The sequence below is a fragment of the Phragmites australis genome, chromosome 11 (assembly GCF_958298935.1).
Source record: "Phragmites australis chromosome 11, lpPhrAust1.1, whole genome shotgun sequence".
Taxonomy (NCBI): domain Eukaryota; kingdom Viridiplantae; phylum Streptophyta; class Magnoliopsida; order Poales; family Poaceae; genus Phragmites; species Phragmites australis.
In genome coordinates, this window is record NC_084931.1 from 5,249,105 (window position 1) to 5,321,193 (window position 72,089).

The following is a 72,089-nucleotide window of genomic DNA, read 5'->3' on the forward strand; positions in this document are numbered from 1 at the left end:
ATGCATGGAATCGAACCAAGAATGCATTTTCAATCATCCAGAAAGAGCTGGAAAGAAAGGACAAACAAATCCATGCATTTTATGTCTATTGACACGTGGCAATACTATCTGCAAGCAATAGTAAAATTTAAAACTGAATAAGCTAGGACGCCGGAGAACTTTCTGGAGATGACCTCCTGCTGTCCTACAGTTTGTCCGACCGAAGCAACCGAACGGGTGCCGTTGGCGAGCAGCTCGAGGTAACAGGCATCGGTGACCGGCGCAGTGATGACTTGACGGAGAGGCAGCTTTGCATACATGTCTAGTGCATGTGGAGGAGGTTGGTGGGCGGCAACGCGATCGGTAGGCAACAAGGACGTCTTATGGCCGGCGCCACGACGTAGTGCCCTAATGAGGTGTAGCGGAAGAATAAGGCACGACTCCATCACCTAGGGCTCTGTAGGGCTCGAGGCAACACAATTAGCCAGGGAGGGGGTTTGAGGGTAGCATTGCAATGGGAAGCTGGGCGACGGCGCCATGATAGGCCGGCGATGAGGCATATAGTGGACGTTGCCTGGATGTAGTTTTAGTGAAGAGGCGGCAGCAGCAGCGCCTCATTTGAGCACGACAGCGATGGCAGCCTATTTGGCATGGCAACAACGACCGAAAAAGAGGGTACGGTCACGCTAGTTATGTTAGTAAAGGAGGATCAAACTAATCCTAAATAGCAGGGTTAGTAAAATTCTCAAATAACATGATAATTACTAAAACATTGTGATAAATTGGCGACCTATGAGTAGCATAGGGCACTCTTAAGGTGCTCTATTAATAAAGCATAAATTTGAACCAAAATTTCACATCAACGTTCTCGTCGATCTGCAAATTTGAGAATTAGTTTATTAGAACAAATGGTTTTTGCAAAAATACTATACTATTTCCAGGTTTAAGATAAACAAATACTAATTAAGAGTAATTGCCACAGTCCTTTTTTATTTTAGAGAAAAAAGGTAGCTGGCCTGTCGTAATAACCATGTCAGGTCGACATGAAAGCTTTGTACATGGATGGAGCTGTCAGCTTTCTGTCGGGAGTATAAAGGTTTGACAACGAAAAGTATAAAACGTGCCGAAAGGACAATGCCACTGTCCGTACGTAGCATTCTGGGGCCGGATGAACGGGCATCGCTAGCGCTCCACTTGGATACGTGCAAGTAAATCTTGAAGGGCTTGTACGGACAGACATTCTTCAATTCAAATTTATATATGATCTATCAAATTATCAAATTTTCCGCCACCTCTTTCAACTATCGGATCCAATAGGAAGCAGATTGAATAAAGTAATTTAGCCGTTGAAAATAATCGCAAGAGGGTAAAACCAGATCAATCTGGCATTGCTACCCGAATCATCTCTGCGGTGCACGAAAGCAATGGCGAACGTGGCTCACAGCCCGACACGTTCAGCGTGCATGCAATCGTCTTTTTGACGCTACCGCAAACAAGCATGTCAAATTGAAACGATCCGGCAAGAGTTGTCAAGAATATTGATAAAGCTTAGAGGAAGAGGATATGATCTCTCTGTTCCCAAAATAATGCACGCATGCAATCGTCTTTTTGACGCTACCGCAAACAAGCATGTCAAATTGAAACGATCCGGCAACAGCTGTCAAGAATATTGATAAAGCTTAGAGGAAGAGGAAGTGTTTTATTTACCGGTAGCAGAAATTTATCAAGGTTACCGATAAACGGGATTTTTAGATTTACAGAATTTTATCGGTGATAGATAAATTTTCAGTTAAAATTTAGAAAAAACGACGTCATTTCTTAAAAAATAACACCAATTATCTTCAAACTATTTAAAAAAAACACATAATAACATAGAACTAAGAGAGTATTATAGATTCAAAAGAAAAATACAAAACCCCTAAAAGTCACTTAGATTTTGACTTCACAAAAATTGTTTTTGTTGAAAAAACCCCAAAGGTTCAATTTTGTTGGAAAAACACCCCCAAAATTCAATTTTTTAAAAAAAATCACAAAAAATTCTAAAAAAACTAGCTATAATTCTAAGAACTTCTGTGATTTTTTTTTAAAAAATAATATCCTTTGCATCATATTTCATGGAGAGTAAGTTTGAAAAAAGAAAACGAAAAACATGTAGCTCATTTATTAATTCGAGTTAAATGCATAGTTAATTATTTACTAATTCAAAAATCATGAAACTAATTTTTTAGTCTTCTTACATGATCCTCTATCTTCTAAAAATACATGAAATCTTGAAGTAGTTATTGTAAAGTACAAGATTGAGTAAATGTGTTACAGATATATTAATTCATAACTAATCCATAACACCCCCAAAATTAGTGAAACCACTTTTATTAGTTTACTTAAACAATGATTTGTGTAGAAAAAATAATGGTAGACATGACAAAGTTAAAATAACATGAGTTAATAAATTAGCTGCACATTTTTCTTTTTTTTTCAAACTTCATCTCCATGAAATATGATGCAAAGGATATTATTTTTGAAAACAAAATTCACAAAAGGTCTTAGAATTGTCTCTAGTTTTTTTAGATTTGTTTTTTATTTTTTTAAATTTTTGAGAGTTTTTTCAACAAAGTCAAATTTTTAAAGGGTTTTTCAAAAAAAAACTTATAGAGAAAGTTAAAATCCAAGTGATTTTTGGGAGGTTTTTGTATTTTTTTTTCAAGATTTAAACATACAATAGTAGTGATATACTGGTGTTCCGCCAGACAAAAATTTTAAAAAAATAAAATTCCAAACAATAAAAAAAATTTATCAGATCCGATCGATAAAATAGAAATATCAAAAATATCATATAAATTTTTTCCAATCGCTGTGTACCATCACAGCCATCCAAATCAATGGCACTATGCCCACGTGATGCACGGCCTCTCCTGTCCGTCGCAGTGGGCCCCAGCAATCAACCCTTTCCCTTTCTCTAGCTTGCATTCTCTCTGGCTCCCTCTCACTGGCGCCTCTATTAATACAGCTCGAGCACACAAAGCACAGCAGGCAAGATCCAGTGGCGACGATGGCAGTGGCTAAACTCCTCGCCGCCGTCCTCCTCGCCCTCGCGGCTAGCTGCGGCGCGTGGGAGGTGAAGCTCGCGATCGAGGACGACGTGCCGTTGATCCACATGCTGCGGCCGCTGCTGGGGTCCGGCGGCCACCTGGGCCGGCGCGGCCGCGTGCCGTGCGACAGCTGGCGGTTCGCCGTGGAGACCAACACCCTGCGCGGCTGGCGGACGATCCCGGCGCGCTGCGAGAAGTACGTCGGCAACTACATGCTGGGCGGGCACTACCGGAGCGACTCACGGGCCGTCGTGGACGAGGCCGTCGCCTACGCCGAGGGCCTGAACCTCACCGGCGAGGGCAAGGAGGTGTGGGTGTTCGACGTCGACGAGACCACCCTGTCCAACCTCCCCTACTACGCCGAGCACGGCTTCGGGTACGTATGCGTGCGTCATGTCATGCATTCATGCCTCGTGTTTGTACGTACGTGACGCGTGATCGCGTACGCGGGCGTGGAAACGCAGGGCGGAGCCGTACAACTCGACGCTGTTCGGACAGTACGTGAAGGAGGCGAACGCGCCGGCGCTGCCGGAGTCGCTGCGGCTGTACAAGAGGCTGCAGTCTCTTGGCATCAAGCCGGTGATCCTGACGGGGCGGCGCGAGGACAAGCGGGAGGCCACGGCGAAGAACCTCGAGCTCGCGGGCTACGTCGGCTACGAGAAGCTCCTGCTCAAGTACGCACGCCCTCTGCATGCATTGGTGTTGCAGCTTGCAAGTGGTGTTCGTTGCTAACCGCAGCGCGCATGGATGCAGGCCGGTGGACGCGCGGGTGCCGTCGATGGAGTTCAAGTCCGGCGAGCGGAAGAAGCTGGAGGACGCCGGGTACGTCATTGTCGGCAACATCGGCGATCAGTGGACGGACATCCTCGGCGCGCCGGAGGGCGGCCGCACATTCAAGCTGCCCGACCCCATGTACTACGTCGGCTAGCTCTCTGTACGCTCTGTTTCCCACCCATGCATCGAGCAGCAGCACAGTGCTGCTCTTGCAATAATGTCTGCAAGCCTCCAATGTGCGTGCACAAACAAAGACGGTCACGCGTCAGTTATTCAAATAAAATAACTAAATTTTATCCTAAAAAAGCCAATAAAATGGTCAAATTATCTCAAGTTGAAAGTTGGAACACACTATTCTTGGTTCTATTGTTACACATACTGATACAGGGCGCAGGAATGCTTGATGTTTATGCAGGATGGCCATATAAAACCTATTTACAGTAAAAAAATAGTTCACGTAAGTATTGCAAAAATTATACACATGGACTAACTAAGTGGAAAAAAATTAACAACAGATGAGTTAGGGGAATATTTTGCAGGGCTCTACCTCCCATCTACGCATTAGATCTGGAGTTTGTAGATTAAAATAAAGTAAATTTTATAAAACTGTAACTATTTACTCTTAACTATCACAAAATTAAAACTTTTGGAAGCGAGTTTTACAAAAATTGAAGTACTTGTGCCCCTATAACACAAAACTATATTTTTTACATAAAATTATAACTATTTTGCGCAAAATAGTTGTAACTTTCTGAAACTATTTTTGTGTAGTTTTGTGAAAAAAAAAATAGTTTTATGTTATTAAGGACACAAGTATTTGTAGTTTTGTGAAACTCGTTCTAAAGGTTGTAGTTTTGTGATAGTTAGATGTAAATAGTTATAGTTTTATAAAATTTACTAATTGAAATAAAATGGTTTGTCTTTATGTTTAGTTTAAAGTGGAAACAAAATATCTCATCTAAACACGCTTGGTGTACCCTCTGTTCAAGTCCGTGAAGCTACATATACTTAGCTCTAAAAGTTCTCAAGTTAAAATTCTGCCAAACAAATCATAATTTACAAGAGCATTTTTATCATCTTTAGAAGGTACTAAGAATTATAACTAGGAAGATACCAAATTTACCTAAGTACCAAATTTCGGTACCTTTGATGGTACCTCGTGCTACCTCCCATGAACAGTAAAACGCTCAATTTCCAAGATTACTTCCTCTGCATTCGATGAGCAATACGCACCCGCACCTGTGGGGTTGTGCAGCCTGCAATGTACTCAATTTTGCTCTGCTTCTGCATATGCCAAGATGCAGAGTCTACCGCAGAAGAAAGTGTCACGCATTGGTCAAAAGCTAAGGCCAAGGGTTGCATATGGTTTTATCTTGAGACCTCAGTTTTCCTCACCTACGGCGGATGTCACTCAATGGTGCTCTGAGATTCGCGCTTGTGTTTTAGTCAAGAGCAATACCTCGGGTATATTGTTACTCTAAGTAAGGAGAGGATGCACGCTTACACTGATGATTGTAATAACAACCAGAATGCGTACATCTTTATGATGTAGAGGTTGGAAACTTGTTTCTATTATTAAAAAATTAGGGCCACCGGCTTAAATTGAGATTTGCGGTAAGGGGTGAGCGCGGAAAATCACTGAGGATAGATGGAGCACTCTGATAATAGGAACACACACATGAACATGTGGCAATGATTTTTTTTTACACTGACAACGCATGAGGAGGCGTTATTGTGGGCCCAAAACCGATGCAAAATATAGGTCTAAATACAGGTGGTAGTGGGTCGGGTCAGATCGGGCCCACGGGTTTAGACCCGGTAGGAGCGGGTTCAAATGTAAAAACCATCCTGTCGGTTGGGTCGGGACCCTAACCCGAGTCGGGTTCGGATCTAGGTTTAGTTTTTTAACCGAGGGTGCCTCACGGGCTCCAAAATCCCGAGGCACAATGCCACACCTATGGCCCATTTGTGGCTCCCAGCGCTTTCAGCCCACACTTGCGGCCTTATCTCATGCATCACACGCATGGACGCATGGTCACTCACATACATGGATACACCCACCCGGCCATAGGCCACCCCTCACAAACCCTAAGCCTAGGTGGTGGCGGCTACGCGAGGTGGTGGGTGGCGGGCGGTGTGCGGTGCGGTGATGGGTGATGGCTACGTGTGGAGACGGCGGCTACAACATGCGGTAGCGGTGGCTACGTGCAGACTGCGTAGCTTGGCAACAGCGCCCCCCAACCGGTTGCCGAGGTGCGCTTGGCCTCGCCTCCATTGCCGATGAGATTTATTGGGTTTCGGGTTGCCCTGTCGGGTCTCAGGTCCTGTCGAGGGTAATCCCTAACAGTGATTCCGGAGTATGTTGGACAGTGGGTGCGTGATTTTTGTTCGGAATGCGTATGTTGGATCTGGCTGTGTATGTGCAACTCAAGACACCGGGGTTTATCCAGGTTTAGGCCCCCCGGGTAATAGCCCTACATCCTGTGTATTCTTCTTGTTGTAGTCTAAGCCAGTTACAGATGATGTTCTTGCCTAACCTTCTACTTGTCGGGCCCAAAAATCTCTCCTCTCTACAAGCCTGGTACTCCTCCCTTTATATATCACAGGGAGAGAGGACTTACATGTGAGTTAAGATATAGACTCAAGTCTAGCTAGAGTTTCTCACCTAGGTCCATCATTACTAAGAGTAGACGTATCCCATTTTCTCTACGGCGCCACAGAGCATGTCCCATCGCTCCACCGCCTGCGTCATCCTGGTCGCTCGGACTGTCCCGTCCCCATGCACCGCCTGCGCACCTGCAAAAGAACTCGTACCACGCCTGTCAGGCCGTCCCGTAGTGATTAATGCTACGGGATGGGACACGGTAGCTCTGCACCGGCCATGCCTTGGATGACCAGAAAGAGGACCTGGGGAAGGAAAATACTCGAGTGAAAAGATATTTATCGTGATTTAGACTGTTTGGACACATACCTGCCCCACGGCTAGAGGAGGCTGGTCGCGGGGTTTGCTCCTGCGACCTAGGGACTGGTCACGGAGCTTGGTCAGAGAGCCCAGTAGCATGGTCGATGGCTGGTCCCGCGGGGTGGCCATGGTTTCGGACAAATATGGTATGCAGCATCTGCTGATATCTTACCGGAGTCGGTCTACCCGAGCGGAGACCCCACTATTCTTTACACCGACAATAGCCCCTAAACTCCTTCACGGATGCGGTAGACTGAGCAGTTTGTCAGATGATCGTGGCTGGACTCAGTCGAGCCACTTGGGCCCTATGCGAACATGAATTCATCCGGGGAGTGGTCAGCGATACGATCCACTTTTGTGGTCTAGCACAGAAAACTGCATCCCAAGGGGAGGTTAATCGTCCATAGAAAAAGGATAGTGGGAGAGAGAAATTAGGGAAGCGTGCGCAAGGGAGAGAATCGTGGGAGAGAGAAAAACTTTAATGGACATTGAATTTCGAGGGAATTTGGGTTCCCCAGATGGATCCTCGGGAGTTGGGGCGGCAGAGCCAAGTTGATCCTATAAATGGGAGGGCGGAAGGCCCCAGAAATCTCTCCGCCACCCGAGATCTATGTTAGAGACCTCCGCCTCCAACCTCCACCAGAGTCTTCCAAACAACCACCATTGCCCCCCCCCATGGCGTCACGCACCGGAAAGGAGGCCGACTTCCCCAAGTCCAAGTGCGCCGCCGCGAAGGTGAAGCAGATGTATGAGAATCAACTGCTTTCGCGTTGTCTGTCCTCCGGATACCACCCTATGGGAGATGTTCCTTCCCCCCGCCAAGGGGAGATCGTAATCTTCGCTTCACTTTTCTTGGCGGGTCTCGTTCCCTCCTTGATCGGGATTGACCAGCTGTGAACATGCCCTTTCTTCCATCACAAATGGGAAGTCTTTCGTTAAAGGATTTCTTGTGTAATTTAACGAGCTCGTTAACTATCCATCTATTTCTTTCCCGTGATTTCGATTCCAGAGTAATCAACACATGTCCTCATCGACAGCGTTGAAACGGCCGCCACTCTCGGCTGCGGCACGACCACCCTGCGCTACGCCGCCGCTATCGCCACAGCCGCCTCCCTGACGGCCCTCCGGCCTGATACCTCGGCGCCTCTGCTAGCGTTGGCTTTCCCCCTCGGTGTATCAACGATGGCTCCAAGCCCCACGGGCTCGGTCGAGGAGTCTGTTTTGACTCCTGACTTGCTCTCGTGGGTCGGCCATTTCCCGGCTGCCATCCGCAAGCTTGTTGAAGAGAAGGAGACGAGTAGATGCGCCAAGCTGGAGAAGCAGCTTGCTGAGACGTAGAGGAGGTGTGGCGAGTTCTCCCAAGATAAAGCCGCGCTAGCCGCTGAGCGCTCCCAGCTCAAGGAGGATGAGCGCACTACCCTCAACATTCTCCAGGAAGCCTTCGGAGCGCTGGAGGATCCACTGGGCAGCCTTGGGCTAGGGGTGATCGAGCCGAAAGATGGCCGTACTGCCCAAGCCTGGGCCTATGCCCTCTGGGTACTTGCGGAGCACCTCTCTGAGTTCCTTGCCACCCTAGCATTGAGGGGGGTGAAGGACATATCGCAGGCGGTGAGAGCAACCACGGAGTACATCTTTCGGTGCTACTGTAGCCGTGACCCTAACTTCAACCTGGACTTGGTCCGGGAAGGGGCCGCGGTTGCTTGTCCAGAAGCCGATGAGAGACTTTAGCGGGAGTGCCAGGGGACGGTAGACTACGTGATGTCCATCTTTTTGGTGGAGGCCGCCGAGGAGTAAAAAACTCGATTGTAACCTTTGTTATGTAACATTTTTTGAATGGAGCCCCCACACCTTTGTTTCTTGACAAGATTATGTCGTTGTGGTCGTAGAGTTCCTGGAGTGTTAGAGCCTTTCACTCAAACCGATCCGCCACCCACGCCGATTGGCCCCCCAACCCTCATCGAATCCCCGACCATATCTGTCGACCACCCTTCCAACCGACAATCCTTGGAGGTGGTGGCCAGATGTGTGCAGGGGTTTATGGCCGAGTGGGCGAGTACTTTGAGCGACCTTCAAGGTGCGTTGCACCGACCACTCGCACCGCGTGATGGTCCTAGGTTACACTAGTAGGGTTCGTTCGGCTGACACCGGTGTGGCTTGCGCTCTATTTTTTGACTAGCCTGTCGGGAGGAATTACTCTGGGCGAAGAGAGATCTGGAACAGGTGACTAGGTCGTACCCGAATCGAGCAGGGCGTCCACATAATGGCCACCCGAGGTCGACGGCACCGAGGGAGGCATTGCCTCCAAAGGTGTTGCCTCTGGTGTTCCATTTCTAAGCGGAGCATCCCTTCCGCTTCAGCTGAGACCGCAGCGGGTGTCCATGTGAGTCTTCTTCTCAAAGACTCTGACCAAGACAGGTTCGCAAGAAAAGGCTAGACGGGCCAGCCCATCGGCCAGGGAAGAAATCCTTGCGAGGGACGTGTGTAACTTCCCAGCTGATGGAGCATTGCTCTATCTTTCTCACTTCGGAGAGGTATGTCGTCATCGTTCGGTCCGAGCACTGAAGACCCCTTGGCGACAGGGTTTCACCTAGTAGCGAGTCCCTCATCGCTAGTAGGTGTTTCTCCCCACGTGGGTGACGCTCGTGTTCCGGTTAAGAGGCCCTCATACTCTGCTTCGCATTTAACAACCGAAAAAAATAGAATTGAACCATGTACCTGACGATGCATGGTCCTGTGTTTGCTCCTTCCTAGTCGGGGGGAAGCATGCTCCGCTTAGAGACTAGTACCGCGTTTGACCCTTTAAAATCCTACAAGGTAGAACAAGGATTCCCCCTTCCCGTGGGGAGTGGTCGTTACTCGTGCCCAAAGTTCGAGGTGTAGACCCTTCTGTTCGTCCTGGGGTTGAGCCTGCTCGGAGAAACGACACACGCGATTAGTTCCCCGATATTCTTTTATCAGATCGAATCATACCTGCCTGATGGTTTTAGTTCACATCACAGGGCTAAGGGTGGCAGTCCTTGTGCGGTGAGCGATCCTCCGAGTGGGGCTACCACCGAAGAAGCCCGTTCCTCCAGAGCTTGCGGTCCATCAGCTCTCCTTGGCGCCGGGAGCATGGATGCCTCAGCAGCCTCCCGGAGCCTTCGGATCCTGATCCGATATCCTGAGTTTGGGACATATCGGCTCCGTCTGGGTCGTACCCAACGAAGAACACCTTACAACAACTTGAATCTCGAACTTGGAAATGCACCCCTCCTACCTAGCGCGCCAAATGTCGAGGGTAATCCCTGACAGTGATTCCAGGGTATGTTGGATAGTGGGTGCGTGATCTTTGTTAGGAATGCATATGTTAGATCTGGCTGTGTATGTGCAACTCAAGACACCGGGGTTTATCCAGGTTCAGGCCCCCCTCCGGGTAATAGCCCTACATCCTATGTATTCTTCTTGTTGTGGTCTAAGCCAATTACAGATGATGTTCTTGTCCAGCCTTCTACTTGTTGGGCCCAAAAATCTCTCCTCTCTACAAGCCTGGTACTCCTCCCTTTATGTATCAGAGGGAGAGAGGACTTACATGTGAGTTAAGGCATAGACTCAGGTCTAGCTAGAGTTTCTCACCTAGGCCTATCATTACTAAGAGCAAACGTATCCCATTTACTCTATGGTGCCACAGAGCATGTCCCATCGCTCCATCGCCTGCGTCATCTCGGTCGCCTGGACTATCCTGTCCCATCCCCATGCACCGCCTGTGCACCTGCAAAAGAACTCCTGCCACGCCTGTCAGGCCGTCCCGTAGTGATTAATGCTACGGGATGGGACACGGTAGCTCTGCGCCGGCCATGCCTTGGATGACCAGAAAGAGGCTCTGGGGAAGGGAAATATTCAAGTGAAAATGTATTTATTGTGATTTAGACTATTTGGACACATACCTGCCCCGCGGCTAGAGGAGGCTAGTCGCGGGGTTTGCTCCTGTGACCCGGGGACTGGTCGCGGAGCTTGGTCGGAGAGCCCGGTCGGCTGGTCCCGCGGGGTGGCTATGGTTCCGGACAAATGTGGCATGAAGCATTTGCTGATATCTTACCGGAGTGGGTCCGCCAGCGAGGAGAACCTACTATTCTTTACACCGACAGGTCCCCACCAGGGCCAGAGGCGGGGTTGGTTTTGCACTGGGATTGATTTCGGAGCCGGATTAGATTTTGAATCGGATGCATTCTGGCTCTACTGACCCTAACCCAACCCGTTACCACCCATAGGTTCGAATTTTTTTTTTCACCCTGGACCGGAATAGGCTGCTTGCATTGGATGGGCTGGAAACACAAATTATTTACACCACTGGAAGGTCTATACTTTTTTTTTGCGGGGAAACAGAGAGAGCTTTATTACTTTGGAATAGGGATACAATCATCAGCAATTGCTGATAAAATACAATCGGGTGACTGGAATAACAAAACATTTGTACTCCTGTTTACCCGAGCATACTTCGCTAATGAATCTGCAGCCCTGTTTTGCTTCCGACCTATCTTCACGAGTAATAGCTCTCGGTCTCCTTGAGTCCTCCTCTTCAGGTCCTTGATGAGAAAACGTGCCTCCACACGGTCCAAGTCTGTACTTTGCATCGCTTGTAGTAGCATCGAACAATCAGTTTGTAATACCAGCCTCTGATTAGTGTGTTGCAGGGCGAGTTTGATCCCTTCTAGCGCAGCCTGAACTTCAGCCTCAAAAGCATCATTGTAGAAGGGCAAAAAACGCCATGTTGACAACAACACTTCCCCACCTGAATTTCTGATTATTACTCCTATCCCAGCTCTGCCATCTGCAAAAGAACCATCTATCGAGACAACCAATTGATCGATGCCCGGCCGAGGCCATCGATTTCTCACTGCGTTTACCTGCCTCATCTTCACCTAGGGATTCGAAACTATTCCACTTGGTCGCTTCCCCTTCAGAGGATCCCGCCCATCCTTTTGCCATATCATGAATAGCGTTTCAACATAGCTACTTAGATACCTCCTGGTAACTTCGATCGGTGGGATACGTTTGTCATGGGCACTATCATTTCGCAATTGCCAAATTCTCCATGTTAACAACAACACCTTACATCTCTGTTCCATTGAAATCATGCGCAAAATATCGAACATCCACTCCGGCCCAATATACACAATATCATCTATTTTCGGCAACTCCCACACTTCAGCCATTGCGTTCCAAAGAGCATACGAGTTGGGGCATATAATCATCGCATGAAAAGCATCCTCATCATTCATCCCGCAACGAGGACAACACCCCAACCGATCGATATGATGTTTCTTCATGTTCAACATTGTCGGTAGGCTATCAGTCAGCATTCTCCAGGCAAAGATCTTCATCTTTTGAGGCACCGGGGTCTGCCAAATGAGATTCCAGACCGGTCTATCACCCGTTGGCTGAGAACTCGAAGCTCCAACAAATCTTCTCTGAACCTGATTGTTTTGGATCTTCTCAGCTACTGCAAGGTGATAGGCGCTTTTGACAGAAAAAAACACATGACTTCTCCGGTTGCCATGCTATACAATCAGCATCCTTTCTTGGTGAGGTCTTGATCTTCAAAATCAGGTCTACATCTTCAGGTAAGAAATATTCCCTCACCAGGTTTTCCTTTCATTCACCATTCTCATCAAGGAAACTAGCAACCCGGGTGTATCTACAGCGGCCCTGGACAGAAATTGGCCGATGAGATGACCCCCGAGGGAGCCAAGGGTCTCTCCAAACTCTCACTATGCGCCCATTGCCAATCCTCCATATGATTCCCTTCTTTAGCAACTCCAGACCATATTCAAATCTTTTCCACACAGAAGAAGGATTACCCCTAAAAACTGTATCCATCAGATTTCCCCTCCTATAATACTTTGCCTTTAACAATCTTGCACACAAACTCCCCGGCCTCTCTACTAGCCTCCAAGCCTGCCGGGCTAGCAAAGCTTGATCGAAAAGGCGCATGTCCCGGAAGCCAAGACCACCATGGTTCTTTGGGAGGATCATTTTATCCCATGCAACTCAGTGCATCTTATACTTACCATTCTCCACACCCCACCAATAGCTTCTCACCATCTTCATTAAGTCATCACAGACAGAGAAGGGCAGTTTGAAAACACTCATCACATAGGTAGGCAAAGCTTGCGCCACTGATTTGATTAGCACCTCCTTGCCACCTTTGGAAATATACTTCTCTCCCCAATCAATCAATCTCTTACACATTTTTGCTCGGAGCGATTGAAATTTCCCTCTGTTCATTCTTCCTTCTGGGACATGAAGTCCTAAGTACCTTACCTCAAAACTAGCTTGTGTAACATTTAGCACTGACTTAACCTCTTGTTGCACTTCCTCCGGACATGAATCCCCGAATAACATAGAACATTTAGCCGGGTTTATAAGCTGACCCGTACTAGATGCATACCTTGTCAAAATATCTTGCACTATCTCTGCTTGATCCGGTGCAGCTCTGAAAAAGAGCAAGGTGTCATCCGCAAACAAGAGGTGTGACACCGCAGGAGAAGTAGGACATATTGTGACCGGGACCAAACCCCTCTCAGCCACTGCATCTTGGATCAAAGACGACAGAGAGTCGGCCACAAACAAGAATAGAAATGGGGACAAAGGGTCACCTTGCCGCAGTCCCCTAGTAGGCTTGAAACTTTGCAGTGGATGTCCATTGAACTTCACCGAATAACACTGGAAGGTCTATAAAAAAAAAAAATCCAATGCTCCCGAACAGGCCCTTAATGTGTCAAAAGACTTTAAAGATGACGCTCATGATCACTATTATTACTCATAACATGCATAGATCGTAGCTCGATCCACCTACTGGATCAAACACAGAAACACAACCCGATTATGGGCAATCTTCAACTATCCACCTCAGCTAGCTACAGGTGTGCTCACACTAGGTCACTTACAGATTTTAACACCATATTATAGGTGAATTCATATTAGATTTGGAGAGTACATTAGAGATAGTCCATCGCAGAGTTTTCTATTGTGTTATCTGTAGATGACATTGACGCTTCTTATAGCTAGTAGTTTACCATTTTGTTGGAGATGGTCTTAGAGACAACAGGGAAGAATTAAACTAAATGATGTGTGAAAATTCCTAGAGTGTGAAAAGGCTTGAAAGATGATGCTCATGATGTGCAAAAGGAGTCAAGGAGCCATAAGATCGTCCGTAATATACATACGTACTAGCTCGATGCATGCATCCATCCACTTGACCAAACAAGACAAGCAAGCTCATCCATCAACAATTATTATCCATTTAATCGTCAATAGCTCTCCAATACGTCTTATTGCCAATCTCAACGCAGAAACTAACCCGACACGATTAAGAGACGATAAGGAGCTAACCAAGCTCAGAAGATACTAAAAGCAGTTCATGACGAAAAAGGACCAATCGGACGGACGTATGGAACGAGGGAGAGCTGGGCAGCCGTTGGATCGATGGTAGGCGGCCTCTAGCACAATTAGCCGATGTAGTACAGGGGGTCGGGCAGCTTGAAGGTGCGCGCGCCCTCTGGCGCGCCGAGGATGTCGCTCCACTGGTCGCCGATGTTGCCGACGATGATGAAGCCGGCGTTCTGGAGCTTCTGGCGCTCGCCGGACTTGTAGGCGATGGCGGTGGCCTTGAACCCGATGGGCTTGAGCAGCAGCTTGTCCCAGCTGGCGTAGCCCTGGCGGCGGAGGTTCTTCACGGTGATGGCCCTCTGGTTCTCGGTGCGGCCCGTCAGGAACACCGGCTTGATGCCGAGCGCGATGAGCTTATAGAACAGCCGCTGCGTCTCCGGCAGCGCCGGCGCGCTCCCCTCCAGGACGTACTCGTTGAAGCTCGTCGCGTTGTACGGCCTCGTCCTGCCCATGTGTGGATGATCTTTCTCAATTAGTACCAAAAAAGATTATAATAATTAACACTACTGATCTCATTTTAGACCGTTTATTAAAATACTAGCACATGCATTATTAGTCGGTTAATCATCAGCCACTAATACCTTCAGTATAAATATGGGCAACGCACAGAGTCTTGTGGATTCTACGATAAGGTTGGTAGCCATTTGGCCAAGTAGACGAGTAATATATCTACTGCACAATGTTGACTGTCCTACTCCGATCTGGCATCACATCGACGTCCCCATTTAGAATCTCTTTTTGCGCGACATGCATGTGGCATTGTCCGACCCGAGTTTTTTTTCCGTTTAAGCATGCATGGGCCCATAATTACATAATTAATCACGGGAGCTGTATCTATCATTTTCTATTTATATTTGGTTAAAGACAAAGTGGGGTATGATTGAGTTATTTTTGTTTTTACGATGAGATGATCGTTTTTTTTGATGGATATGATGAGCTTTTTTTTTATTTGGTTGGAGGGATAAGAACAGATAAAATAAGAATCATCAACTAATTATATCCTTTTATTTTAAAATACTAATTATTAATAATACACTAATTAATGTGAACTAACGTGTATTAACGTTATTTTTGCCATAGTCATTACTAATTAACAATAAAATATGCTAGTTAACCCTAATCATACTCTAATTAGCTCATTAATTACTACTTATTAGTACATTAACACTTACAAACTCTAATATCATATAATATATATTAATTAGTAATATAACGTACTAATATCACTAATTATTTTACTAATAAATATAATTAGCAAATGTGGATGACTTTATCTTACTATTTTAGAGATATAACTTTATTCAGCATATTAAGATAATATGTTCTAGAAAGGATGATATCATCCGTGTTGACACCAAACCAAACACCAAAAAACACATATCATCCCTCCCATCTCATCCCATCGTATCCCTTAAACCAAACACACTCTAACCTAAACTTCTCCAGATCGAGTGAGCAGGCGAGGCACTGCTGCGACCAGTCCGCGCTGCTGGCCGACGCCATTCGCCGCCGCTACGTGCTCACCGACGCCCCATGTCCAGCTCGGTGCGCTTCCGGCCCTGCGCAGCACGACTTTCTTCGCGCCATCAACTACGACTCGCACGCATGCGAAGAAGAAACTTACGCCGTGAAGAGGAAACGTTGCTATTGTTCTACTTAAAAAATAGAGAAGGTTTCATCCCGTGCCTAGTTCCGTAAATCTGGACTCATGCATGCTTAAAAAATTCGGCCAACGAACAGAAGCTGCCCCTTTCCATCCTTGGGAGATGATGCAGAGCTATACTTTTTTTTATTCTCTTTTATAGAAGTTTTTTTTTTCTGTTCCCAGTTTTTCGGTGTGCTGCCTACTTTACTGACTAGGGAGCCAAGTTGTTATCATTTTATTTTATCACAAACCTTATGCAACATGGAAATTAATCAATGGATCCGTCTGTGTCAGTCTGTCAGATTGTATGGGTCTCTTCTTTTTTTAAAGAACCGGATCCTTTATCCCGGACCTACATTGAAGGTCTAAATTAAACGAGGGTGTGCGACACCCGGAAATAGAATCCGCGTGGGCGCTGCCACACACTCCGTGTGCGTTCGCAGTATAGGTCTCTTCTAACGAGAAACAATTTGGTTTCGATCCTATATATGTGTTTAAGTATGCCACAGTGTTTTCTAAACTAGTTAAGCTTAATTAGTAGCATCAGCTATGGCGTTATACGTGTCCTTAGTCGTTATACGTGCGCCGCATGTAACGTACGTACGTACCCAAAGCCGTGGGTGGCGTAGTAGGGGAGGTTGGAGAGGGACGTCTCGTCGATGTCGAACACCCACACCTCCTTGCCGTTGCCCGCGAGCTTCAGCCCCTCGGCGTAGGCGATGGCCTCGTCAACCACCACGCGCGAGTCCCGCCGGTAGTGGCCCCCGAGCATGTAGTGGCCGACGTAGCGCTCGCAGTAGGCCGGCACCATCCTCCAGTCGCGCTTGTTGTACGCCTCCACGGCCAGCCTCCAGCTGTCGCACGGCACGCCGGCGCGGCGCCACAGCTGCCCGCCGGAGCCCAGCACGGGCCGCAGCGCGTGGATCAGCGGCGCCGCCACGTCTTCCTCGAGGCGCTCCGCCGCCGCCTCCACGTCCCGCGCCGTCGGCATCCGGATGTTCAGCTCCCACGCGCTGCAGGAGCCGACGGCGGCCGCGAGAGCCACGAGAAGGACGACGAGCTTGGCCATCGCCATTGCCACACTGCTAGCTGGAACTGGATAATGTGTTGTGTTGAGCTTGCTCGATCGTGGTCTTTAATAGAGGGGTGCTAGGTCGAGGAACTGGTGGGGCCCGCGTGTCAGGGCAGCGCGTGGAGCACGTGGGACTGGCGCTGGGGCAAGTTTGGACTGTGGCGATGGTCCGAGCGATGCATACGTACGGCCTGGCCGGACGCAAGTGGGCGGTCAGGCGCCAATAGTGCGAGCCTGGCGTTTTGCACTGATCCTGACTGGCTTGATTTGTGCGATCAGTTGGCACCACACTTAATCATGCTCTTTTGACGTTTCCCCGATATGCGAATATGCCGTTACTACGTCAGAAAGCTTATTATCAACGAATTTTAAATCTTACCGTAAACGGTTATATGTTTTATTTACGTAAAAGTGTTTTTAATATTGATATTATCATATATAATTATAACTTTATCTGCAATAGATATACATAGACGAATTTTCTGTAAAACCGTATGTAAGTAGTAAGTGTCACATATAATTTTTGTAAAAAATTGTCTACCAGTAGTAAAAGTCACAAACGATTTTTATTGAAATCTGTCAGTATAAAGTGTCACAGACGGAGTTTTTTTAAAAACCGCCAATGTGACTCTTCCCCTATAAGCAATTTTATATCCTAGCTGCCCTTATTATATGGCACAATACTTCATAATTTATAAATTAAACAACATCACAAATATTATTTACATATCACACATAAATTAAACAACATCACAGACATTATTTACCTATCACACATTGACACATAGTTCAGAATTTCAACACATGCATTTACATATACAAAGGATAAGAATATCACACAGCATCACATATTGTTCATAACACATAAACCTAACTAGCTATACATAATCCCTAGCTATACGTCATTAGCGATACCGTCTTCCAAAAGGATAAGATGATTGACATCATTGGTGATGCCGTCTTACCAAATGATGAGATGCTTGATATCATTCAGTACTACAGAAAGAGTCATCCCTGCTACTATTGCATTGTCGGTTCAAAAATAATTGGCAGTGATAAAGTATTAATACTGGTTTTTACCAAAAACTACTAGTAGTAGTTCATTCAGCAAAAACTGATAGTGATAATCAAGTATCACTGCTGGTTCAATTAAAAAACACAGTGAATATCACTACCAGTTCTAGTTATGAACCGACACTAATAATAGAGGTATTACCACTGTTGGTTTGTTATATTAACCGATAGTGATAATAAAATGCAGCCTATCTTTGAAAATTCATAACTTTTCCATATAGAGTTAGATGGAGATAAATTTTATGTGAAAATTGTAGATCTACAATTTTGTAGTTTATAACTTTTTTATTTGAAGTAATATATATGCCAAAAAAATTGTCCAAATATTTATGCATGAAAAATCAAAAGAATAAATTACCCTAAAACCATAAACTAATACTGTAAAGTGAGATGGTAAGAAAGCTTTGCGCGAGAGGTGTGGTTGCGGTTCCACAGTCAAAAACTCTTCTTTTAACCTCAGAAACTAACTCTACAAAATTATCGAATGAAAAACCAAATACTAGACCACAAAGTAAATTGTCGAATCTAGTGTAACACTAGTAAGTAAGATTGAAAAAGACACACTTATGGCCACAAAGTTGAAAGCTGCAACTTGAAAGATTTTTATCATGAGTTGGTAACTCAGATTAATGAAATGTCTACGCAACATTGATTTTCAGATGTAGCACTATGTATCTAAAAAATTTCAGAAAAATTGTAGAAGGTTAATTTTTGACAAAAACTTAGGTTCTGTCGATGGCCTTCTGAGCCTTTTTTTTATCAATAAAGTACATGTATAAACACGGGTATTATTTTTAGATGCACCTCCTCGTTAGCTTCGAAGTAGAGGTCGAACGTCAAAATTGGACTCAGTATAAAAAATTATAGCTTTTTTAATAGTGCACGAATTGGTCTTCAAAAATTTATAACATTTTCATACGTAGTCGGATGGAGATAACCTTTATATGTAAATTATAGCTCTTTACGAGATGTATAACTTTTTAGTTTGAGAACATTTTTGTTTGAAGCAATCTATATGCCTAAATAATCCTCCAAACATTTGAATATGAAAAGTCAAAAGAAAAAAATTACCCAATATCCATTAGCTGGAACTGTGAGGTGAGATGGTGAGAAAGCTTTGAGTGCGAGGTGAGGTCGCAGGTTCGACTCTCACAGAAGTTGCGGGTGGTTTGTTACAAGTCACAAAAGTCGTGGGGGTTCGTTTGTCGAGTGCAAAACAAAAAATTCAGTCCCAAAAACATTAGATTTGGGACCGACTATCATTGTCGGTCTGTAACAGACCCAACAGTGATAACTCTATTACCGTCGGTTCAAAAATCGACAATGACACTACCGACGCAGTGATGCTATTTTTGAACTGGCAGTGATGACCTTTTCTATAGTAGTGATTGGCAGTGCCATCTTCTAGTGGACAAGATGATCGACATCATTGGTCGACGCCATCTTCCAGAAAGATGAAATGATTGACATCATCTCAGCCTCTTACGTTCCAGTACAATATCAACCCAAGCATCATCTTCAATGAGCATCTCGCTCTGATCCAAATCAGGCTACATCATAACTAACTCAGTCATGTGCCAGAACCAAACTGCATTATTACCAAACCACCATCTATGGTTAAGCAAGAAATGTGCGTTCAAACCATCCATGATTAAGCAAGAAATGTGCGTTCAAAAAAGTCTAGTAGTTCACGAAAATATCTTAACTGTGACGAACAACAATAGAGAAATTTTCTTCTGCAAGAATAGAATAGAGAACATGATTCATAGAAAAAACAGGGTCCACGGAGGGACCCTTCACTATAGCAAAGAACACGAAGTTCACATGACCGAAATCCACGCCAAACATTCACACTGTGGAAGTAGGCATGGGGACAACCTCATCCTGCCACTGCCTGATAGCAGTGAACTGAGCCATTGCAGATTTAAGATAGAAATACCAAATTACTACCATTTACACATATTGAAGAAAACCCTAAGCAACCCTATTAAAACTATGATGGGAACCCTACGATACTCACCTCATTGCAGTCAAGGGGATTCGACGCTCAGATCTCAGTACTCCCATGTGAAAAAGCCCTAGCTTTGTGTGTGGAAGATGAACACTCGGATGACAACGGATAGAGCGAGGATGATGAACACTCCTCATCGCTTTATATTGAGAGCAGACGAGCGGGAAGTGTGTGTGGGAAGTCAAAGAGCCAGGGGAGACGAGCAGTTTGTGTATGTGGGAAGCCAAAATAGCCAGGGGAGATGAGCGATCAAATTTAAAACAGTACCCAAGCTCTTAATTATAGACGAGTTTTTAAAAATCCGTCTGTGTCTATCATACAGACACAGACGAATTTTCTAAAGAAATCATATGTGTCAATATTGCAGACGGGTCTTTCTAAACGCCATTTGTGTGTGTTGGATAGTAACAGATGGATTTGTAAAAATCGTTTGTGATTTTAGACACACCTAGGTGCCATTCTTGCTACAGACACGTATGTCTTTGCAACCGTCTAAGGATATTTTGTCAGTCACCCTCTGCTTTCACTGAATCTATGGTAGCACGTGATCCTTTATGTGTGACAGCATCTTTAAGATCTCAGTGTTTTGCAAATTGCCGACGGTTATTGTCTTTGTATAGAAAATTTTCTTAAGTGATCAAGCATTTTCTAGTCTAATTTAAACATTTTTCAAGGGTGAAAATGAATTAGCATAAAAAAATACCAACCAATAATTCCCAACAAAAGATCACCCTCGTCCATTTACTAAATAGCATTGGGGAATTATCTACATAGACTAAGAAACCCTCAGTGTCCTCAGGATCAGAAGATGCCCCTCACCGGGTTGAACCAGACAGTCCAAAGGAGGGAGCGAGCTGTATATAGAAATGAATTTGCATGGCCTTCAAGCTTTGTTGTGGTTCGTTGAACACCGCCAAAGCTTGTAGAGGCCACTAGAGTAGGGTCGAGGTTGGGCAAGTGCTCGCTGGCGCAGGTAAGGGCAAGATAGACGCTGGAGACTCGAACGTCAAAAAGGTGGTCACCGATGGTTTCACGAAGCCTCTGCACGAGGTCACCTGTCTCCTCTGAGGCCACCAAACACCAGTTGATATGACCGGTCATGGTATCCTCGGGAGTTGGATGGACACGAACGCCGATGGCCCGGAGCAGCAAGTCAAAAGGGGTGAATGCTCAACTAAGGTAACTGTAAAACTACACCTGGCGTTGGTCATTTTCCCTCACTTTCCTCTCCAATTCCCTTTGTACTGCTAGTAGTTTCTCCTAACAAGCTGGTCGAAGAAACAGGTCAAAAAACACATAGGAGTCAACTGGTGGGGTCTTACTTGGCTAGCCTAAGACTACACGTGGTTTAGTCTATGGCCAGATTGATGCACCATGAAGATCACTTTGCAGACTCTCTCGCTTGACCTAAACCCGAGTTCACACTCATTGGTGTCGTCGATGGCTGTGGTCGGGGGCTCAGAACAAGCAGGAGGTATGGTCAATCCAGGGACTCTACGACCATAGCACCGACACAAGACCATCAGATAAATGACAAACTTCATTCAAAGTATGATACAATCCTAAGTCACAATATGATATTTACTCTTCAATGCTCTCCACTTGAAAGAGAGACCCTACATACTCCATCGCCCCTTGACGCTCCACCTGCAGCCTCGCCTCGGCTTCAGGACCGGTGGCTGTGATCCCCTCCCGGATGACCTCGAGGTTGAAGTTGGGGTCACGGTTGTGGTAGCACTGGAGCACGTACCACACCACAGTTTTCGCCGCCTTCGCCACTTCCTCTTATACCCTCACCACGAGGATGCTCGGAAGCTGGGTGAACTTCTCCATCAGGATGTTGATGGTGTAGGCCTAGCCCTGTGCAAACTCTTCCTTTGGCTCATTGGCTTCCAGCCTGATGCTCCTCATGGGCCCTCGCATCACCATGAAGGCAGCCTAAAGAAAGCCAGGGATTGTCCACTCAACCTCTACTAGCTTGGATTGTCGAGCGATGAGCGCGACCTTCTCCTACTAAAACACAGTATTATCCCACTGAAGCGAGCACCTCACCTCCTTTTCTTTGGCCACCAGCCTCTCTAGCTCAGCGCATCTACAGTTTTCCACCTCCTTCTTAGTGATCAACTTGTTGATGGAAGCAGGGAGGCTGGTGACCAAGGAAAGCAGGTCAGAGGAAGGAGCGGACCCAACGATAGGCTCTGTAGACGTAGGGGTCATGGTCAGTGCTTCCGGTGTCGAGGCCACTACTGGCTCGAGGGCCAGAATATCTAGCCGAGGTGCCAAAGGAGGAGTTATGACCAGGGTAGAAGCCCTACAGTGACAAAAAATTGCGGAGTCAAGAAAGAACTCAAAGTACCTACGCCTAGAAGGAGTACTTACCACGTAGTCGGAGGTGTTAGCACAAATCTCAACCTTGCGAAACCAATGTGTTAACCAGGTGAGGAGGGGGTCATATCTGCCGTCTAGCTGGGGAGTGGTTGTTCTCCCACGGGCGCGCTTGGGTGCCTCCGCAGAAGCTGATTCCTCCACCAATCTCTTCTCCACTTGTGTGAAGGCTTGGTGAGCAGTTTGGTCACCCCCGGCTGACTCAAGGTGAGACTGGTCGCTCCCCTATGGGTTGACGCCGCTCGCCGGACCTCCACCCGGGGTCAATGATTGACTACGAGTAGTCTGGTCACACTCGGCTGGCTTAGGGTGAGTTTGTTCGCTCCCCTAATGACCAGTATTGCTCGCAAGATCTCTGCCTAGGGTCAATGTTCGACCCCGAGCAGTCTGGCTATTGTCGCAACCAGACGGTTCGAAGGCGATACTAAATGGATGAGGAGGAGGCAGGGTCATGCTCTGTTGGGCACTGGGGTAGAGGTCACGACAGACTTCTCTATCCAGGGCAACCTAATTGGAGACCTCTAGAACCTCATTGATGATAGGGCACAGAACGTCAACCTTAGGGAGCCATGCAATGGCGCCAACCATGAAAATCTAACTCATAGAAAAGGTCAAGCTTTCCCTCCTGAGCTGCGCTCTCTCCAGGGGGTGAGATCACATAGTGGAAGTGCATTGGCCAGAGTACCATCTTTCCTCGGGGAAGCTGACATTAGGATTTGGAATCATGAATCATCGAGATCATCTGTAAGATCTGAATAACAGAAGAGACATGAGAGGTCACACACCTATCCAAAAGGGTGACACCAAGGAAACAGCGGTGGGTTACCTATGAAGCTCTCCTGGGTGCCATCATTTGGCTTGGAGTACAAAAACGTTGGATGTGCTCGCCTCCGCAGGGGGAACAATAGGCGCTTTGTGAAATTGCAGATGATGTCTGACCCCGTCAGCCTAGCTTCTCTAAAATGTCCAACCCTTTGGGCCAGGGTCAGTAGCTCTAGGGTAGTTGTGGGTGAATTCCCCCAGTTGTCTGTAACCTACGCCGGCGCGCTCGGCACATGGAAGTTGTCCAAGGAGCTATCGGCCGTCACGTCCAAAAATCCTAATTACGTAATTAGGTATGCATAATCGTCATAGCATGTGTTGCATGTTTTTGTCTATCAAAAACCAGTTAAACACGTCTCAAACACCTTAGAGATGGTTTAGAGCACTTTGGAGAATCCCTAAATATCTTGGAGAAGAAAAATAATAGAAGCAGGATGATGAGGGGAGCATTAGGAAAATTTCAGTAAAAGAACCCCCTCGCGGTCTAATCGGTGTCACCTGTGGTTTGACCGCCAGGTGCGCCGCCATATGGGTTGCCACATGGGTTTCCCATGGTCTAACCACCCGAGCTCGCGGTCTAACCGCCAGCACACAGAGGCTCAGGTTAAGTGGATCGATCACTTCCTTTTGCTCTCTCCCTCTCACTTTTCTCTCACTCTCCCTCTCTCCACCCAACCCTAGAGAGAGAAAGAGAGCTCTAGTCATCATGTTCAAAGGCCAAAGATCGGAGGTGGGGACTCCCACGAGCTTCCCAGAGGACTTCCCTAAGTTTAACCCCTCTTCCCTTTCACCAGAGACCCGTTCATCGACCGCAAGCTAAACCGCTACTTCGGGAGCTGATCCGTGAATGGGAGCCTCCCGGAAGCATTTCAATCCAATAGAAAGCTTTCGTAAGCTGAGGTGAGTTATCCCCTACCATTTTCCCGTTGTTTTGGAGCTCGATTCAACCCTCTTGTCGTTTAGGCCCAAGTTCAACCAAGCCTAGATCCAATCCATAGGGTATTTTGAGTTTAGCTCGGTGAATGATGTTCAAATCACTTTAGAAACACTCTACTAGTCCTGTAGAGTATTTTGGTACCATTCGTTGTCAAAGGTCTCACTGGAATCCTCACCGGTGACCCTGCAAAGTCACTGGCGGCAAGGTCTGGCAGTCTGGCCGTCGCTAGCGCCAGTCTAACCGCCAGTTGGGGACTAGAGAATATGAGTTGAAAACATATACAGGAGTTTGACCACCACTTGGGCCGATCTGACCGTTGGTGGGCGGTCTGACCGCCACCATGCCTACAGTCAGACTGTCAGAGGCCAAAACTCTCTGCTGGCCACATAAATTATGCTTTATGTATATTTTCATGTGTTGAGTCAAGTGTCGGGCTTATTCGGGTAGAACCTATGTTGAATAGCATATCCTCTACCCTATGTTGTTAATTATCCTCATCCTTATCGCCTCGGTAATGTTGTCGATGTCTAGCTTAAGAGTTGTTCGACATTATTAGCGATGCATAGGTCCTCGGTAGAAGTCAAGCGACGGTGATGTCGTTGTTCGCAAGCATAGGGCTCACTTATGGTTTACAAATACTTTTATGATGTTGAGATGGTTGGATGAGTGGTGAGTATGAGGCGAGATATGGATGGTGTTAGGGGTGTTTTCTGCTCAAGAGGAGTCCTCGTGGCAGTTCAAGAGAGGAACCTGGACACCATAAACCGCTACGCATTGTTTAAGCATCGACCGTTGGACGTCGTTTGCTTTAGCACTTACCATACTCACCACATGTTGATCTAATGGTAAGGCGAGCCGAATACCTTTGTAGTTGTAATCACTTGGGTCTGAACATCGACAGTGTGAGAGGAAGAGCTTGTAGGGGTATCTAGTTTGCTTTGGGAGTAGTTCTAGATATCCCTACGCTGAGCGAAGCACGATCAAAATGGTTGGAACTTATTGGGAAAGGTTGTCATGAGTACCCCTTGTGTGCACTTTAGCGGGTGGCACAAGTTGAATGGTCCTTGTGTCCCGTGGGTAAAGAAGTATCCTCTTGCAGGGTGCAAAAATAGTTCAAACCGCCGCGCTCTCAGTCATGAGCATGCCTTATGTCCATGTGCATCATTGTAGAGTCACGAGTTGTTGTTTGTGGTTGGATATGGTCATGGTGGAGATGGTTCGTGTTACATATATGTTCATGATGGTTCTAGTTATATTTATGTACAATGGTTATTGCAGGGTATATTTGTGTTGTTGTTGGTTATGTTTAGATGCTCACACATATGTGTCTAGGTTGCGGGCGCATATGTTTTAATCAACCTTGTGGCCTAATGGCCTAATGCATAATCCTTGGAGTCTGGTTATTTATATGTACCCTATATGGATTAAGCCTTGTGAGTACCTTTGTACTCAACTGCTCTACAGGTTTTGCAGGTTAGTAAGAGACGGTATTTGGCTACTTCACACCCACCGATGCTAGCGGCGGGAATAAGTAGGCAACTACTCGAAGGTCGCACTTTTGGGGTGAAGCCTAAGGGCATATAGCTTCACCCATCTTTTGCTGTATTTAGCTGCGTAGTTTCTCTTTTCGCTATCAGTTGATCAGTTTTAGTATTCTCCTAGATCTCTTTTGCTGTAAATTGTAAAACTTATAAATGGTTAAGAACGTGCAATATGATTTAATTAATCGCTCTTTATTAAGCTTGGTTATGATTGCTTATGTTGGAAAGGCATGTGGTCCGATCATGGGCACAAAATATGTATCGGGACTACCGAGATGGTCTTCTGATTAATTATCGAGGCTATGATTATGAATAATGATCATCCTAATGATTAATTAGAATACTGTTTGGATGGTTACTCACAGTGGCCGCGAGATAGAACCAATCTTTCCTCCAGCCCGACCACGATGACTTGAGATCCAGCTCGATGTAGGAGTCTGCGGTGCTGTCGCGAAGGTGGAACCCGCAGCTTCCGGTGGCCGACCCAATCACCGACCGACAAGTATAGAAGAACTGAAAGAGATCAAAGCACGACTCAATCTCGACAAAGTTCTCACATAGATGAGCAAAAATGCTCAACATGAGAATAGAGTTGGGGTTGAGATGGAGGTGACAGATGTCGTAGGAGGAGATGACGGTGGTGAAGAACTCGGAGAAGGGCAGCACGAAGTATGTCAAGAAGAATGAGATGAACAACACAATCTCCCCCTTGCAAGGAGTGGGTGTGCTCTCCTCGGAGCGGTACCCTGAGGAAAGGTGGCGGGTGAGCAGGCTAGCGTCATACATCGCCTTTCACCTCGCCCTGTCGCACTTGGACTTGGGGAATGAAGGCTCGCTACCGGTGCATGCTATCGAACGATGATGGGAGATGTTGTGAGGGTAAGAACTGAGATAGAGATGAAGGGATCTGAGCATGAAGGCTTGGAGGCTAAGGGAGGCGATGAAAGGATTCGTAGGAAACCATAGGCGTTCCAATTTAAAGGGCTACCACGGTATCTCAACTGCCGTGGGGTCCGGTCTGCTCGAAATTCTAAAGGCCGCGCGTGGGGAACCGAAATTCTCTTAGGTCCAGTAGCAATTAATGTTCTCTCTCCCACATTCTCTCTCTCTCTCTGACATTTAACCTCCTATCAGGATGCGGTTTACTGAGTCAACCACGAAAGTAGGCTATGTCAACGACCACTCCCCAGGACAAATATGCGTTCGCCTGGGATCCAAGTGGCGTAACTAGGCCTGGCCATGAACATTCGCCGCATAGCGACCATGGTCTACTATAGCAAACCACTCAGTCCACACTATCCACGATGGAGCTTAGGGGCTATTATCAGTGTAATAGATAAGGGGTGTCCCAAAGGGGGGCCCACACCACCAAATGTCAATCGATGGTAGATATTTCCAAGACCACAGGACTAATCGTGCGATTAGGGTGGGACTCGTGCGACCAGCCCCCTGGTCTCAGACGGAAACCCTGTGACTAGCCCTTGGAGATCACATGGCAAGTATTCAGCTAACCTGTCAGGACGTATTTAATGCCATCCACTCAAGTATTTTTCTTCCCCAGACAGTTCCTTTCAGCAAGCAAGATCATGGGCAGGCGTGGTGGAATAGTGACCCATCTCGTAACATTTAATGCTATGAGATGGCCTGGCCAGTGAGCGTGACAGCATTCGGTGATAGGACTGGACGTGCAAGACGACCAGGGCAGGGCAGATATGTATATCCGATGCCATGATGAGCTAGAGTTAGTTGGCTTCATCAGGGGTAGGTCTACCACGGAGTTTGGCATGCCTTGTTTGTCTGTACATATTTTTTTCCTGGTATATAAAGGAGGGAGGACCCGACTTATAAGAACATGGAAGACACTCGATAATAAGTTCATTCAGACCATAAGAAAATAAACAGAACATATGGCTATTATCTCATAGGGATCCAAAACCTTGATATTTTTTTCCTGGTATATAAAGGAGGGAGGACCCGACTTATAAGAACATGGAAGACACTCGATAACAAGTTCATTCAAACCATAAGAAAATAAACAGAACATATGGCTATTATCTCATAGGGATCAAAAACTCGATAACCCTTATGTTCTTCAGTTCTTTTGATACACACCTATAAGAAATGTATATCAACGCGTTTGTTGTATAATATACTCTGGATTCATTGTTAGAATTATCCTGACAATCTTGTAGCGTGAGAGTGTCATTCTAATCCATTTTCAGGAGTGGGATGCGTGGATTTTTTTTCATGAGATTAGGATAGTGTCTCCAACATCGTGTCCGAGGAGCAAAGTTTATCATGACCATAGCTACTTAAGCCCATGGAACCTACGAACCATGTTTTGACGAGGTTCGTGGGAGTATGATTCCATCAACTAGGTTTAGATTCTAGTTTAATCTTTTTTCCGCACACAAGCCTTTACGGTTAAAAAAGGTATGCCCAGGCTATATGGGTCTTAGGCGCATGATATATATGGAGACGCACTTTTGAATATGAGAGAGTGACTATGCTTACATATACAGAATAATGTTGTGTCTTTATCCTTTTTTAAAGAGTACAAGAAGATATACACTACTCATACACCACACTCACATTGGTACAAGGAGACGCACAACTCACACACTATACTCATACCACACGTACACACACGTGCGCTTCCTTACACACGTTAGAATGAGATTGAGAGGCTAAGACACTCAATATACCAAAACACACAGTACCACTAAACGTGCATATGCTTACTCTATATCTAGCTCAGGATCTATTCCGAAAGCAATCGGTGAATAAATCCCCGGTGAGCACCGCGCAAGCCTTAAGCCTCGAACGCGGGGCGGGCACAGCTCTAGAGCCAGTGACCAAACGAGCCGAGGCTCGTTCTCTGTTGCGTCTTTCTCCTAGGCACGCATAAGCATCTTTCTGTATACAGGATCGATGGAATGTAGATTATATTTTTGCAATTGGTATATTTGCTTGCATGCCAGTCGCCAAAGATCTGGACCGGGACATATAATATTGATGTGCTTGCTGTGAGCCTCAGTCCTCATGCATGCATGATGCCCTTACACGACAAAACCTATGAAGGGCCACTATCTGTGTTCGTGCATATACAACACACACGTGATCCATGCGTCAATCTTTTAATCATGATCGTCCATTGATTCCGGTCCTAATAAGTAATAATACTACCTATTTCGCACTTTTTACCGTGACTCCATTAGTATCGACACTTCGAAAGAATCAAGACCGGAGTTTAAGCTACTTATGTCACTAAAGACATCTATTAATTACGCCGAGGAAAGAAAGTCTCGGATCATCTAGAGTATAAAGAGGCGACCGACAGGTGATTTCTAGAAACCTGCTTCGATCTCGCCGAGTCCCCTCCTCCGGTGGCCTCATGGGTACTGGGCACTACTACAGAATAACCTAACACTGTCAGTTCCAACCTAGCTTTCATTATCGATTTTAGAACCAGCAATACGTAACGGATGGTAATAGCCGGATTGCTATCATTGTTGGCTCTTGTCCATCGGCAATGAAGTCTTTTTTAAAAATAAAAAAGGAGGCACCCAGAACCTCACCATGCTTGTCGCCGTGGATCCCGCCACCACCACAGCACAGAAATGTCGTGGCACAAAGGCCACTGCCACAACACAGAAACGCCCACGTGCTGCCACCGCCGCCGCTAACCAACCCACGCGCTGTCCTCCACCACACCCTACGACGTCATTCTGCTGCGACAGCCTAGGCACTGTTGCGTGCTTCGTTGTGCCCTGTGCCACCGTGATGCCGGCGCCGACCCACCCACGCACGGAGCTCCTCGAGCCCTCCTCCGTCGCGCCCCACATCGCTGCTCCACCACGATAGCCCAGGTGCCGCCACCTACCCACCCACGGGCCCCTCACCACTGCTCCACCACTCTGTTGCACCCCGTGCTGCCGCTACCTACCCACCCACGCGTGGCCAGACTAGGCGCTTTGCCGGATGAGGCACGTGGCCAGGTGCAGTTGGAAGAGGAGGGCCGCAGCTGGAGGAGGCGCTCGACCAGAGAGGAGGCACTCGGCCGTTGGAGGAGGAGGCTCAGTCGGAGGAGGCGCTTGGCTGAATGAGGCATGCGGTCAGAGGAGGAACTTAGCCAGAGGTGGTGCTCGACCAGATATAAGGTCGAGCCTCACTCTCTCTTCTTTCTCACCTTCTCCTCTCTCTCTCTCTCTCTCTCTCTCTCTCTCTCTCTCTCTCTCTCTCTCTCTCTTGCACGCGTGCGTGCGCGCGCGCGGGGGTGGATCGAGGAGATAAGGCCAGACCGGAAGAGGCTCTACGAGCTTAGATTTTCTAAGCTGTGGTTGGCCGGGATGAGCGGACGTGACACATGATTAAATGTATACAATGGAAAATTCGGGTCTGAAATGTTGTTCAGTGCAGGTTGGTATTAACGACTGACATTGATACTATCACTGCCATTTTTTAATATGAGCTGACAGTGATGACTCTTATCACTATCTGTTCATAAGCCACGATGACTGATTTTTCTCCCGTGGATTTTGAACTGGCAGTGATGCCCTATCACTGTCAGCCCATTAGAAACAGATAGTGATGGGCCGACATAAAAGACCGATCCTGTAGTTGTGGGGGGGGGGGAGGTGGGGATTTGGTGGTTCAATGTCCGGCGAAGCTTGTTCATTAGTTAGTAGCTAATAGTAGCTAGTAGGCTTGGTAGGTTCCAAGTGGATTCATGGATGACAAAGCCATGTGGCCTTTTGCTTCTCCAAGCTATCTCCAGTAAAGTCACCATCTATGGTGAAGACTCCAGCGAGGGTTGTGCAAGGTACGTACTGTAAGCATGATGCATTCGGGTGAGATGCTCGTCATCCTCTGTCTAGTGTGTTTGTGTGTTTGGGTCACCGGATTCGAGACCGGTGACAATAAGGTTTTCTAGATCTCCATCTTTGGCACGGCCAGCTGTGGAGGTGCTAGGTCTGGGTTACCTCCACTCAATCTGTCTATGAGGCTACTGATGCTCCCCATCTACTTCACATGCGCCGCGACTTTGGATTTGAGGCGTTGGCTCATGAGGTGATCCAAGATTTGGGTCTCTTTTCGGATTTAGTGACAGGAGTGCACTTCGACGTCTTTCAGTGCTTGGCTTTGCTACTGCAGTGGCATGCCGGCCGGGAGAGATGGCCAGAGTGGAAGAAGAAGAAGACTAGGACCGGCAAAGTTTAATTGTGCAGTTTGTTCTTTTCTTAGGGTCCTACATGTAAAAGGGATGTATTGTTTCACAATTTTAATATAATCCCTACTATTTTGCCAAAAAAAAAAAGAAATCTATTAATTGTTTCCCAACTGTTATTGATATGTGAACGGCAATGTAATCCCTTCGTAATAATTATTCTATCCATCCTCCCTCCCCTCCCTACCACTACCTTGTTCTCGGAAGCATCGTCATGCAATAGGGATGCAAGTTTTGTATTTTTTGTTGTTGTTGAATCGATCTAAAACTTAAAAAATTGAACTAAATATTCTCTCCTACCTAATTGAGTTAAGAAAAAATTAACTAAATAGGCACCCAAAACTACCTATCACTACCAACAGAACATGCCATCAGTGGCGGTTCAAAATCACCATCAGTGACGGGTATTGAACCATCATTGATTACTCAACACTAATAGTTAGCGATTATCCGTGCTGGTTCCAGAACCAGCACTGAAAGCTCCTATCATTGCCGGTTCATGGCTCCAACTAGCAGTGAAAGTGGTTTTCGGGAGAAAAAAAAAAGAGGTGGCTCGATTTCAAGCCTCCTCGGCTGCCGCCTTCTCTACTTTGCACAAGAAAACACGGTAGCACAAATGCTGTCGCGACAGCACACACAATCGTCTCCCCGCCCTTCTTGCCACCGCCTAAGCGGACGAGGTGGAGGGGAGGAGGAGCAACGCCACAGCTGCAACCCTGCTTGCCACCACTACCACCACCCACGAAGGGAGGAGGCCGGTGGGGAGAGGCCACATTGGGGGCTCGTCGGCTCGACGTGCTCCGTCCTCAACTCGCGCCTTGCTACCGCCACCGCCCATGAAGCGAGGAGGCCAATGGGGAGGGGCCACATCGGGAGCTCGTTGGCAAAGGTCTTCAGTTCCCGCCTTCTGCTCTAGCCACTCTTCTGCTCCAAATCACACCTCCTGCTTTGGGTCCCCATCACTGGCCACTGCGTGCTAGCTTTTCTCGCTCTCCGCAGCGGACGCTCCACCTCCAAGGTGAGGCTAACCACACCTAGGGGTAGTTTGAGGGAGGCCGCGAGCTTGGCGGGGGAGGCCGCAGGCCACATGAAGGCGAAGAAGGAGGAAGGGTGGCGATGGACGTGAGAAGGAGGAGATGGAGATAGAGATGGGCGGCTGAGACAGGATAGGATCGGATAAAGCCTTCGTACGGACGTGAGAGATGAATGGGGCACCTAAAAATATTAGTACGTGGATGTGAGTCGACCGAGCAGACTTGAGCAAAGGCCAATTAAACCAAAATTTTGGGTACCCCGTTCAGCCACCAAATTTGTCGCCTCCACCTAACCTCATCACCGTCCCTACCTTCCTACCAACTCGTGGCTCCACCATCGATCGCCCATCCTCCCTTCTAAGCCTGCTTGGGACATGGTAAACCTCGAATCCTAACTCTGAATCGCCGAAGCCAAAGAAGACGTGCAAAAAAAATACGGTGTCTAAGGGGCGAGAGTACAAACCGAGTGTAGTATAGCGTAATAGACCAAGTCTTCAGTCTAAGGGACATCCATTTTACCTTCCGTCACTCTAATTTTGGTAGCTAGGAAATGGTGCAATTATATTAGAATAATTAACCCACGCTATAAAAAACTATTTTTTATACCCAGGCTGTCTTTTCACAGACAACTCATATAACAAACCGCATAAGCCTGTCCCTACGGTTTCGAACCACCCGTGGAAACAAATTTTGATATGGGGCTACTTACGACAACTGCATCTAGAAATATGATGATTAACACATGCGGTTCTTTATGTAAATCGTCTGTGTAAAATGTTATTTTTCAGAGACGGTTCCTTATGTGAATCGTCTCTGAAAATAGGATAATTACTGCAAGTGGTTTCTTATATAAATTGCATGTGTAAAATATCATTTTTATGCAGTTACTTATATGAATCACCCCTGGTAATAGATGATAATTTATCTTAAAAAAATCAAAAAAATTCATACTAAGTCGGATGATGACAAATTTATATCAAAATTATATCTCTCGATGAGATTTACAACTTTGTAGTTGATTTTTTTTCATTTAAGTTTATTTAGATATGCAAATAATCGTTTGTAGTTTCAGACAGAAGAGATTAAAAGAATTGCATATGCTATTAGTATCACTAGTACTTCTATAGTGGAATGATACTGACATATCGCGTGAGCTGAGAGGTCCCAGGTTCAAATGCCATAAACCACACGCATGTGTATTTCACATGAAAAATCATGTGACTTGTGACTTGCGATCGTGGAGGTGCCTGGTCAGGCAATTTTCTTTTGGTTTTTTGATAAAAAACATCAATTTAGGGACCGATTACCAGAAATGATTCCTTAAATGAACCACGTATAAAAACCTACACAGACAGTTCCTTAAGTGAACAGCCTCTAGTAATATATTTCCATAAACAATCTCTTTTGCGCAGGTAGAAATCATCCATTTTCACAGAACTTCGATGAGAGACGAATAACTAAATGTCTATAAAAATATGTTACCACCCGTTTTTAAAAATTGTTTCTATAGTAATACTAGAAATCACAAGCATAACTGTTAGTTCACCAGGTCAACATATACTGAAACCCCTACAATCACAAGAGTGATATCATTGCGATACATATATATAGTCATACTTTCTAAAGTTTGATCATCGATATCTTTCTAAATATTTAGGACTTACCCATGAAATGGATATCTACAAATTTTGTCACCGAAACCACGCTCATAATATTTCAACTTTATTAGGTTTTATAAAATCCATAACATAATTTTGTTGTTAAAGTTGTGTTTTGTGTACCATATGTCAAAGTTTAAAACAACACTCTCTCATATAGCCGGCAGGGCATAGTTATTTATGTCAATTAGTACAGGATAAAATACATATTTTAGCTGACAATAATAGATCATCTTGCACGCTACAAGTGATATCTTTTTTCTTTACTAAGAAGCAACAAGCACATGATCGAGACATAATTGTCGGTTTTCGCGCTGTCAGTATCATGCATGATGCGAGCGCGCGAAAAGGCAGGTCACCATTTCATGCATATATATAACCCACACGTGATCCACGCATCCACGAGATATATAACTGGTCAGAGCATCACTAGTACTTTATATATACTAACTGTTTGGGTTGGATCGAGATCAAAATTTCGATACATACACACACACAACTAAATAGAAGAGCGAATTTCGAAAAGCCGCGTCGTTTCACGGTCGTTCATTTAAATTTGATATATATTCAATTTTTTAATGAACCAATGTGGCTTGCTCAAAGATCATTTCACTCTCTTCTGCCATGGATTCGCTCCTCTATCTTAATGTACCACAATCTCCATAAAACTAATTAAGTTCTACTCTTTATTTTATAGTCTCTTATCCTTTATTACCCTCAATGGTGAAGCTTCAAAGAAAATATTGTATTGAGTTATGTGCACGGACCAATTCAATAAAAAACCTAAGCTAACTGATAAGAAAATGTATGAGCAGTTCACTTATACTTTAACATATTAATATTAAGTGGGCTGAACAGAGAGAAACTTAACGGTATTCAAATTTTTATTAGTATTGAAGAGGTAAGTAGAGTGTTGTCTTTGGAAAATTGAATAGGAAGGAGGAGCCATGGCCACCCTTGGTATGTGAGCATTGGCGGAGCCAGGTGGGGTCCGGGTTGGCCCGGAACTACTTAATTTTTAGGCCCAAAATTTTTATACTATGGAGCCTAAAGCAAAAAAGAAAGCCCAAAAAAGAAAAAAAAGGCTAAGAGAAAAAAGAAATGAGACGGGCAAATAGGCTCAACCCAGAAAGGATTAGAGTTTTGGTCCAAAAGTTTTTTTCTTTTTAAGTCTTCTTTATTCTTTTCTTTTCTATTATGTTTTCCAACTGATTAATAAATTCTTGAAATCAAAGCAAGGCTAAAGAAATACCAAAATACTTTAATTAATTCTGAAAAGTTATGGAGGGCTATTTGGAACATAAGGAACACTCTAAAAACATTTTTAGCTCATGAAATTGCTTATTTTCCAAGTTGAGTTTAATTCAGGGGAAAATTGCTATATTGCCAAATTAATTGTAGTATTGTAATATTCTATTTGTGTAAGACCATATTTCATATTTGAACTATTTATATTATAATTTTTTGCAAAAGTTTGAACTTATTTATTTAATTTATGATATTGTAAATTTCAGATTAATTTTTTAAAATTTTATACTCATATATTAAATTTGCAATCTTACAAAAATTTAGAGCACATACCTAACAGAAAAATCCTAGCTCCGACACTGCCCGTGATACCGCTTCGCCATTGATTACCCTCCCAAGTTTCCTCACTATCAAGGCCCCGATTATATGGTGCATTGAGCTTCTTTACAATCCATGATTCTCCATTACACACCATTTCAAGATGCGGTGCCAATGAAACTGTTGTAGCTATGCTTTCGCACTTCCCCCGTTGATATTTCCGTCAAAAAATGAGCAATAATAGATATGAACACCAACGTGCTTAATATGCAAGAGCAAGACACACTATTGCTTCATTTCTTCACGGCAATATGGAACTGGGATCTTTCGCCATCAATATGTTTCCTAACAGATACGTGACATAAAAAAGTAGGGGAAAAAACATGACGAGCCATGAAAAAAAAAAGACATCAAATTATTTGATTGCTCTCGACACAGTTCCTCAACTGCCGCCAGTGAAATTAGCCCGATCAAGTAGACAAAAAACCACTAAATCCTAGTAGACACTGTTGAGGAACTGTTGCTACCGGGTGTAGTCCAGCGATCTCTCGAGAGAACAATTGTAAAAGGAGATACAAGCGTAAGGGAAAAGCTAGCTATTCTTTATTCATCTGCTTTCTTGTGTGTTACAATGAGGAGTCTTCCCCTTATATATAAAGAAAAAAAACCTCTAAGAGTTGTACTCCAATCCTACTAGGATTCGAGACGGTCCCACTTCAATACGTAACCTGCTAGGTTTCCTAACACTCCCTCTTGGGCACTTCTCGCGGAATACATATGTCTCATCAAAACTCCCTAAAAACTCAGTGGGAAAAATTAGGAGAAAGAGTACATAGCTCACGACATGATCACACGAATTGACTCATTAAAAACCTTACCATGAGAAACTTCAGAAAAACTCATATAAGGGAAAAAGAGTACAATTCACCCAAATGCTTCAAGTAATCTTCATGATTAACCTTGAGTACTTAATCTTCTTGACTAAGATTTAATTCTTCTTATCGGTGTTAAGTGAAATATCTCCCCCTGAACTGTGCAACTCTCTAAGTCTCATCATCCCAATGCCACGAATACATCTTTCAAAACTAGATGCGGGGAGAGATTTAGTGAATAAATCTGCAAAATTTTCACATGACTTAGTATGCATTACCTTTATTTCATTCATTTTATGCAATTCATGAGCATAAAAGAACTTGGGGTTAATATGCTTCGTTAAGTTGCTTTTCACATATCCCGTTTGTACTTGTGCGACACGTGCAGCATTATCTTCATAGATAATGGTAGGGGTGTTAGTAGTGTTCAAGCCACATGATTGCTGGACGTGATTGATCACTCTTCTAAGCCATGCGCATTCTCGTGCGGCTTCATATAGAGTTATTATTTCTGAGTGATTCGTCGAAGTAGATACAAGACTTCGCTTCGACAATTTCCAGGATATTGCAGTTCCACCACATAAGAAAACATAGCCAGTCTGTGATTTCGCTGTATACGGGTCTGACAGGTACCCAGCATCCGCGTATCCAATCAGACTTAGATTCTGATTCTTTCTGTAGAACAGGTTCATATCCTTGATACCTTGCAAGTAGTGTAGAATATTTTTCAAGCCCTTCCAGTGCCTTTTAGTGGGCTCTGCACTGTATCGTGCAAGTAGATTTACTGCAAACGCTATGTCTGGCCTAGTGCAATTAGCCAGATACATCAGCGCACCTATTGCACTTAAGTATGGAAATTCTGGTCCCAATACTTCCTCCCCTAATGACAGAAAATTATTTTCATCAAAAATGCAGTCAGCGAAGCGGGCCGTATGCAGATTTCCAGTTGCTGGTTCTAAATATTAGATTATGGATGCAGTCTCATAACCGATATAGATTCCAACTTTCCGCAAAGACCCCATAGCAGTCCGCTGTGGCAGCGGTATCGGCACATAAACCATACATCCAAATTTGCGTAAATGGGAAATCTTCGGGATTACCCCTTGCACTAGTTGCATAGGTGAATGGATGTTGTAGGAGGAGGGTCTGTAATTAATGAGGGCAGCTGCATGCAAGACTGTGTGTCCCCAACATGTAGCAGGCAAATTACAGTGCTGCAACAACGGTCTAGCAATGAACTTTATTCTCTTGATCAGTGCTTCAGCTAGTCCATTCTGTGTGTGGATATGCGGTACAGAATGTTCAACTTTAATCCCCATGCCAGTGCAATAATCATCGAACGCTTTCGAAGTAAATTCTCCAGCGTTGTCCATTCGAATGGACTTTACTCGATGATCCGGAAAATTATTCCTGATTTGTATGATCTGCGAGATCAACTTTACAAAGGCGTGATTACGGGTAGATAATAAACATACATGCGACCACTTCAAAGACGCGTCTATTAACACCATAAAGTACCGAAACAGGCCAGAAAGCGGCTGAATAGGACCACAGATATCCCCCGGGATTCTGTCCAAGAATGCAGGGATTTCATCCTGTACCTTCAAGACAGATGGTCTCACTATTAATTTCCCGGTAGCACATCCAGGGCATACAAAATCTTCATGATTTGGGAAATTCTTCACATTTATGCCATGACCTTGTGGGTTAGTAATTATGTTCCTCATTATTCTAAGACCAGGGTGACCTAATCTATCATGCCATAGGGAGAATAATTCCGCACTACGGAATACAGTCTTTAAGGTAGTGAACACTTCAAGTGCCCTAATACGAGTGTAGTACAAGCCACTGCTAATGGAGGGAAGTTTTTCTAATATTCTTTCTTCACTATCACACTTAGTGATGTATAGGTACTCCTTATCATTTTCTTCACCAGTTTCTACATGGAAACTGTTAGCGCGAATGTCTTTAAAACTTAAGAGATTCCTTGTAGATTCAGGGAACAACAATATTTCTTCAATGTGTAAAGTAGTTCCCATAGGTGGTGTGACTGTAGCTCTTCCAGATTCAACTATGCATTTATCACTACCAGTGACAGTCATCACTTTTCCAGAGCTATTTCTGATATAATGGAAATACTTCTTTTCTCTTAAGATTGTATTTTTGGTTCCACTATCCACAATACATACTTACTCCATACGGGCGCCACACATATTCTATAAATAAAGCATTCAATCATTCACATGCAAGAAAGTAGCACAAAGACTAAATACTTTATATATACCATTAAAAAAATTATTTGCAGCTAAGATCCACTCTTCTAGAGCTTACATTTATTCAATCCTCCTAAATTCAGCAACTAACTAAATAAATGGCTAATTACTCTAATTCTAGATATAGTCTGCGAAACATCTGGCCACTTCATCTTCAATGGTTTTGTTTTCTGCTTCATTTATTTCGGCATCTACTATGGTAGTGAAAGAGAGCAAAGTGGAGGCCTCTGCATCATCTTTCATTGGGAGGTCTTTTACAGTCATTGCAGGAGCGTCATCAACTTCCATGTGAGATGCATCCCTTTCAACTTCAACTGCTTTTTCCTCTTCCATCCCCACTGCAATGGTGAGGTGTGCTTGTAGCTGCTCTTTCTTCTTTTTTCGGTATGCTTCCATAACATGCTTTGGTGCTTTGCAGATTCGGGACCAATGTCCCCCAAACACCGCACTTATAGCATATCTGGTTCTGCTCACCATAAGACTTGACTTCTTTCTTTATCTTGCCATTATCATCACTAGGCTTGACTTTGCCTGTCACCATTTTCTTTTCTCCTTTCTCCCGCTTCTTATTGCGGATCTTGCGCGTTTTGAAAGAGAGTTGATTGACTTCTAGTCCACTGCTCCTTCCTTGCGGCTGGGATAATAAGTTCTTGTTTATGACTTCGTCATGAACTTCATTGAGTTGCAACACATCAATCAATTCTGAATACTTCTTGTAATTCGATTGACGGTGATTGCGTGCGAATTCTGCCGCATTCGGGTGGAAAGTGGAAAGAGTCTTCTCAATTTTCTCCTCTTCTGTGATCTCTTTCCCACAGAGACACAGTAGTGTGCATATACGATGCAGCACGGAGTTGTACTCTCCGATATGCTTATAGTCACAGAAACGAAGCCGGACTCATTCTTGCTCTGCGAGAGGATTGATGGTGTACTTAAGACGCTCAAAATGCTGCTGCAGTGCGTCCCATAGTGCCTTAGCACTGGTCATTGCCATGTACTCATCCTTCAAAGTGGGAGAAAGATGATGGTGGAGAAAATGAAGTACCTGATCATTCTCATCCTCCGTGGGAACAATTATACTACTTGTTCCCAAGCTAATTGCAGCGCAGAGCCTTTTTGCTTCCAGTACAATCCGAACATCCGATGCTCAAGTGAGATAGTTACGGCCATCAGCACTCAGCTCAGCGAACTACTTGTTCGTGATGCCAGCCATCTACATTATTTAAATGATGCAAGTATTACTACCAGTAAAGTTGCTTCATGTTACTAAATTGGATTGCTGCAATTTTTTCGATATTTTCTATGCTATTATGTGAATTTTACTGAATTTAAACGTATTTCAGGCAATTTAAACAGCAAAAATAACATAGAAATAAATACTGCATAATGGCTAAACACATGCAAAATTCAAATTCTAGAGATATTTTCATGCAGGAAAAATATTTTCAGGATTCTCCATAAAACCCGCAAAATTCCAAAATTTGCGTAATTTTCAGAAACCACAAGGATTAATTTGCAAATTTTTAGCATGTCCTTTTTCTTTTCTATTTCAGCCCCTTCATATTCTTTCTAGCCGGCCCAAATAGCTTCTCCCTTTTTCTATTTTCTTATTCTGGCTAATTTTTTATTTGGCCGGCTTGGCCCAACTCCCATTGGCCATACGGTCGTGCGACCCGGACTAACGGCGTACTAGGGTTTACTAACCATAGCCGCAGCCGCCATTCGTGCGCCTGCTGGTGCAGCGGGCTGCCGCGCTCGGTGCAACGAGCGCCGGCGAGATGGCGTGCCAGCCAGGGTGGCTGCGTGCGGCGGCTTGGGCGCGCGAGCAACACAGAAGCACAACAGCAGCAGGGACATTCGGTGGCCAGGAGCTTAGCTGCAAGCAGGGGATGCTCAGCGGCCTGGCACAAGGACGGGCGGCCACAGGGCGTTGGTGTCAGTCCTGCTCTTCCTTCAAAGGCACATGGCTGCAGGGCTGCACGGACTGCATGAGGGAAGCACAGACTGTAGGCCATCGTTCTTTTGGGCAAGCATGCGGTAGTGCACTCAGCAGGGGGTAGCCTGGCACGGCACAAACGAGGCCTGCAGGGCAGAGGATGCAGGCGCACGTCCAGATCAAGGCAAGGTCCTTCACGTGCAGTCTTGGACACTGGGGACCCAACAATAATTCACGTCAATCTGACATGCTACAGTAGTACGTGCGGATCGACGCAAAGCCGAGGACGTCTCGCGGCGGCGCCTTGAGGTGCGACGGCGTGCGCTGGGCGGCGACTTCAGGTCACCATGATGACTAATACAAATGAATCTGCGTGTTCTAATCATGTCATAAATTGATCTAATAGCGTGCTAATCTACCAGATTAACCGTATAGATCAAAACTGTGAGAAAATTGACGACAAACCGTAGCCTGTTTATGTTGTGGTAAATTCATGCCGCGTAGGGCATATAAGCTAGGCCAAAGACCTGCCCGCTTGACGACGATGTCGATGCAATGCAGATCGGTCGTAGGCAGATTCGTTCCGCTAGCTTGATCTCCAGCAGAGCTTCGTGCTGACGTGTTGAGGAACTGTTGCTACCGGGTGTAGTCCACCGATCCCTCGAGAGAACAATTGCAAAAGGAGACACAAGTGTAGGGGAAAAGCTAGCTATTCTTTATTCATCTGCTTTCTTGTGTGTTACAATGAGGGGTCTCCCCCCATATATAAAGAACCAAAAACCCATAAGAGTTGGACTCCAATCCTACTAGGATTCGAGACGGGCCCACTTCAATACGTAACCTGCTAGGTTTCCTAACAGACACTACTGCAGAAATTCTAATCAGTGTCGATTTAAAATCGTCATTAGTGACGGGTTTTGAACTGACACTGATTATTCGGCACTGATAGTCACTGACTATCATTATCGGGTATGTAACCGGCGCTGAAAATTACTATAAGTGCTGGTTGATAGCTCCAACCGACACTGATAGTATTGACTATCATTACCAGGTATGGAATTGACACTGAAAATTACTATTAGCGTCGGTTGGTAGCTTCAATCGATACTGATAGTAGACTATCAGTGTCGGTTAGAGCTACCAACCGGCACTCATAGTTTCAGTCTCGATTCAATGATTTTTGGGCTGAAAAAAGCTTAAAAACAAATTTCGCGACCAGGGGCACCCACCCAAATGCATCCAACATTCGCAAGTCACGCGATATTCACTCGCATGCGGCAACCAACACTCGAACTCAAGACCTCATAGCATGTGCGCGCGTGTGACTCTTCTAACCATCTCAGCTATCGTCCCTTCGTTAGTATAGTAGCACAATAAATCCTTTTGACATCTTCCAACTGAACGTTTGAATGGCTATTTAGATATCTAAATGGTCTCAAATAAAAAAATTGTCAACTACAAAGTCGTACATCTCGTCGAGTTCTACAATTTTCATATAAAGTTTTCCGCATCCAATTCGTGTGCAAAAGTTATGAATTTTTTAATGTGAGCTGTCATTGACCACTGCTGTAACTTTATTATAATTGTTTGGGCATTTAAATTACTTCAAATTAAAAAGTTTTCAACTACAAAGTTGTAGATCTCATCGAAAGCTATAATTTTCATATAAAGTTTTTCCTCGTCCGACTTTGTGTGAAAAAGTTATAATTTTTTAAGATGAGTTGTGACAGTAGCAATCTTCAGTGCTGGTTCGTGGCTAGAACCAGCACTGATATATCAGTATCGGTTCGTATCTAGAACTGGCACTAATACAGTCACTATCAATACAGTTCATGGCTGAAACCGGCACTGATGTATCAGTGCCGGTTCTAGCCACAAACCGACACTGATAGTGATTATCAGTGTCGGTTCTTTGCTTCTCAATCCTTGTTTGCACGCGGGAGTTTAAGAACCGGTACTGATACGTCTTCAGTGCCGATTACTATTGAACTGGTACTGATAGGACGCTATATATATGGTGTTCTGTAGTAGTGAGATTTTCCCATCAGATAATTTTCTAGAAGTGCATGGAGAATATGAAAACTATTTTAACTGTAGTGAGACACGGAGTGTGACGCGATAGTATGCATACTACAAGGGATATCGATCGCTTCATCTGTTAGGTCTCAATCTTTAATACAAACATCAAGATTATTAGCTCTAGTAATTGAACACTACTAAAATATTAGTGTGGAAGCGTGAGATCAAATCTGAGTTCAATGATGCCATTAGGTCTTAATGTTTGCTTAGAGCAGATCAGCAACGTGATGCACAAGTAGGTGATGCAGTGGATAGCCTGAGGAAGAGGTTGATGCAGTATGTAAGGTTGTCGGTGCGGCAGTCGTAGCCGAAGTGTTGATGTCGCTGATGGCCGGCATAATCAAGTGGGCATGGCGGTGACGACAGTCCTCACCCCATTACGACGTCCTTATGATCAGTTAGGGTTGTTAGGAGTGTGGCTAAAACTTACGTGAATAGGTCATCTTCAACGTCATCCTCAACGTCAGACCCCATCTACACAGTTGATCATACATACGTACCGGGTTGCAGCTGAGCTCGTGGCAGCAGCTGGGTTTGCGGCGAATTGGTGCCCTCGAGCTTGGCATCACCTGTGAGCTCGGAGCTGCAGGTGCAGCTGCTGATCATTTGACCGTGGGTGCCACCTGTTCATGTTGGGTGATTCCTGTGTTCATGCATGGGTCATAAGTTAAATTGCTATTCTTTGGCACGGTATGTGAATCGCTATTAGTAACTAATACCAACAGTCCAAAGGAACATGAGATCAAAACCAATAAAATTAAAGGCAACATTAAGGAGTGAGTGAGAAGGAGAGGTGCAGTGCAGCTGTGCAGGTGAGAATTTTCAGGTCGATCGGTGCCGGTAAACGTGCTGCTTCCATTCTCAATTTCAATACAAGAGTTGGCAGAACGAATCATGCCCACTTTAACTTACGAGACTGTTGCTAGCTGGTAAAAGTAAAATCATATTGGCAGTTTTACATCCATGGCAGAAGGGGGTGATTAGTCAAGCAGGCACCTTAACTACCTTTTTCAAATTAAAAGAAAAGAATCGTCAAGATACTAATTAAAAGTGCTCCATGCGTCAAGAAACTAATCAAGGAGCTTCATTGCTTAGCTATCAGCACAAGAATTACAATCAAAGTTCAAGAATTCCTATAATGGTAGCGGTACCTCAGTGAGCCACTGATCGCTAAACATTGTACAAGACACTTGCTTTGCGCACGTATGCGCAGCTTTATTGCAAACACAATTTACAAAAGAAATAGAAAAGTTCAAACACCTTTTGCTAAGGTCCCTAATATCTTCTATGATCGGAGAAATCTCAGACCTTTGATGTTGCGAGTTACTCCAAAGGTCAACTAGAATTTTACTATCCGTTTCTAGGATCAACTTCCTTGCACCCCTCTAGAGCAAAAGACAGTTGTCTCTGCAAGAAACATTTCCATTGCCAAGGCATTTAGTGTGTGTTCATACCTGACAACAGCAGCACCGTGAAGAACACCATTTTCATCTCGAAGAACAAACCCAATTGCTCCAGTGTGGTTTTCATAGAACGCGCCATCAGTATTGCACGTAAACCACCCTTCAAGCGGTTTCTCCCACACCGGTTATCAGATTTCCTACTTCCTTGTGCTTGTCGGGTGAAGAATGTGCTAGAGATCAAAGGAAGTATCCCGTGCCCAATAGATTGCTTGCCTCGTTGACATCATCGCTTCCCCGTGCCTCCCTATTTCTAACCATCCAGAAAGTCCACATTCCACAAATGATCACTGCTGCTTGACTTTTTGAGCAAACCTCATGATACAACAGATCCTACAGAATACATTTCGCAAGAATTTCATAGGATACATTTCGCAATATTTCACATGAAACAGTTTGCGGAAAACTGTAAAAAAAGGTCCCACCCTCGGAATCGAGCCATATAATAGGGCCACTAAGATAACAGCTATTCGCATCATCCCTAAGACTGCCACGTTACATATAATTACAATCCATTACTAGATGTATGTGTTACTATATCCATCATAATTGATCGTGCTATCTTTAAGAGACTAGATTACAACAAAAAGTAAGGGTCACTCAAAGACGAGGAAAAGTCTAACTAACCAGAATGCTGATGAGGTTTGATAGTGATCAACTATCGGCAGGTATGGCATGCAACAACAGAATCATTTTACGAGGTTGTGGATCAGTATCTTTCAGCAGCAACTGGCGTAGTACGGTTTAAGCATTTACTACCTGTCACAGAAAGGAAACAACCACCATTTACTACCTGTAACATGAGGAAATGCAGGGGAAGCATAAAAAATATACATTATTGGAGATTATAACCCAATAATACATTTCCTTTGTATCGTGGAATGGTTCACAAAGAAAAACAAAAGGTACATAGCGTTGCAATTAACAGCATGCCTTATGAACTTGGTGTGATTTCTCGTATGCCACTTTAACTTCATGTGTACCGTATGTCATCGGTTGTCTCATTCACGATTTGGAATTATGAGTATTCAATGGCGTATGAGGAATTGGGGTCTCGAACAGCAAATCATATAGATTTAAGTTACATTAATTATCACGAGGAAATAAAATTAACAAGAAGACATAATTGAAAAGACAAATTGTACCTCAGGAATCTACAGCAATTGGAGTTGGCATGGAGGCTTCATCTTTGGACACTTCAGCCATTGCATCTGCATGGATGCTTGTTAACACTGGCATCTCATTCTCCCTCCAAATCGCATGAACTTCATCAGTTCGGAATCTTTGAGTAAATGTCGACTCCTCCAGGGGAGTGGTTGCACCATGTGCATATGCCAGTAAACCAGTGTATGCAATCATTGCCCCGTTGTCTATACAGTATCGGTCATCAGTTGCGAACAGCCTGCCCCCTCTTTCTGAGCACATAATCCTCATCATCTCTTGTAAACGTTCATTGCATCCAACACCACCAACAATAAGAACATCCTTTGAATCACAATGGGCCATGGCACGTTCAGTAATTTCAATAAGCATCGCAAATACAGTTTCCTGGATAGTTGGCCATCAATAATCATAGTCAACATACAGCCTTTGTCAGTGCAACTAAGCATAAACATTTACTATCTAACGATAAGGGAGTTTAAGAATACACAAGTACCTGCAATGAGTAGCAAAGGTCTGCAGGTGTGCACTCGTTATTTTTAAGCTTCTCAATAGCTGTAGCTTCGATGTAGCTCAATATGCCACTAAATGACACATCCATACCCTTTACAATATATGGGAGATCAATGAATTTGTCTCCCTTCTTCGCGAGCTGAACAAGTGAAATAAATATGTTAGATTAGCAAACAAACCTCAAGGAACGATATTGATGGCATCATGTCGTACAAAGCCATAAATCTGTTGAATACGGAATAAAGAGGAAACTATTGTTTCAAAGCAAAAAAAGAAAGAAAGAAACTAGTGGGGACAAGTCTAACATAATAGTGAAGTTAAATAACAATCACACTTGTGTTCAAGTGCTTCAAAATACTTTTTCCATAAACTTTACATAAACGGAGTCCACATTGTTACCAAGGTTAATCATAAAGCATTAGGAAGTATACTGAAACCATAAGCTTAGACAAATTTTGTTTGCTAAGTATGTCAAATTGCTGATCAAGGTGATAGATTTCCAGTTTCCACAGTTCAAAACAAACAAAATGGAAATAATTCTGCACATCAGGCATGCTACAAGGAAAAGGAAAACAAAAGGAGGCAAGAATAATATAAACTGATGTAACTTGATCAAGGTTCCCTTTAAGGCTGATGACCTGAGTGCCATGATACTAAGTAAGGTGGTACAGAATAAGAAAGCACTGAAAACTTCGAAGCTATGCAAAGAATGGAACTATGGAAGGTCTCTTGTGCTTATGATATGGGCAAGGTGAACAGTTAATGATACAGTCTTCTAAAGGGCGGCGCATAGATTGCCTAGGCCTGCTAATGGGTTGGGTTGAAGAGGGTTTTTTGGGTTGGGTTAACAGTTAGGTTTGCTTTGGATTGGTGGGAGTGGGTTTGCTTTGCTACTGGGTTGGGTTTGCAAAAGAAGCGGGTTGGGGTGGGGTTGGAATGGGTTATATATTTGCGGATTCGTATGGGTTCAACCCATGGGGTCCTATTTGGGCCGTCACTCATTATCCCCATTGCTCGTTCCCTAGTAGCACGAAGCGAAGACATCGGCGGTGTCAGAGTGACGCTGCGAGTGCTGAGGGCGGCGGCCAGGTCTGCTCCGCAACCGCCGGTGACGAACACGAGTCACAAGTCTCCTCCTCCAGCTCCCTCCTCCATCCTTGGGCTCTCCATCACCACAGGCTCCCTCCTCCCATCCTCCAACTGTTCGTTTCTTCTGAACAGATAAGTGTCAGCTTCAAATGTTCTTTCCCCACTTGTGTGCTTTTCCAGTCAATACTCAGTAAATGGCATGTTTCACAACTAAGCTTTGGTAGATCAGTTGTACCGTATTTTGTTCATCTAGCCATCTAGGTTCAGTTGTACTCCATGGAGAACCTGATTGAACTGCATGCTTAGTGCATGTTTCTTTCCACTTTAGCTTTGTTGGATATCACTATTTATGTTATGGACTGTCACTGTTTATGTTATAGCAATAAGATAGCAATATTTTACTTCATTGGCATCTGAACATAATTAAGGATTTTCTTTTCTTCATAGTTAGGGTTGAAATCTCTGAATATAATTTCAATTCATTGTTCTATTGAACGCTATCTCATTTGTGCGCTGGAAACTGGCAACTGCTATCACATAATTTGTCAAAGTGCCTATTTGTAATCTTTTCTTGTTTAAGGTGATGAATGATAAGATTCAGTGTTAATCTGAACTGGGTGCAATTTGTGTTAATTTTCATTGGCATCTTCCTATCTTTATTTGACCTATATGCAAGGCATGTATTCATTAGTATATGCCCTGCATGTTCATTAATAGCTTTTTGCAGCCCTGTTAGGCCTATATTATTGATGTTCTTTGAAAAGCCTAAATTGTTTCTGCAGCTTGCAATTGAACTCTAAATATGTCAGATATACTGCAAAGTCTGGTAAAATATGAAATTTTGCATCAATGCATTTTCTTGTCCCCTTGCAATTTCAGAACTGCTTGCTACATTAGCTCACATGAATTTATCACAGGAAACATATGCAAAGTGTAGCATCATTCTGCCTTCTTTTTTAGCAGTAGAATTTATCACAGGGTTTATTTGTTTCTTTTTCTAGAAAACATATGCTGAAATTAGGAGGCTTTCATGTCTATTTATTCTACTGCATCTTGTAATTTTGCAGCTGAAGCTGAAATTTTGAGGCATTCATGCTGAAATTTCCTTTTTATGCCTTAATTATTAATGTTCTCTGAAGCTGCTAGGCCTAAATTGTTCTACTGTATCTTCTAATTTTCTATCAATGCGCAGGTAAACAGGAGCATGATTGAGCAGTGAAGTTTAAACGGCAATGGCAAAATGGATGCACTGCTGCATAGCATCGAGCACTTGAAACTTCTGAAATGTTGAAATAAAGTTGTAACAAAGTTCGAGTTAAAACTGCGGTGTTGTAATACATAATTTAATTTGCATATATATATATATATATGAACTGGATATACTCCTTTATCACTATGAGTATACTTATATACTCATTATAAGATACTCCAATGTGAATTACATGAAAAAATTGAAAAGAAGTCCATCAATTTTAATAGATTTTGATAATACCTTCATATTTATACATAAAATGTAATATACTCAAAAAATATGTACAAACTACCTAAAAAAGTATACATACCACTTAAATGATCTTATATACTCACATGCTCCATATATATACCATTTATTACATGAGATACTCCCTATGTTATGAGATACATATGTGAGAGTACATACTCCCGGGAGTACCAAATATGCTTCATATATATATATATATATATATGGCGAGTCTATTCTACACCTAGGCACAACAGTGAACTACGTTGCGCCACTCTCAGTTATTGCAACCACCTTCGCACCACCCCAGTTACGACTAAGAAACTAGTCAGTTACGACGGCACATATAGGTGAGTTACGATCACATGATAAAAAATGTATAATTACGAGAAGCAGTGTAATTTACTGCTGCGCTGCCCTCAGTTACGACTAAGAAAATAGTCAGTTACGACAGCACAGATAGTTGAGTTACGATCACATAACAAAAAAGTCAGTTACGATAGCAACTATATTGCTTTTTGGATCGTAATTGGGGTGTGCGCAGAGATGACCCAGTTGCGATCACAATTACGACTAAGAAAATAATCAGTTACGACAGCACAAATAGTTGAGTTACGATCACATAACAAAAAAGTCAGTTATGATAGCAACTATACTGCTTTTTGGATCGTAACTGAGGGTGTACGCAGAGATGATTCAATTGCAATCACATGAAAAAGAAGTGCATAATTACGACTAGATAAGGTACCCAGTTACGATCATATATGTTTGTAGTAACTGACCTATCTTGTGAGTCGCAACTATACTATTTTTGGATCGTAACTACCTTGGGGGGGGCGCAACAGTGAACTACAGTACGCCTAGGCACATAATATATATATATATATATATATATATATATATATATATATAGGAAACTAGTCTGTACTCTCTACTATGATATACCACATAAATGAACTGAATATACTCCTTTATCACTATGAGTATACTTATATACTCATTTTAAGATACTTCGATGTGAACTATATGAAAAAATTGAAAAGAAGTCCATAAATTTTAATAGATTTTGATAATACCTTTATATTTGTACATAAAATGTAATATACTCAAAAAAAAATATATGCAAACCACCTAAAAAAGTATACATACTACCTGTATAATCTTATATACTCACATGCTGCGTGTACATACCATTTATCACACGAGATACTCCCTATGTTATGAGGATACGTATAAGGGAAGTACATACTCCCGGGAGTACCAAACATGCTTCCTATATATGTATGTATGTATGTATATATATATGTATGTGTGTGTGTGTTTGTTATTGAGATTTATGGTCGGGTTGTTTTGATATGGAGAAGTACTGGCAATATGCACCAGCAGTACCCAGCATGGGAGCAGGCAGCAGACCTGCCCACCTGCACCCACGGGTTGAACCCATGGCAAACCCATGGGTTGAATCCATTGGTGGGTTAATGTGGGTATAATTAAGCTGGTGGGTTGGGTTGGGTAGGGTTTACGCATAGTTTTTGTGGGTTGGGTTGGGCTGAGAAAAGGAGTTATTTTGTTGTGGGTTGGGTTGGGTGCGGGTGGATTCCAACCCATTAGCAGGCCTAAGATTGCCTAGGCGTTGGGCACTGCCCAGCGACCACACTTTAACCAAAAACACTGATCTGGGTGGGTTGGCCACCTAGTTGGTCCTAGACGGTGACTAGGTGGGCGATCGTACCATCCATGGAGGTGACTACCCAGTGCATCTACAATTTATCAGATGCATTTTAGTCATTCCAAATCCCCGATCGCCAGTTAACTACCCAGTGCATCTACAATTTATCAGATGCATTGGTTCATGGAGACAAGGTAACGAGCTAGAATAACACTAGCATAACCCAGCATCTATATGCATTATAGATCTATAATTGCAGCAAAATCAAACAAGAGCTACGGGATACTCAAGTTTGGCATTTGACCGAACATGTTACCTGCTCGATGTTATACCCTGGGCTGGGGTCATTGGAAAGCTCGAGGACCCTGGCAAAGCGGTCGAGGCAGTTCCCGACGGCGATATCAATGGTCTCCCCAAAGATCCTGTACCTCCCACTGCTGTATGCGATGACCTGCGTGTTCCCTCCGGAGACGTAGAGCACGACGGGGTCCACGGCCCCCGTGACCACGCGCCCCATCTCGATGTGCGCAACGCAGTGGTTGACCGCCACGAGCGGCTTCCGCCAGAGAAGCGAGAGCGCGCGCGCCGCGGCGGCGGCGACCTGGAGCGGCCCGCCCATGCCCGGTCCCTTGGTGTAGCAGACGCAGGTGAGGTCGGCGGGGGAGACGCCAGCCTCGGCGAGCGCGGCGCGGAGGAGCGGCAGGAAGTGCGCGAGGTGGTGCTGCGCGGTCTCGCGGGGCAGGAAGCCGTGGCCCGGCGGGGTCACGTAGGTGTGGCGCGGGTTGGAGAGGATGTCCCCCGAGAGGGAGACGACGCCGATGCCGATCTTGTTGGCCGAGGACTCCAGTCCTAGCGCCAGCGGTCCCGGCGGACGGCGGGTCGCCGGGGACGGCGACGACGACATGGTGGCGGCGGCGATAGGGTTTTGAGGGAAACGAATGGAGAGGGCTCGTGTCGGGTGAGGCGTGAACTGTAGCAGGCACCAGCCTGACCAGGCCCAAAGAAGGTAGGCCTAGTTGCTTCTTCCACCTTGGCTTGCTTCCTCTGCCCCCCGCCCACCTGCTCTCCAGGCGGCAACTGCTCGTTTTGGAAGGAAAGGAAGCGCTACCGAGGCCTCAAAACCCTAGCCGCCGTCCCCCTCATCTTCGGCTCCTCGCTAGCTAGCGCTACCGTCACTGTGGCCGACGCTCGCAACGGAGGTCAGGTCAGTCAGAAAATGTTATCTTTTTCTTGGATTATTGCTGAACTGCCACCAACATCATTGTCACAACCTAGCTAAGTTATGGCAGGGGATTGGAAAGTCTGAGAAGAACCGAAGAAGATTTGGGGAAGAACGGCGGGCTATATTGTTCGTTCTTGCTCAGTTCGTGTTCAAGTTCAGATAACAATAATGGCATGTCTCCTTTCCCCGACTCCGATCCGGTTATAACACACCCAGTCGGGATTACAATCTAGTAATTAATGCACTAATTAAACAGGTTTAGCTAATGATTAACGACCATAACAAAAATGGTAAATATATTTAATTGTGCCTAATCCGACACAAACGTCACTCTAGCTGCTGTCGGAGCTAGCAACAACAACAACGAGGGAGAGGGAGTGAACAAAAGCCGTCGATCCTCAACGAACTAGTATCCTATAACCTTAACCATCGGATGGCCCAATTATGACAAGTCCTCCTCTTGAGACAGCAATTGCCCTCAAGCGTGCTTGTCTTCCTGAATTCCACATGCTTTAGTCTGGTACTGATCCTGCACCCACCATTCACAAAGAGTTTGCCAATAAAAACTCGGAAATGATGCTTTGATGAAGGACTTATCTTCCTAAGTTGCTTCTTCTAGTTGCAAATTGGTCCATTGCACCGGTCATTGTGTGATGATGGAGTCATGCCTCGGGAGAGCTCTTGTCTCCAATACTGAAACTAGAGCAGATTTAACTCGCCCTTGAGAATCCACTATGGAAAGATCCTAACTTGGAACAACATGACTACCAATGTGTTTCTTTAACTAGCTTACATGGAATACAGGGTGAATCTAAGCATTAGATGGAAATTGGAGCTTATAAGCCACAGCACCCACCTTCACCTTCTGCAGAATTAAGAAAGACCCATAGTATTTTATAGTCAACTTTAGTGAATATCTCAAGCCGAAGGCTAAGAAAGACCCATAGTATTCTATAGTCAGTTTTAGTGAATTTCTCAAGCCAAAGGCTACAAGTCTATAGGGTTGTATTTTCAGGTAAACCATATATCCTTCTTTAAACACTCTCTTAGATCTCTTGAGGTCAGTGTACTTCTTCAAACAAATTTGATCCTGGTTCAAGTTTTCCTTCAGCCCATCACTCATATGTTGTTTTTCTAATAGAAAGATTCTAGGAGATGATTCAGGACCAGGTATGGCCACTTCACTAATCAGGTGAGGTGGGTAACCATATAGGGCTTGAAAATGTGTGCATTTGAGTGAAGTGTGGTAATTAGTGTTATACCACCACTTAGCTAAAGGAAGCTAAAAATACCATCTCATGGGTTCAGCAAAAGTCATATATATGAAGTAATTCTCCAAGCATTGATCTACCCTTTCAGTTTGACCATCACTTTGGGGCTGATAAGCTAAGCTAAATCTGAGAGAGATCTTGAGTGATTTAAACAAGGATTGCCATAGTTCACTTGTGACTATCATGTCCCTGTCAGATAAAATTGTAGTAGGAAAACCATGGAGCTTAACAATGTGATCCATAAATGTTTGAGCTACTCCACCCATAGTGATTGGATGTGAGAGGGGAATGAAATGGGAGTATTTGGTTAACCTATCGACAACCACCAAAATTATGTCTTTACCATTTGATTTAGGGAGCCCTTCAATGTCATGTCACGAATTGGCAATAGATCAAGAAGTCTTGGGTAATGACAGTGCTCACCTTTAGCTCTTGGACAAGTTGTCACAAAGTTTTATATACATCTTTTCATACCATTCTAGCAAAATAATTGTTTCACTCTTTGATAAGTAGTAGCAATTCCTAAGTGCCCTCTCATTGCTGATGAATGCAAAGGTGTGATTATTTGGTTTTGTATACTGACATCCTGACCCACATGAATCCTCCCTTTATACCTCAATATGTCTAAGTGCAATGTGTAATGTGAATTTGGGCCAGGAGCCAAAGCCAGTTGAGCAATGGTCTGTTGGTAGAATTCATCATTGGTGTAGCTCCTAAGTTTTTTTGCAACCCACAATGATTGAATAGTAGATATGGCAAGACATTCATGTTCCACCCTTGATAATGCATCAGCTACTATGTTCTCTTTCCCTTTTTTATATTCAATCTTATATTTCAGCTGCAAGAGCTTTAACAACAATTTGTGTTGCATTCTTCTGTTACCTTCTGTTCTGTAATAAATTTGAGGCTTTGTTGATCTGTCCTTATTATCAGCCCAGACCTCAAGAAATAGTGCCTCCACTTCTTTGATGCTTCTAGGATTACCATGGTTCCTTATCATAGATAGATTGGGACGGGGCCTTCTGACTTAAGGACTTGTTGTAGTAAGCAATAGGTTGTCCATTCTGCGTTAGAACAACCCCTATCCCCACTCCACATGCATCAGTTTCCAAAACAAAAGGCTATGAAAACTTTGGCAAGACCAGTATAGGTGATGTTATGAGCTTATGCTTGATCTCTTCAAAAGGCTTAGTTTGATCTTGTCCCCAATTAAACGCATTCTTCTTTAACATATTATGCAATGGCCTGCATATGATCCCAAAATGCCTCACAAACCTCGTGTAATATCCAGCTAGCCCCAGGAAGCTCCTAAGTTGAGTGATGTTCTTGGCAGTGGGCCAATTTCTCACTGCCTCTATCTTGGAGCTATCAGTAGAAAGTCCTTTCTCATTGATAATATGCCCCAGGTATTCTATTTGTAGCACTGCAAACACACGCTTACTCCTCTTGGCAGTTAGGTGGTTGTTCTTCAAGGTTTGCAGTACAACTTCTAGGTGATCTCTATGTTCCTCCAAGCTCTTGCTATATAATAGTATATCATCGAAGAATATAAGGACAAATTTCTTAAGATGATCGACAAATATTGTATTCATCATTGATTGGAATGTGACCGGGGCATTAGTCAGCCCAAAAGGCATTACCAAAAACTCAGAATGCCCAAAGTGAGTCCCAAATGTTGTCTTATGAATGTCCTTTTTCATCCATTAGAATTTGATGGAAGCTTGATCTCAAATCCAGTTTGGAGAAGTACCTTGCTCTGTTGAGTTCATCAAAAAGATCATCAATTACTAGAATTGAGAAATTTGTTCTTGATTGTCATGTCATTCAATTGTCTATAGTTAACACAAATCCTCCAACTTTCATCCTTTTTCTTAGCTAATATTGCTCGTTATGAGTATGAGCTTTCACTAGGCTGTATAATCCCTTGGACCAATATTTGTTTCACCAATTTCTTCACTTCATCCTTCTGATTATAGGGCATCCTATAAGATCCGATGCAAGAAGGGACACTGACTGATTTTAGTGGTATTGACTGAAAACATCCCCTTTTTGGTGGTAGACCAGATGGCTCAGAAAACACATCAACACACTTGTCCAACAATGACTGGATAGATTCATCCAACTCGTCCTGAATTGATTCTTTAGACACTTCTTTAATCTATAAAATGTAATCCCTCACTCCTTTTGATACTAGTTTGCAAAACTTCTGAGCTTCCATTATTGTACACTGTTCAACAAAGGAACAGTCAATGAAACTTACTTGCATTGAGCCCTCTTTGGTTATTATGAGGAACCTCTTTTTCAGATCAATGCTGATAGGACTATGTGAATATATCTAGTCACAACCAAGTATTACATCATAGCTGTGCAACTCCAGTGACTGGAATGGATTCATAAATTTCTCCTTCTGGATTTGATAACAACAGTTAGGTGCATGTCCTCCAAACATTAGTTCTCCACCGCCAGCAACTTCGACCTTCTGCATGGGATTTTACTGAATTTGGCACTAATTTGCTAGCAAAAGTAGCATCTATATAACTGCGGGTGCTTCCACTATCCACAAGTGCAACAACCCTTCTTCCTCCCACTGTTAGAGGAAGACAAAATATAGTAACAGTCCTTGTGTAGCTTGCTTGGATATCTGCATGAGATGTGGAGACTGCAACTGCTACCCATTAGCTTCCTCCATTTGCAATTCTTCCTGTTCTTCTTCTACATAGTGAAGTTCTTCTGGTTCCAATGTCATTGTGTGGGTAAAGTTCTAATAGAACTTACACTTTTACTTGTGCTTTGGAGTCCATGGGGTACTGCACTTCTAGCAGGTTCTAGGCTCTTTGGCCTTGATAGCAACATTGGGAAGTCTATCAGGTTTCTGAACTAGCTCCACCTTATGTGCTAGTGGCTATGAAATTGCAGTTTTCTGTTGTGTTCCTATCTGGTAGGAAGTCTAACTAAAGATAAAATTAAATGAAGTACTATGTTTCCTGTATAGTATTGCCTTCTCCAAATCTCTAGCAATCCCATATGATCTTTCAATGTCTTTGGATTGTGTGGCCTCAAGTAATGTTTGATCTACTCCTTTAGTCCCCTAACAAAACACCTTACATAATAATCATCTTGAAGGCCCATGTGCTGCCTTTGCATACCAGCCATGAACTCCTCAAATTTGTCAATGTAGGTAGACACACTAGCTTCTTGAGTCAGTGAATGAAATACCTCTACCACATCATACATGCTATGTTCAGCAAATCTATTGCAAACTATTGTACAAAATTGAGACCACTTCACTTGTCTAGAGAAAAGCCTCAATCATGACCACCAGTGTTCAGCCCTACCATTGTAATGCAAAGTAGCCATGGAAACCCACATGTCAGGGGAACATATGCAATGTCAAAATATTTCTCACATTGCCTAGTCCAGGCAATAGGGTTCTCTCCATGGAAAGGAGGGATATCTAGTTTAGGCCTAGAAATTGACAGACTAAAAGCATTATCAGGTGGTTTCTGAACCCACTTATCCTAATGCACCTGACCAAACCTATTAGCTCATAACTTCTAACATGAGGTGGTGCATAGGCATGTGGATTACTGAACCTAGTTTGGGGATGAGTATGCATCTGCATCGACCTATCATGTATAACCTCAACCTTTGGAGCTTAACTATTTGGTCTGTTTGGAAGTTCAGTAAACACTGCTCCATAAGGAAATGCATGTCTAGGATACACAAATTCAGTAGAAAGAAGGTTACCTTTGTCAGTAGTGTTACCACTACCTTCATATATCAAGATCTTACCCCTTTCTCTGTCAGTTTCCTTTAATTCATCTGAGACTGCATCAGTAACCATTTTGGAAGTTCTGGCAATCTCTAACAGCGTCACCTGAATGGATCTGAGATGATCCTGCATATGAGTTAGGTGCATCTCAACATTTCCAACTTTGGATTTCAAATCTAACACTTCATCTTGAATAGTTTCTGCAAATCCAGTGCTTAAACCTTCGAGGTCCTCTGGACTCACCACAGTAGTCAGCGAAGTTGCCGCCGCTGTTGCGGAAGACGCCACCGCCGACATCTTCGTGTTATGTGTCATCTTGCCTAGCAGAATAGGTCAGTTCGGTGAATCACATCACAGATGGCATGCTCTATGGGTCTACCGCCCCTGAGATTGGAGAATCGGTCGAGGGATTTTACACCCAAATGAGCCGGGCAACCCAAACTTGAACCCAATCTGCTGCCATCACCACAGTGAGCTCCAAATCGACCCGAGTTCCAGAAATTTTACGGCCAGACAATCACCAAGCAACCCTCACTAGAATCGATTTCACCGATGATTTTGCCGAGAATTGTCGAGCTCTGATACCAATTTGTCACAACCTAGCTAAGTTTTAGTAGGGTATTAATCTGAGAAGAACCGAAGAAGATTTGGGGAAGAACGGTGAGCTATATTGTTTGTTCTTGCCCAGTTCGGGTTTAAATTCAGATAACAATAGTGGCATGTTTCCTTTCCCACTCCGATTTGGTTATAACACACCCAGTCGGGATTACAATACAATCATTAGTGCACTAATTAAACATGTTTAGATAATGATTAATGACCATAACAAAAATGGTAAATGTATTTAACTATGCCTAATCCGACACAAACATAGCTCCAGTTGTTGACTGAGTTGGTAACAACATCGAGGGCAAGGGAGCGAACAGAAGCCATTGATCCTCAGCGAACTGGTATCCCACAACCTTGACCATCAGATGGCCCAGCTATGACAATCATTATACCAATCTAGGTGGATAGAGGTTTTGCATGGTATACCGCACACATAATCAATCTGAGAACATTTCTTCAGATGCTTCCTACAGTTAAGGCTTGTAGATCACTTCATTGAGTGCAAGCATTGTCAAGTATGCAGTAAGGAATGTGTACTTGTGTGCAGGGTAAAGGTGAAATTGAAGTTACTAAAAATTGAAAGCTTGAACTTGTGTACTTCAGTTCTGTTGGTTCATGTTATGTTGTGAATATTAGCTGAATGAAAATCAACACCCAAGCACATAGTTTAGTCTGTTCTGGTGTGAATTTTGTTCTAGTTTCAAGAACAATTTATTGTTATTACCAATCAGTTGAATGGAACCTATGTTTCCTAATTTGTCTGAATAATTTCTGCAGGAGAAATCTGATTTTTCTATTTATTTTGCAAATAATGAACCAATAAGTTGTTCCTAAGATTATTTTTCTTGTCCATTCCTTTTGGATAACTAAATGTAACTTTTTATTTCTTTATGGATGGGTTGTTGAACTAGTGTCTCCCTAGATTGTAGTTGAGAGCTGATATCAGATCAACCCATCAAGTAAGTTCATGGTTTCATAAAATCATGTACCCCATCATGTTCATATGTTGTTTAAATGTTAAACCGACTAATATGTTACAAATATGTGTTAGAAATAGAGATGTTCTTTGAACCTATAAAAAAGATGCTAGCTTTGGAGTGATGTTTTCACCAAATGAGAGTACTATTGCAGGGCCTGGGAGAAAGCCTCATGTTGGTGTTGCGCTTAACTTGGCTGATATTGTTGTTGATCCGGGGCTCCGAAAACTACTTGAGGAATATGAAGTGGAAAATAGGGATCAAGTGAGGATGATGTATCTGCTCATTGGTCCTTGTCAACCAACTGGCCACAATTTCTCTAGAAAACAGCAAGGAAATTGATCAAGTAGCTTTAACAAAGCATGGTTAAAAAAATTAGATTGGTTAGAATACAGTGTGGATAAAGATGCAGCCTATTGTTTCTATTATTATCTCCTTATGTAGTCTAGTGGTGATAAATCCAGGAACGATGCCTTCTCAAAAACTAGGTTTTGTAACTGGAAGAATATGATGGAAGCTTTCACTGGGCATGTTGGTAGAGTTAATAATAGCCACAATAATGCAAGGCAACAATGTGAGGATTTCAAAACTCATAGGAAAATCATTCTGTTCTCTTCTCACATTAGTGAAATGGCCACAACTCACAGAACCTATGTGACTGTTGTTTTAGATGTTGCAAGATTTCTTCTATTGTAAGGTATTTTGTTTTATGAACCAAACAAATCATTCAATTCTATAAATAAAGGGAACTTCAGGGAGATGCTGAACTGGTACAAAAATGAGTTTGAGTCATTGGCCTCGCTTTAATGAAAATGCTCTTGGTTACGATGAAATGACCTCTCCGGTGATACAAAAAAATATAGTAAAACATTGTGCAGAAGCTAATGCATGCACCATTGTGAATGACATTGGAGATGGTTATTTCTCTTTACTTTTTGGCGAGCCTTATGACACATGGACAAATGATAAAATGGGTATGATTGTGAGGTTTGTGAGCAAGCAAGGGAGGGTCATTGAAAGGTTGCTTGGCATTGAATACGTGGTTGACAATTCACCCCTTCACTAAAAATTGCTTCGATGGTTTGTTTTCTCTGTTAAGTGTATATGGTAACATATTATTCTGGCCCATATTGGCCCATGAGGACCGACTCTATATATTGATATCAAGGCTACCAGATCAATCATCTCTCTTCCCATAATTCCAATCAAGGTAACATGGAATCAGAGCATGGTTTAGGGTTAGGGTTAGGTTTAAACTAATCCGATCCGATCCGATCGCTTCTGGCCGCCCCACATGGGTTCTACTATCATCGCAGTAATCATCATGTTGCCTTTGCGGCTATTTTTTTCTTGCGACCCGTCGCCACCCATCCAGCCGCCTTTGGCCCTAGTTAGTGTTCGTTAAGCCACCATTGTGGCCATCGTCAATTGGCTCATCCGCTCATCCATTGTTGTCAAATTGCACCCATCTACCATCACGACTGCTGTCAATCATGACCTTCATCGTTGCAATTTCGGCCATCTAGTCCATCGCCGTCGATGTGTCTCCTAGTCTGGCATCTCCAATCATGGTTCCTGCCAGCCGATTGCCTGATCTGACATTGCTAGTGGCGGATTCCATCGCCATGTCGACATCATCCCTCCTCCATCAGGGCACCTTCGCCTGATCCAGCGTTGCTAGTGGTGGATCCCACCGCCGCGTTGATGTCCTCGATCAGTGGGTTGTCGATCCGGTGTTGTCAATGGTAGAACCTGCCTCTCCATCAGCGGGTCACCGTCTTCCCACCTCCATTAGTGGTGCCTCCATTAGCGGGTCCGTCATGTGCAGTCTGAGGAGCTGCCATCGCCCTCCGCCTTGTGCTCTTCAATCTGCTCCTTCACTGCTACTCTAAGGAGAACGAACGGAAAGTATTAATACTGTTGCGCAATTGTGTTGCTACCGTGCTCCTGTTCATCTGTAGGTATTGTTCATCTATTGATATTGTGATACTATTCATTTGCTACTATATTGTTACTGTTCACCTAGTGCCCTTATTGCTTTCAACATGTTACAATCCATTGCAATTGCTATTTCTATCAGACTTGATGGCCACAATTATCGAGAACGGGCTTTCTCTGTGAAAAATATGTTGAGGGGTTATGCTCTAGCATCTCATCTAATTGATGATCCACCTATTGATAAGTCTAAGGATGGTTCTGGTGCTACTGAAGTCAAGAATTGGCAGAATAATGATGGAAGGGTTATGAGTGCTATAATCACTAGTATGAAGGAGTTCTTGATCATGAGTCTTGAGCGTCACAATATAGCTAAGGAGATGTGGGATTATTTATAGCGTCGATATGTTCAGAATAGTGGTGCCTTCTTGCATATTCTGATGATAGGACTTCATGGCCTTCAGCGGAATGATCTCTCCATAGATGAGTACTACACTACATTTGATCGTTTGATGGGACCATTGCTCTCCATGGTCCTTCAGTGTACTAGAGGGTGTTCAGGCTGTTGTGATCAAAAGAATAAGTTCATTGAGAAGTTCCTTATGTATCAGTTCTATCATGGACTACAATCAGATTTTTAGTCTATTCGTATGCAGCTGCTTAACAACCCCACTACTCCATCCATTGCTGATGTATTATCTGCTTTAATTCCTAAAGGGACTTGTCTTCATTTGCTCACGTCTACTCCACTGTCAGTACCTCATAGTGTACTTACAGCTTCTCAGAGAACCATCACAACTAGAGGCAGTTCCTCATAGGATATTCCCTATGAGCATTGTAAGAAGACTGGCCATCATTCAGAGAATTGTTCTCTCATCATCCAGAGAAGATGGCTGAGTTTCATGCACACTGTGCTGCTCATAATATAGCTCCTTCCCGAGGCTCTATATCAGTAGCTGCTACTCATGACAATGATTGTCAGTCTTAGGTCCTTGGTTCAAGAGCTTCCTTCCATGTGACATCTGATAAGTCATAGCTGATTGCTTGCAAGCTAGTCACTACTGGAGGTTCTATTCAGACAGTTGATGGTACATTTTGTCATATCACTCATCAGGGTGCACTTTCCACTTCTTGTTTATCTGTACCTGATGTTTCTTTTGTACCTCAGTTATTCATAAATCTCCTCTCCATAGGTCAAGTCACTGACCAAAACTGTTGTGTTGGATTTAACACCTCATCTTATTTTATTCAGGATCTTTGAAGCGGGAGTATGATTGGGTCTGACTATCACCGTAGTGGGTCTCCTGGCTGCTACGTTCTAGAAAGTTTGCGTCTTCCTCCTTCCACCAGCTCCATCGCTCATGCATCATTTGTTGCATCGTCATCTGCTTCATCTTTTGCCAAGTGGCATCATCGTCTTGGTCACTTATGTGGTTCACGTCTGTCTGCTTTGCTTCGTCAGGGTCGTCTAGGTCATATGTCCATTGAGTCTACTTTTCATTGTAAGAGTTGCAAGCTTAGTAAACAACTCTAACTCTCATATTCTAGTAGTATTTCCCATTGTCCTAAACCTTTTGGTCTTATTCATTCTGATGTATGGGGTCCTTCACTTTTTGCTTCAAAACGTGGTTATAGTTATTATGTCATTTGTATTGATGATCATTCTCGATAACTTGGATTTATTTCATGAAGCATCGCTCCCAATTGTATTCTAGATATCGATCTTTTGCTCGTATAATCCATACTCAGTTCTCAACTACCATTAGAGTTACTCACTCTGACTCTGCAAGAGAATATATGTCTTTTGTTTTTGTTAGTTCCTCACCTCTAAGGGCACTCTTGCTCAACTCTCATGTCCTGGGGCTCATGCTCAAAATGGCGTTGCTAAACACAAGCATTGTCACCTTATAGAGACTGCTCGCATGCTCCTCATTGCATCTTTTATCCCTTCTTACTTCTGGGGAGAAGCTTTTTCTACAGCTATCTATCTTATTAATTGGCAGCCATCTTCAAAGTTGGCCAAAAAGTGCCCTAGTGAGATCCTTTTTGGTACTCCGCCTAGCTATGATCATCTTTGGATTTTTGCGTATACTTGCTATGTTCTGCTTGCATCTCATGAGCGGAATAAGTTGTCTACCCAGTTAGTTGAGTGTGTTTTTCTTAGATATAGTCCTGAGCATAAGGGTTATTGTTGCTATGATCCTTCCTCTCGTTGCGTGCATATTTCTCGTGATGTGACATTTGTTGAGGATCATCCCTTCTTCTATAATTCCTCCACTCAACCATCTCCCTCTCCCATAGAGTCCACTTTCTTTCTATGCCTTCCTCCTTTATCTGGTGATCATACCTCTGTTCCATCACCTTCTCCTACGCCTACTCCACCCACCTCTGATTCGGTTCCAGCTTCTTCACCCACACCTGCTCCGGATTCAGCTCCTCCACCATATATTCTGCCTATCACCCATGTCTATACTCGTCGCACCACAATTCCTTCAGATCATCCATCCATTCCCACCTCATCGTCCATTCCTGATGCTCCTGTCTTTACTGATTCTAATATTGTTGATGAGTTACCTACTGGACCCCATTATAATCTACGTAATCATGCCACTATTAAGGCTCCTTATAGGTGGGGTTTTCCTCGTGCGAGTGGTGTTGTAGTTGAGGAGCCATCTACTTATTAGGAGGCTTTTGGTATTCATGAGTGGCAGTCTGCTGTATCTGAAGAGCTTGTTGCACATGATCATACAAGAACTTGGGATCTTGCTCCCTTACCATCTCAAGTAAGTGGGTGTGTAAAATTAAGACAAAGTTAGATGGTTCTATAGAGAGATACAAAACTCGTCTTATTGCTAGAGATTTTCAGTAGACTAAGGGTCGAGATTATGATGAGACTTATGCTCCTGTTGCTCATATGACCACAATTCATACTTTGATTGCAGTGGCTGCCACTCATTCCTAGATTATTTCTCAGGTGGATGTTAAAAATGCTTTTCTTGATGGTGATTTGCATGAAGAAGACTATATGCAGCCACCCCTAGGTGTTGATGCTCCTTCAGGATATGTTTGTCATCTTCATTGTGCTTTATATGGTCTCAAACAAGCTCCTCGTGCTTGATTTGAGCGGTTTGTTTCTGTTATACAGGTTGTTGATTTTTCTCCTAGTGACCATGATCCTGCTTTATTTATTCACCTATCTCCAAAAGGGTGCAGTTTGCTTCTTCTATATGTTGATTACAAGAGATGATATTTAGCATGTTGCTCATCTGAAGAAGCAACTTAGTGAGTAGTTTCAGATGCCTGATTTAGGTCCTATTAGTTACTTTTTGGGGATTGAGGTTATGACTTCTGAAAATGGTTTCTATCTTTCTCAATCTAAATACATTCAGGATCTCATGGCTAGTTCTAGCATCACTAGTACTCTCATAGTTGCTACACCTATGTAGCTTCATTTGCAGCTTCATCCACTGATGGCACACCTCTGGAGAACCCCTCTCGATATCATCGAATTGTGGGTAGTCTTATTTATCTCATTGTTACCAGATCTGATATTGCTCATGTAGTTCATATTTTGACTCAGCTTGTTAGTGCTCCTATGACCGTGCATCTTGGTCATTTGCTTCGGATATTACATTACATGAGGGGGACATCATCTCAGTGCTTGTTTTATGCCCATTCTAGTCCGCTTTAGCTTTACACTTACTCAGACTCCACTTGGCCGAGTGATCTGATGGATCACCGTTTTGTCACTGGTTATTGCATTCTTCTTGGTACTTCTCCTCTTATATGGAAGTCCAAGAAGCAAGCTATTGTATCACGTTCTGGTACAAAGGTAGAACTTGAAGCTCTTGCCACTACTACTTTAGAAATTGTATGGCTTTGCTAGTTGCTGGCTGATTTTGGTGTCTCTTGTGAAGTACTCACACCTCTTCTATGAGATAATACTGGTGCTATACAAATTGCAAATGATTTCGTGAAGCATGAACTCACAAAGCATATTGGTGTTGATGCTTTCTTTACTCGGTCTCATTGTCATTAGAAGACCATTGTCTTTTAGTATGTGCCATCAGAGTTGCAAGTTGCAGACTTCTTCACTAAAACACAAACTCAAGCGCATCATCGGCTTCATCTACTCAAACACAGTGTTTCTGAGCCTCCTATACCACCTTGAGTTTGAGGGGAGGGGGGTGTTGAGTATATATGGTAACATATTGTTCTTGCCCATATTGGCTTATGAGGATCGACTCTATATATTGACATCAACACTACTAGATCAATCATCTCTCTCTTCCCACAATTGCAGTCAAGGTAACATTCTCATAATAGCTTATCCATTTCTAACCTAAGAGGAGAAGCATACAATGGTGCCACAAATATGAGAGGAGAGTTCGATGAGTTGAAATCATTGATTCTTGATGAAATCCAATATGTTCTTTTATAGCCATTGCTTCGACCACCAATTCTAGTATGTTGTTGTTTCCATTGCGAAAAGCATTAGTTTTGCTAGTGATTTCTATAATTATGTCAATTGGATTGTACGTGTTGAGGGTGCTTCTTGCAGAAGCAAAGATGCATTACTTCAGGAGCACTATGGAAAGATTGTGGACAAATCAAAGAGCGGTGATGCTTTATCAGGAGGAGGAAAGCACAAAGAACATAATATCATGGGACCCACTCACACGCATGGGGGGGGGGGTCTTATTTTACAACTTTACTTTGTTTTGTTGCAATGTGGGACACAGTGTTTGATGCACTTATGATTGTGGCTTGAGAACACAAGGGAGAATTATGTTGTTGATGACGAGTGATTGATGGAATTGTTGATTTTGAGCTTTCAGTTTGTATAGCATGTTTCAATTGTGTTTGATTATGTATATGGCTAACCGGGAGTGAAAATGGAGGATGGTAGAGAGACATATTTCTTGGCTCATGATGTGTAGGTGTATGGATGAGACATGGCGGTCAACGACAAGACAATGAAGGGCAAGTGGAGACTTGGTGCTGGCAGACCGTGCAAGACCGGGTGGAGCCATAGGTGATCCGCATCACTCACATGGAGGGCACAAGAAAACATGGTGGGAAGAAAAGTTGATGAAGATGGCATTTACTAAGTCAAGGCAGAAAGGTGATGGAAAGTCAAAAGGCGGCCCGGTGGCGGTAGCGCAAAGACTTAAAGGCATTAAATGTCATGGCGGAGGTCGGACACGCATCGACATCGAGGAGTCATGCTTGGAGAAGCATGCAAGACAGTTTTTCCAGTTTCTCCTCAAAACCGGAGGTGGAGTCAGAGGATGTGTGGCATCATCGTGAAGCTTGCGTGGAGATGAAGCAAAGTCGTGAGGCGACGGGTCCATCTGATGGACAACAAAAGAGTTGGACCATTTTGACCTTCGGGGATAATATCTATGTATTAGTCTTTAGGGGTATTTTGAGAATTATCCATTTGTCTATATATATATGGGAGAGGGCTGGTGCAAACTGACCTCTCCAAGACCTATTTTCATTTGGATATTTCTTAGACTTGGTTAGAGTTTCAAAGAGAGAAGTTAGGGTTCATAGCTCAAAACTTAATCTCATCAAGAGTGGGAGGATGAAGGGCAGCTTCCAAGCCATGTATCTATGAATATTGCTATGTTCTTATTTCTATTCATCAGTTGTTTAAAAAATTTGTGATGTTGATCTCCCTCCTTTTAATCTCTTATTCTTGAAGATTTGGTTGATTTTTCACTTTTCGCTTTTAGCAGTGATTTCGAGTGATTTTGTTAGGGCAAAAGGTTGCTAGGACATGTGTGAGAACATCTGAAGTGATTTCAAAACGATTTCCTCACACGAGCACATTTTAGTTGTTTTTCTCTAAAATTTTCCTCTCTGTGTGATTTTGGTCAAATCCATGAAATTGAGATTGAATTATTGATCTCTTTGAGGAGATCTTTTGGATAAAAATTCACGTACGTGAGAAGCTTTGGCTAAAATTTCGCTAGATTTGGACCATGTTTGGTTGGTTTTCTAGTTTAGATTTTAAGTTCTGAGCTGCTGTTTTTCAGTTCTGCTATTAGTTTAGAACTTTCGGTTCCTATCCTGAACATCCATGAATATTGTTTTCAGCAACCAGATCTTTTTCGGACTTTCTTGTATGTCGGTGCATTGGTCGGAATTACTATTCATCTGGTCATAGTTAGTATTCATCAGTACTGGTCGGAGTACTGTTTATCAGTACTGGTCTTTAGTAATGGTCAGAGTACCGTTCATCAGTGCTTGGCAGAGTACTGTTCAGAAATACTGGTCAGAGTACTTTTCATCAGTGTTCGTCGGAGAATTGTTCATCAGTACTGGTTGGCAAACTTTCTCCGTTCACTGTGAGCGTACTGTCGTGTTGTTTGAGTTGTGCATGGTGTTGCGCTTAATTATGATTCATTCTTAAGGTGCGTTGGGTTCGAATTGGATATAGACTTTATTCATATCGAAGAATTTTTAAAGGCTCCTATTCACCCTCATTCTAGTCGTCATTCGAGTCCTTCATGGCGGATGATGGTAGTATTCCTAAATATACAACAGAAGCTGCAGATTTCATAAAAATAATGGAGAGCTTTGAATTCATATTTATATTGCATTTATGGTGCAAGTGTTGGGTTACACTGATCATCTGTCATGTCTCTTGGAATAGAAAGATAAAAACATTCACTGCAATGGAGGTCACTTTGACTGTGAAAGTTGATTTATAAGAATTGTAGGATAAAGGGTGGGGTGAATTTTTGGAAAATGTCAAGAGATTTTGTGTTGCAAAGTCTGTTTAGGTGCCAAGTATGGATGACAGTATACCAGTTAGAGGTCGTTCTAGGTGTCGGGGCTATGGGCCTCTTGTTATCATCATTATCAAATTGAGATTTTCCTTGCTTTGACTCATTTTGACAACTACTGAGATAGACAATCGGTTCAGTATGACATCTATGGAGTTATTGACACGCATTGCATGCCTTGATCCAAAGGACTCTTTTGCTCAATTCAATCAAGACATGCTTTTCAGACTTGCTAAGATTTATATCGATGATTTCTCCATATGTGATCGTATAATTTAGTTATGTGCATCTTAGTTATGCAGAGGCTAAGAGTATACTTTTTGGCGGTTGTATCATCTTGATATGATGATAAGAGTTAATAAAATTTCTTTTATAAAAAAAATATTATTGTGTAATCCTGAAAGAGCAACTTCATAGTTACATTCTTGAGTAAATAAGTTCAGATTTTTCTAGCTGTCATGATCTCTCATCTCTTGCTGCAATGATGGTTCAAACTGAAAAACATTTGCTTTTTCCACTGGTTTATCGGTTCATCAAATATTCATTGATCTTTCCAATAGCGACAGAAGCAACCGAAAGAGCCTTCTCAGCACTAAACATAACTAAGTCAGAGTTGTGCGATACCATAAATGAAGAACTGTTGACTGATAGGATGCTATGCTATGTGAAGAGACAGGTTGTTGCAGCAATTGATGATAAAAAAAATTCTGCAGCAGTTCAAAACATGAGAAGAAGCCAAGGGATTCAACCGTCATGTACTTACTAGTGGTATGTTTTATTGTGCGTGTAAAACTTTTGTTCAATTTGATTGTTCTACTATAATAATTTTATAAAAAAACTTGGCACTATGGGTTACTTTTTGGCTATGCAATTATGGTTTCTGAGTATCAACGTCATGTAGGCAAGGCTTGGTGATGTGCTCGAACTGTTATGCTCATCCATGATATTCATAGTAATGAGTCATTTGTCTCTAATTTGTCTATGACGGTATGACCTTATCTTTTATCAGCAAGATGGACTGTGTGCATGTGGCAACAACATTAACACTTTCTTTGGCATTGTGGCTTCTTTTTAAAAGGGACTATCTATAACTCATCCGGATGATTTAAAAGAAAATCTCACCTGTATTTCTAACCATTAGTTCTAAGATCTATGGCTTAAATTTGCATCGGGTGATAGCAGTAACAAAAATTCAGGTGAGAGTGAGGTGGTTCTCACCCGAATTTTTTCGTTACACCATTATTACTTAAAAATTACATAAAAATATAACTGTAATTTCCGTGTAAAGTAGTTGTAACTTTAATATAAGCTAACTGTAATTGATATAAAATTTGTATGTGTGAATAGTATAAAAGGATTAGGGTGAGGAGAGAGGCTGAATTGCCTGAATTTTCAAAAGCTAACCATCCAACACAAATCTTGGCACAGATCCAATAAATAAAAATTCAGATGAGACCACCCCTTGATTTGCCTAGGTGAGATATAGCAAAGCTGTTTTAAAAGCATTTCTATTTGTTATCTTGCCAAAACAGAAGTTCACTACTAATTTTTTTAAAGATCCTCTAATTAATTAGATTGACAGCCCAAAACAACAATGGCAAACTTCCCTAAGCCAGTTCCTATACTGTTCTCTAAGCTTCACAAAACATATCAGAAGTAGAGTTGTAACCATGGACACGTTTAATTAGATGGGAGAGTATATTATGGCCATTTATCTTCTCGAAATAAAGCATGTCTGTCCACCATCCGTTCGTCATATAAATTTTGCAAGGTAGAGGTGGATGTGCTGAACTGCTGATTTCAGAAATAATAATTTATCATTTTATTTTCCCTGATTTCCATTGACCAAATATCCTGTCCCATTCTGTTTTGTGATATTCATCTATTACTGCATCGCTTAGTGCTAATGAAACTCTTTCAAAATAGCCATAATATGAGAGCTGAGAAATTGCACAGTCAAGGCCTAGTGAAACAAAAACAAAACAAAAACTGCCTCCGATCTTTTCTATTTGACATTTTTAAAATTTGAAGCCATAGTTGCTTAGAAGATGTTTTGATATTCTATCTATTGTTTGATAATGTTGTCTCAACTCTCAGTCAGAACATGTTCATCGCCAAAGAGGCAACGTTTTGCATACTGAAATGATGAATATTTGATTGCTGACATACTTTGCGGTTGACAGTCGTGACCTCATACTTTCATTTTCTTGAACTCTTATAGTTCTATATTGCCCCGCAAATGTAGATAGCTTCTATTGATTGGAATAAATATTCTTCATAGCTTGCACTAAATTATATGCAGTTCTTTTACACCATGCAACTGAATTGATTGGTTATTATTTTCCTCTTTACAGCGAAACGTTGTGGCTGCTTAAGTTGTCAATAATGCTGCTTTTTCCAGCAGAAGTGATGCATGAGGATTGTTCAGCGACTTCTGGAGCTCGCTTACTAGTGCACACCTTAATCCTATTTTGTTCCTAGAGACTATTACCATCCAGCACCGCTCATGTAGAGACTGGCCAGACTTAATTGCTGGATATCGAAATGATGTAAAAGTTTCCTTTTGTACATATATGATAATCTATGTGTTCGTTGCCATTTTCTCTTTTTAGGCAAAGCATGTTATATAAATATTGGCCTGGTTCTTTTATGCATTTGAAATTCACCAACTCAAAAAAAAGTGCTTTCCAGTTTTTGGAGATAATTAAACTTTTTCCTTGAAGAGCATGGTTAGATTTCTTAATGGAGTTATTAGGAACCTACATTCGTAATTTTTTTTTTTATCATATTTCTTTCTGAAGGTCCAGTCCTATACCCTTTTGATTGTTTCCCACATGCTGTTAGTGTTAATATGTTCTTTATAGTGCATACTGTGGATGTGTGGGCATAGAGTTGGAGCTTGTGTTATGAACGTAAGTGAAGAAAAGGACCATGAGTTGTTCATTATGTCCTTTCTTGTGTTCTTATGATACGCCTTTTTTCTGTATTAAACTTTACTCGAAGACTGGAGCTCCCTGAGGCTGTTGATGAGTTGCACTGAAAGGGGGAGCACATCACTAGATCGGAATAAAAAGCATTTCTTTTAGTAACAGAAAAGAATATGGGAACACTAGTAAGTACAGCACGGTGTTTCATACCTTTTGATTGTAGAATTTTGATTATTGGCTACGGTATTATTTCAGATGATCGTGTTTGTCATTCTGCGACACTATGCTTACAGTTTACTTATCTGCAAAGTATCGCTTCTTCTTTTGATTTTTTTCTTCTGAAGTACTAATGTTGAACGTTGAAATAAATGAGTGAAGGTTCTATGAGGCTGGAAACTTGCATGACTTGAACTTGGTTTCTGATATGCTTTCCCATCTTTATTGACTTGAATCTCGAACATTGACAGTTTTATCAGGTCGTCCACCCGCGGATTGCCGAAAACACCGAAAATAGGATGCTATGTCAAATTGATTGATCTTCTGTAGTTTCTGTTTCTTTTTTATTTTTTTTGAAATAAACAGGTAGGAGATATGCCTATATTATTGAATAAGGAGAGGCCGGGACTGGCCAAAATACAAACGAAAGAAGCAAACTACAGAGCACCTCTCTAAAAAAAGTTAGAAAGTCAGCTACATCGGCTCAATTTCTATGAGATGTTTCGCACCACCAATCGCCCATATTTTAAACTCCTCTTTGATCTTGACAACTGTTGCGATCGAGGTGGAAGCCTTGCGCCTAAAAATTCACACGTTCCGCTCATTCCACGGGATCTAGGTGACAAGCATCAATACTGATTTCACCGCTTTTTTTGAGTGCCAATGCTCTCGACAATGGTAGACCACCAAGTGTGCACCGTCTCACTGGGTATCCAAGAATCTGAGGCAATACCTGGCATAGAAAGCCACTGCACGACGGAGTCCCATACCCGTCTGCGAAATCTGCATTCAGCGAAAATGTGCAGCGCCGTCTCATGAGTATGCTAGAACAAGGGGCAATAGACACTGTTCTCCCACTGTCATCTGGCTAGCCTATCAGAGGTCCAAAGGTAGTTCTGGAGGGCGAGCCAAGCGAAGAACTTGCATTGGAGGGGGGGGGGGCAAGCTGACCAGATTAGCACGTGAAAATTTGTTTCAGTCGATCTGATGAACTGTGCCTTATAGGTCAAGCTTGCCGTATACTCTCCTTTGCCCGTGAGCTTCCAAGCAATGGCATCTTGGCAGTCTGGCCATAGCTGAGTGGCGTTCACCTGCACCCATAAGTGTACTAACTGCTGGAGGGCTTGGAGTTGGAGGCTAAGATGATGCGTCAGAATGTTGCGAAGCCAGGATTCCTCTACTAGGGCATCTTTTAAAGATTTGTTCTTAGTCTTGGAGATGTTGAAGACGTCGGGTGCGATGTCCATTGGCATTTGACCGCCAAGCCAAGTAGCCTGCCAAAAGGAAGTCTTGGTGCCATCCCCGAGGGTGATGGTAGTTGTTGCAGCAAAGATGTGCCGATCAGTTTGGTCACACGAGATCGCCATGCCAACCCAAGGTTTATTGTCAGCTTTCTATTCCTGCCAAAGCCATCGCAGCCGAAAGGCCCTCACAAACCCCTTCAGGTCAAGGATGCCCAAGCTCCCAATCTCGTGGGTCATGAGCACCGCTTCCAGTTGACCTTGGATTTTTCCCCTCGTGATGGCCTCGCTGCTCGCCCACAATAATAGTTTCCTTTTTTTATCAATTAAGTCAATTGTCCCCTTTGGCACTTGTAAGGTGATGAGGAAGTAGATAGGCTGGGAGGATAGAACTGATTTAACTAAAGTTAGACGCTCTGTTGACATTAGGTACTTGCTTCTCCACATGGACATTTTCTCTGCAACTTTGTCAACCAGTGGCTAAAAGTGAACTCTGCGCAGTCAGTAGACTGAGAGCGGTAGGCCAAGGTATCTGATCGTGTGATTGCACAACAGGGAGACTTCCAAGGACATGATCAAGATAGACGTCCTCACATTTTATTGGCACAACAATTATTTTTTGGAGGTTCGTCCGTAGTCCAGCGGCTTCGTCGAAGCAGTGTAGGATTCATGAGAGGGAGTCAACATCCTCTCAATTCAACAAAATGAAGTCACCGCATCACCGGCATAGAGTGAAGTTCGTAGCCTGGCAGATCTCCCTCATAGTGGAGTCAAGAGACCAGCTTCCATCGCTTTGTTTAGGATGTTGTTTAGTAGGTCAATTGCCAGAATAAAAAGAAGGGGCGAGAGTGGGTCGCCCTGTTTGAGGCCACAGCCATGATGTATCGGTGGGGAGGGGATGTCGTTCGTAAGGACGCACGATGTTGAGGTCGAGAGGAGCAGCATAGTCCAGTCCTGTCATTGGTGGGAAAACCTTTCTTCTGCATGAGGTTGAGAAGGTAGTCCCAGTGGACCGAGTCGAAGGCTTTGGCGATGTCTAGCTTAAAGAGAAGTGTCAGGGTTTTTGTTTGATGCAACTGGCGGCATAATCCCCGGACGTACATGTAGTTGTCATGTATGCTACGACGCTTGATGAAAGCGCTTTGACTCTAGGAGGCGATGGAGTCCATGTGCGGGGCCAAACGAAGAGCTAGGATCTTGGAGATGATTTTGTCCACCGCGTGAATCAGGTTGATAGGCCTGAAATCCGTAACCCTATCTGCGTTGTCTTTCTTCGGGATTAGAGTGATGTTCACCGTGTTGAATAAGGCAAGATGAGAGCACCAGAGGCTATGGAAGGCATTGATTACCGTGATGAGGTCATTCTTGATGATCCCCCAATAGGCT

At 43.5% G+C, this 72,089-nt stretch overlaps 3 protein-coding genes across 4 annotated transcripts; 1 reads left to right on the plus strand and 2 right to left on the minus strand.

The window, feature by feature from the left end:
* The first annotated feature begins 2,989 nt into the window (after positions 1 to 2,989).
* Positions 2,990 to 4,155, plus strand: LOC133883868 (stem 28 kDa glycoprotein-like). Its single transcript, XM_062323255.1, has 3 exons — positions 2,990 to 3,444; positions 3,533 to 3,742; positions 3,822 to 4,155. The coding sequence occupies exons 1-3, from the start codon at positions 3,029 to 3,031 to the stop codon at positions 3,994 to 3,996; spliced, it is 801 nt and encodes a 266-aa protein (XP_062179239.1). The 5' UTR covers positions 2,990 to 3,028; the 3' UTR covers positions 3,997 to 4,155.
* A 9,906-nt stretch (positions 4,156 to 14,061) lies between these two features.
* LOC133885694 (stem 28 kDa glycoprotein-like) lies at positions 14,062 to 16,994 on the minus strand. The gene is made up of 2 exons (XM_062325430.1): positions 16,486 to 16,994; positions 14,062 to 14,676 (listed from the first exon to the last, which is right to left on the minus strand). The coding sequence occupies exons 1-2, from the start codon at positions 16,950 to 16,952 to the stop codon at positions 14,292 to 14,294; spliced, it is 852 nt and encodes a 283-aa protein (XP_062181414.1). The 5' UTR covers positions 16,953 to 16,994; the 3' UTR covers positions 14,062 to 14,291.
* A 26,432-nt stretch (positions 16,995 to 43,426) lies between these two features.
* On the minus strand, positions 43,427 to 50,986 carry LOC133885491 (uncharacterized). 2 transcript variants are annotated; one of them, XR_009903228.1, is made up of 5 exons: positions 50,053 to 50,986; positions 45,482 to 45,637; positions 44,970 to 45,372; positions 44,452 to 44,583; positions 43,427 to 44,157 (listed from the first exon to the last, which is right to left on the minus strand). XR_009903228.1 is itself a non-coding variant. In XM_062325210.1 (4 exons), the coding sequence occupies exons 1-3, from the start codon at positions 50,638 to 50,640 to the stop codon at positions 44,971 to 44,973; spliced, it is 1,146 nt and encodes a 381-aa protein (XP_062181194.1). In that variant the 5' UTR covers positions 50,641 to 50,986; the 3' UTR covers positions 43,427 to 44,583; position 44,970. The 2 variants fall into 2 exon arrangements, 1 of the variants encoding a protein (XP_062181194.1); XM_062325210.1 differs by having other exon boundaries at positions 43,427 to 44,583.
* Positions 50,987 to 72,089: the final 21,103 nt, after the last annotated feature.

What these genes read in the sequence shown, in the direction of transcription:
- LOC133883868 (XM_062323255.1), top strand. Translation starts at nt 3,029, where the DNA reads ATGGCAGTGGCTAAACTCCTCGCCGCCGTCCTCCTCGCCCTCGCGGCT. An exon ending in TACGCCGAGCACGGCTTCGG is followed by an intron (nt 3,445 to 3,532) that starts GTACGTATGCGT and finishes GTGGAAACGCAG; the next exon opens with GGCGGAGCCGTACAACTCGA. An exon ending in TACGAGAAGCTCCTGCTCAA is followed by an intron (nt 3,743 to 3,821) that starts GTACGCACGCCC and finishes GCATGGATGCAG; the next exon opens with GCCGGTGGACGCGCGGGTGC.
- LOC133885694 (XM_062325430.1), bottom strand. Translation starts at nt 16,952, where the DNA reads ATGGCGATGGCCAAGCTCGTCGTCCTTCTCGTGGCTCTCGCGGCCGCC. An exon ending in TACGCCACCCACGGCTTTGG is followed by an intron (nt 14,677 to 16,485) that starts GTACGTACGTAC and finishes ACACATGGGCAG; the next exon opens with GACGAGGCCGTACAACGCGA.
- LOC133885491 (XM_062325210.1), bottom strand. Translation starts at nt 50,640, where the DNA reads ATGTCGTCGTCGCCGTCCCCGGCGACCCGCCGTCCGCCGGGACCGCTG. An exon ending in CAGGGTATAACATCGAGCAG is followed by an intron (nt 45,638 to 50,052) that starts GTAACATGTTCG and finishes TCACTTGTTCAG; the next exon opens with CTCGCGAAGAAGGGAGACAA. An exon ending in ACCTTTGCTACTCATTGCAG is followed by an intron (nt 45,373 to 45,481) that starts GTACTTGTGTAT and finishes CCAACTATCCAG; the next exon opens with GAAACTGTATTTGCGATGCT.